Source organism: Pleurodeles waltl, chromosome 12, assembly GCF_031143425.1.
Source record: "Pleurodeles waltl isolate 20211129_DDA chromosome 12, aPleWal1.hap1.20221129, whole genome shotgun sequence".
NCBI classification, from domain to species: Eukaryota; Metazoa; Chordata; class Amphibia; order Caudata; family Salamandridae; genus Pleurodeles; species Pleurodeles waltl.
In genome coordinates this window covers 698,251,702-698,323,790 of record NC_090451.1, presented here as the reverse complement: position 1 = coordinate 698,323,790, position 72,089 = coordinate 698,251,702, and the positions used below count along the sequence as shown (strand labels likewise).

General features: G+C 46.7%; 1 protein-coding gene across 2 annotated transcripts; it reads left to right on the top strand.

The window, feature by feature from the left end:
* Window positions 1-15,795: 15,795 nt before the first annotated feature.
* On the top strand, window positions 15,796-48,912 carry TNK1 (tyrosine kinase non receptor 1). Of its 2 annotated transcripts, none has more exons than XM_069215619.1 (14): window positions 15,796-15,990; window positions 29,380-29,550; window positions 31,097-31,167; window positions 31,929-32,132; window positions 33,313-33,465; window positions 33,582-33,859; window positions 34,857-34,983; window positions 35,748-35,894; window positions 38,595-38,689; window positions 39,879-40,073; window positions 40,983-41,050; window positions 41,310-41,845; window positions 43,485-43,580; window positions 47,096-48,912. In XM_069215619.1, exons 2-14 carry the CDS (start codon window positions 29,388-29,390, stop codon window positions 47,216-47,218), a joined length of 2,256 nt encoding a protein of 751 aa, XP_069071720.1. In that variant the 5' UTR covers window positions 15,796-15,990; window positions 29,380-29,387; the 3' UTR covers window positions 47,219-48,912. The 2 variants fall into 2 exon arrangements, with proteins under 2 accessions (XP_069071720.1, XP_069071718.1); XM_069215617.1 differs by lacking the exon at window positions 15,796-15,990 and adding an exon at window positions 27,930-27,962.
* The last annotated feature ends 23,177 nt before the right edge of the window (window positions 48,913-72,089 follow it).

The following is a 72,089-nucleotide window of genomic DNA, read 5'->3' as shown; positions in this document are numbered from 1 at the left end:
TTGCTGGCTCCCTCTCCCCTGAAGTGGAGCTGCTTGTTAACACACCTCTTTTAGAGATATAATTATGAAACAATCCTCATTTTATAAAGTCCTCCTGCTGAAATAGAGGCAGGATATCCCACTGATTGTTTCTGACAGATAGTGAAACCCCAGGATATTTATGTATTGTTAGTTGTATGGCTTTGAGGATGATCCTGGGATTTTTCCCTCATGCTCTTCCTCTTTTTACAGTATATAATGCTTATTTCTTCACCCTGTATACATTTTATTAATTTGTTGTTGCCAATATATTCATGATTTCCTAACCATTTTGCTTTATGTGTATTGTATTAGCTTGGAGTATAACAGAACCTGTTAATATACCAATCCAAATGCAACTTTCTGTATGCTTAATTTAGGGGTAGCCCCAGTGGAACTCACCAACTACCCGACCTGTCTCTGGCAGGACTGTATGTGTTTCACAAAATGGCTGCTTCGGGGGTAATATATAAGGGAGTCGTATTGGGACAACTTCCCATATTCTCTGCTCTGCACTCTGGTAGGTTTCTTCACTACTCTGGGTTCAAGAGACATCTACCAGCTTTAAAATCTTCCCAAACTTACTATTGTGTGTTTTTACCTCTATCGACCCATGTAAATGTAATCATGCTCTGACTATCCCCACCTCTCTGGGATCGACAATCATTGCACCTCCCAGCTCAGCTCTTGAGTGACTGGGTCTATCTGGTGATGTTCCTTTTGTGTCCATCGCATACCTTCAGGTCCTCATCTGGTCCTCCACCCTGGCCTTACCCATCTAATCTCATCTAAGTTTTGCCATGGCTCCTTGATGACCAAACTCTATGGCTTCTACCCGCCAATAGGTGCCTAGCTAAGTGTTTGTGTGAACCTTGGGTGCTTGTTGAAGAGGCAAATTCCCCTTCCCTCACACTCTTCTAGATAGTATGGCCACACCTTTGTTATCCCACAATTTCGCCTTCCGCATGCATATGTGCCACAGGTGTGCCAGAGCTCGGCCTCCCAACGCTGTGCACTGCATTATAATTCCCAACATAAACCCATAAGCATCCAGCCATAAACCAGTTTTTCTTCCTCCTGAACCTGTCCTATAATATATTTTCATTGCATAATAAATCACACCCTGAAGGCCTTCATGTACTTACTGCACGCTGTGCATATATTATGATGACTAAACTGTGACCGTGCACATCACCTGCACACAGCATGCCCAATCTTGAGGGACCTGTGGTTTAGTGAGACCCCAGCAGACCACAGACATCTACCAAACTCAAGTGCAAATTAAGCACACTAATGAGATGCCTACAAGTGCCCGCCATCCCCACCAGATTTGTCCACATCTGCAAAATAGTGAACCACGAACCCCAACACAAGATGTTTCAACATGACCGAAGGACAATTCCCTTGACTGTGTCATGAGATACAGTATTGCCCCCTCCAATGCCTTCACAGTGTAGTGCCCCTATCCGGTTACATTACTCATTCATTAGCACCCCCTAACCTGCTCAGAAAGTGTGTGTCAATGCCTGACAGGCAGTGTGGTCATCAGTCACACCTCTTGACACAAACACTACCTAATTTGAGATGATGGTTGAAGTTGGGGGCCCAAGATACTCGTTTTTGAGGACCTGCAATACAATTTCTCATCAGACCTTGCCCCAGAACAAGCAAGAGAAAAACAGGCACAAATGGGGGAAAGAAGGACTAAAAAGATGAAAAAACAGTGACAATGAATGTGGGATGAAAAAGAACCTGCATGAGTGAGTTGACGAGGCAGGGAGAGTCAGGTCATGGATGAAAGAGGCATGAGGTGGAATCAAGACAACGCAGCCTCGGTATTCATGAGATAAAAAGACAGAAGTGTAGGATGGTGGATGAAAGAGGCACGAGGTGGAATCAAGACAACGCAGCCTTGGTATTCATGCGATAAAGAGACAGGAAGTGTAGGATGGTAGATGAAAGAGGCATGAGGTGGACTCAAGACTAGGCAGCCTCAGTATTTATGAGATAAAGAGACAGGAAGTGTAGGATAGTGGCCTGAAAGAGGCATGAGGTGGAATCAAGACTAGGCAGGACTAGGCAGCCTTGGTATTTATGAGATAAAGAGACAGGGGGTGTAGGATGGTGGATGAAAGGGGCATGAGGTGGAATCAAGACTAGGCAGCCTTGGTATCCATGAGATAAAGAGACAGAAGTGTAGGATAGTGGATGAAAGAGGCATGAGGTGGAATCAAGACTAGGTAGCCTTTGTATTCATGAGATAAAGAGACAGAAGAGTAGGACGGTGGATGAAAGAGGTATGAGGTGGAATCAAGACAACAAAACCTTGGTATTCATGAGATAAAGAGACAGGAAGTGTAGGGTGGTGGATGAAAGGGGCATGAGGTGGAATCGCGACTCTGCAGCCTTGGTATTCATGAGATAAAGAGACAGGAAGTGTAGGATGGTGGATGAAAGAGGCATGAGGTGAAATCAAGACTAGGCAACCTTGGTATTCATGAGATAAAGAGACAGGAAGTGTAGGATGGTGGATGAAAGAGGCATGTGGTGAAATCAAGACTAGGCAGCCTTGGTATTCATGAGATACAGAGACAGGAAGTGTAGGACAGTGGATGAAAGAGGCATGAGGTGGAATCATGACTCTGCAGCGTTGGTATTCATGAGATACAGAGACAGGAAGTGTAGGACAGTGGATGAAAGAGGCATGAGGTGGAATCAAGACCAGGTAGCCTTGGTATTCATGAGATAAAGAGACAGAAGTGTAGGATGGTGGATGAAAGAGGCATGAGGTGGATTCAAGACAACGCAGCCTTGGTATTCATGACATAAAGAGATAGGTAGCGTAGGATGGTGGATGAAAGGGGCATGAGGTGGAATCACGACTCTGCAGCCTTGGTATTCATGAGATATAGATACAAGAAGTGTAGGATGGTGGATGAAAGAGGCATGAGGTGAAATCAAGACTAGGCAGCCTTGGTATTCATGAGATAAAGAGACAGGAAGTGTAGGATGGTGGATGAAAGGGGCATGAGGTGGAATCAAGACAATGCTGCCTTGGTGTTTGGTGCTCTGACAGTTGATATTGCCAACTGAGGACTTCTGGGCCCTGGCGCTTGTAAAGAGCCAGAGGTGAGAACTATGCTGTACAGTACGGACCTACACTGTTTTTGTAACATGAGCTACTTATGTTCAATGCAAATCATTATGAGTTACTTATTAGTTAATTAGTGTTGTAATAATGACCGCAACATACAAGATTACATCAGTGGCCACCAAATGCAAGATTACCAGCAGTGATCACCTCTGTGCATCAGGCAAGAATGCCAGCAGTAATGGAGAAAATGCTTCATCAATTTTGAATGTGTCACATGGGTATTTAATAGATGCACTGCCACTGGGACAAAGGTTATGTTATTGGTAATAAATCTGCCAAGCGACTCCTGATTTATCACTCAAATATTAGCTTTAGAGATTTTTCTCGAAACAGCTAATGAGTTCTCAAAATACACAGGTTTTCATCTCAGATAAACACCTTTGATTTTGGTATAAATGTATTGAGTTAATCAAATAAAAACATCTAATTTAGTAGGCTGGGCTGCACACAGGAGAGCTAATCGCTGGTGGGTGGAGAGCTACCAGTAACTCACGAGATACTCGTTGGAGAAGTCTGCTCTACAGGAACTTATTGGCTCCCGAGACTCCAATGAAGCTACTTGTGGGAGTCAATTCAGGCCTGGGGAAGCGGAAGTGACATCACATGCCATTTGACATTCACTTTGACTCACACACACACAAGCTTATGCATACCACACATTCACACAACCTCTCACATAAACACACTCTCACCTACAAGCACACAGACAACATACAATTAAAAGCATTTTTACTTGCACTAGCTGCCAGATAGTATCATATTCCAGCCAACTGTACTCCATTTTTATTACACTAATAGTGAATAATAGTATTCACTATTTATGTAATAAAAAAATTGTTAGAAAACCAGGAAAGTGGAGCCTCAACCGACCTCTTGGACGAGCAGTCACTGTGTTCCAGGTACAATTGCGACCTTTAAATGTCATCCATGAAGCTACCTCCTCTCCATGGAGGTGGCCACCTACCTCTGAGCAAAAGCATAGATTAATCCCCTTTGCTACTGGTCCTGCTGGCCGGCCTCAAAGGAAGGGAAAGCTCTTTGCCTGAAGTGGGCATTCTTTGCTAGAGATGACATTTGGTAGATGTGTTTTTCAAGCGTTTCAGCAGCATTTCCTGCATTTACTGGTTTCTATCTTCATTTCTTCGCATCTTCTTTTTCTAATCTCTAAAATCTCTGTGTGCCACCTTCCACCCTCAGCAGGCCAATTATTCCAGAACACTAGTGCCACAACTGGGGCAAACACTTTTTGAACCAACTCTGTCTATTGCATCTATTAGGTGATGGAGGTAGCAGGGCCCACCCTTTTGTGCTCACTGACAGTGGCACTCGCCACGAGTTCTGCCCTGTTCATTACTGCTCATGTCAGTTAGAGAGCTCGGGGTAATAATGCCCACCCAACAAGGCACAAATGTTGTTTGCCCTCATCGGCCATTCATTTGTGCACAGGTATTCATTTATTGTGAAAATATAATGGACTCCCAGTGTCTGCTTCATAAGAATTCACAGTTTAAATTATCCCATGTGAGTGCACCTGTAGCGCTGCAACCATTTTCACCTGGGGAGGTGTTGCTGAAACCATCATTTTATACTGTTAAGTGTAATCCAGGAACAGCAGTGCTCAGGAAATCGGAGGAACCCAGGGTGAGCCCCTATTACATCTCTATCCAACTGGAATGGCATGAGCTCTTGGCGGTGCTATTCTGTGATGGAGTGAAGCTTGCTGTGCCAGTCTTGTGCTATAGCTACCTTGCGTGTGAGGGAAGCTTTTATCACTGCTGTTGTGCTCTATTCTGTGTGAGAGTGAAGCTTGCACAGCTTGTGTCTGTTTTTTCGTTTATGTGTACCTGTACTGTGAACAGGGTAAGCTTGTGCTGCTGCTGGCTGTGTTGAACCTGCGTTGTGTGCGAGGCAAGCTTTCTCTGCTGCTGTCTAACTGTACCTATTCCCTGTGTGAGTGAAGCTTGTCTTGCTTGTGTCAGTTGCTGTCACACTGTACCTATTCTGGGTGTGAGTGAAGCTTGCATCGCCAGTCCCAGGTTATATCTGCATTGTGTGCGAGGGAAGCTTTCACAGCAGCTGTCACACTGTACCTATTCTGGGTGTGAGTGAAGCTTGCATCACCAGTCACAGGTTATATCTGCTTTGTGTGCGAGGGAAGCTTTCACAGCTGCTGTCACACTGTACCTATTCTGCATGTGAGTGAAGCTTGCATCACCAGTCACAGGCTATATCTGCTTTGTGTGCGAGGGAAGCTTTCACAGCTGCTGTCACACTGTACCTATTCTGCATGTGAGTGAAGCTTGCAGTGCTTGTCCCAGGCTGTACCTGCGTTGTGTGTGAGGCAAGCTTTTTCTGCCGCTGTCACGCTGTACCTATTCTCTGTGCAAGTGAATCACTGCTTGTGTCTGTGCTGTATCTGCGATGAGTGTGATGGGAGCTTCACTGTTGCTGTCACACTGTACCTCTTCTATGTGTGAGTGAAGCTTGCACTGCTGGTGTCTGTCTTGTACTTGTGTTGATGTGAGGGGAGCTTCCGCTGCTGCACTGCTATACCTGTATTGTGTACAGGGGAAGCTTGCCCTGCCGCCGGTTGTGTTGCGCCCGCGCTGTGTCTGAAGGAAGCTTGCACTGCTGCTGTATGTGGTGTGCCTGCCCTGTGTGTGAGCGAAGCTTGCTCTGCTGCAGCTTGCGCTGTGCCTGTTCTGTGTGGATCAGTCAGGGCCACTGAAATCACATGATTCTGCAGCTAAAACGTTTTCTGCATCAATCAGGATTTGCTGCATTTGCCACATATTCTTCTGCATAACTTGCATATTTTACTCAGAAAAAATGTTTCGAACTCAAACGTTACGTGTTGCTCTGGAACAGCGTTTCCTTTACTGCGCAGTGACCGGCATCTTTCTTTTTTCTGTCTGGTTAGCACGTTTAGGTGTTAAACTGATACTAATGAGGTGAAACTTCAGCCCAGACAGCGCTAATATTGTTAAAATGCAAAGCAGTGAGTTAAAACTGCCACAGAATGTGCTACGTGACGCTGCATTATCTCAACATCATGTACTGAACACGGATGGATAGTTTGTTCCTCCCCTCACGTGTAAGTCAACTGGCCCTTGTGTCGGCGAAACTTGAGAAACTGTTTTTCCAAAACAAATTACAAAATGTGTAATTTGTTTTTGTGATTTCCAATGATGCGAAGAACCTGGCCAATTCTTCCAATAAAAATTTCCAAAATGCTACCCACGCCCACCCCTCGGCCTGAAATCTCGCGCGATTGCAAAGTTCTGGGACTACTTTCCCCGTGAAAACAGCTCGGCGGAGGTGGCAGGTGCCTATGACGTAATGGAAATATGTCACACACAGGTTGAGACATGTCCTAGCGCCTTGGAGGACACACAACCTGTTATTTGGTAATACAATGACCTCTCTGGCCTCCGGGCTTACGCTGAACTTTTGTTTTTTCTTTGCAAGGCGGAAAAATTTGGAGCAGGTGCTTCAGCTGATGACGTAACTCACAGGCCCCACAACAATCATCGTTTCACTTCCGGGTTCTTCTCTGCCACTGTAAACAGGGTCCGGCTCGGTTCCTGGACGGCCTGTGGCTCTCCCCGAGGTGACTCTGCTACCTTCTGGGAAGGGGTAGATAGAGACGGGAACCCAAGTGTGCCTGGCTGGTGACGTCATCGGTGAGAGACGAGGGTCATAGGGTGCACACGAGTTCTATGACTGATGTAGCATATTTCTACCATTTGAGGTTCTGTAGAATACAATATTATATAATACAAGTTTGCCATAAATTGTCCAAGTGTTTGAACAATTTACTGATACTGGGGATACCACAGGTGATGAGCTGCGCTCTACATATCCATATAATATGACATTGGCCTCTCTGGTGGGAAAAATGCAGAATTAAGAGATGATCACTGAAGGTCACTGAGGGAATCGGGGCATCTACACCCGGCTTCCATGGTTATGCCCAATTCATCCTACAGTCTTACATAGACCTTTTGGCTGGTTTCAGTAGCCAAACTATCCTGCTTAAAAAAAAACACCACCTGCGGGATAAATATTCTCAGTGGGTGGCTAAGTCAATTTCTCAGTCCATTGTGATTACCAGAGCTCTCGTAGGTGAGATGTCGCGCTACGTACACAGGACAGGCCAATGCAGTTTTTTAGGTGGCTCAGTGCCTGCCAGATTGGAGCACTCGCAAAACAAAAAAACACACTAATTGTTGAGAAGGCCCTCTCTCATGGCCTCCCACGAAAAAAAAAAAAATACCTCCGATTTAAAAAAAAACAAAAAACTAAGTGACAGGCTTGGAAGCAGGGCACGCTAATTTTTAACATTCTGGCTAGTGAGGCCACCCCCGGCTGCTTGTGGGCTTCTTCACTGTGGGGCTTCACATTCTCTCATGTTAGCACCAGTAAAGAAGAAAACATGTTTCAAAAGGATGAAGAAGACTGGAAAGAGGAGGACCATAAGGGAGAAGAGCACCAGATGACCAGGAAGAGGACACGGGTGACCAGAAACACCAGAACCACCTGGAGGACTAAAGTCGTAAGACCAGATTAATCTAGAGGATCTGGAGAAAGGGGCCAAGTGGGAGAAAGTCCAGGATTCGGACAACCAGGCCATCCAGGAGCTCCAATAAGAAGATGACCAACCCCACCAGGAGGACTAGGACTATGTGAAGAATCAGTAACAGGATGACAGGGAAGGCCAGAGAGGGTAGGGTAAAAAGATGGTAAGAGACCAAGAGAATGACCTAGAGGCATAAGGGCGAACCAATCACAGGAGGAAGGGGACCAGGGCTAGGATGATGAAGAGGTAAAGAAGGATGTTCAAAAAGACCAGGAGGAGGATCTGGATAAGAAGACCAGAAGCAGCAGGAAGACTAGAGCCAGAAGACCATCTAGAGTACCAAGACCACCAAAAGGGCCCAAGCAGAAGAACCAAGATCAGAAGAATCAATAACAGGACGACCACGACCAGGAAGATCAAGACAAGGAGGAGGAGGAGGAAAACAAGGTAGACTAGGAGCGACTGGAGGAAGACAAAGTGAAGGAGGAGAAGAAAAACCAGAAGAAGGACCAAGCCCACATAAGGATGAGGACCAACATTATAAGAAAGAACAAGAACAGGAGGACCAGGACCCAGATGACCAAAATCAGGACCACCAGAAGAACCAGTGGAGGAAGACAGTGAGCTTCATGAGGCCCACAATAAGTGGGACCAGAAGGACCAGGACCCAGAGAACCAACAGCACTAGTGGGGGAGGGTAACTAGGTGGAGGACCAAGAAGGCTTGGAGGAGGTGAATCACAACAACTAGGGCATAAGCAACCAGGATGACAAGGAAAGGAAGAGTATGTGGAAAATGAGGATCAGAGGGACATGTCCAGGGTGTGGCGAGCATAGAGGCAATGGAAATAGAGAACTTGGAGGAGGAGGGTCTCCAGGAGGAGTATAATCACCACGATCACCATGGGGAAATTGACCTGGAGTACCAGGATCGGATACAATAGGAGGAGCCAGAAGAGGATGACAAGGAGCAAGAGAAGGAGAAGAACGAGGTGGGCTAGAAATAGGAGGAGAGCCACTATGGGACGAGTCACCTGAACACAGCCACCAGAAGGACCAGGAGAAACAGGACCCAGATCACCACAATAGCAGGATGTCCATGAAAGACCAGAAAGTGATTCCAGGCCACATGCATTAGAACACACCCTTGGATACAGACACTGCTGGAGCTCCCCAGTAACCTGTTTCAGTCCTCGGCCAACCTCTTTTAGAAGGGTCATGCATCGGAAGAAATTGAAGAAACATGCATCTGTAATACGAGCCATGGTGCTGCAAGACAAATAAAATCATTGGTTGCAAAACTGTAGTCTCCCACAACATTCTGCACAGATTCCCTGCGACAACCTTTTTGCCCCACTGGGTACAGGAAACATCTATGGTTGCTGTTTAGGACACTGGACATCATAGAACAACCTGAGATGAGGCTTTTTTCCAACCCATCAGGGTTACCATCAATCGGCTATGTAACTTGAGGACTGGAAGCTGCATCTATGCCAGGTTCCTGGTTGTGTCCATGGGTCACACTGACATAACAAATGAAAAATGGCAAATGGCACCAGGCTCTTTCACCCTCCCAGCCGCACATCTTGTGGTGACAAGTGCTTTCAAGAGGAAGCTGTGGATGACCCACCCCAACAGTTTCACAAATGTGCATTAATTGAAATATGATGCCCCAGAGGTCCATGTAGTTCCACTAATTGTTTTCCTTACACTACTAAATCAAAGGAACGTATGATGATTTTGTAATGGTGGTAATCGTGCGCAACATACTTTTCAATCCCACAAATACCATGGACCAGAAAGGACTTGATCTTACGACGGTCATGGAAGGAGGGGTATGAGAAAAAAATGGGTCTGCCTATTGTATTTTTGGCACAGCAAATTTTGCGGATGATGGAACTTTGTCAGAGACCATACATGTTACTGCTGCAACAGGTCAGACAAGAGGTAGGCACGGGCATCAATGCATTTCATGTGCGCAAAATATCGGGCCGCTCGTAATGAGGTGCCAGGTGCAGCTGTGGAAGGGGCCACTAATCTCTAATAGCGGATGGTATTTCTGCACTAAATATTGGGCATTACAAGTTATTGACTCTGGAATAAAGGATACTATGAAGACCCTGGAATACCAGATCCTTCCGGCAAGTGATTCCCTAGCCCAGGACCAATGTAGAGCCCAATGCCGCAACCATTTACCACCTGCCTTTGATACATGGCCAAATGGGAATGTTGTGGGTCAAGCTCCAAGGGGCCGTGGTCAGGGCAAAGTTGGGTACAGAAATGCTGGCGAGAGAGCTATCAGACAGACCAACAAAGGCAGCCCAATCCAATAAGAACCAGGGCTATATCAATATTGTCACTGACTTGATTACCTCAACACAGCTCTTTACTTGATGGCCACGCCCCCTCCAGGCTACCGTACACTGGAGTCATGCGTTTCTAGCCTCGCTTTCACTCTCCATCCCTGTCTGTAGCCGGGAGATGCTGCACACCTCGAGGCTGTGCCCACAGCATTGTGGCGAGGTGAGGTATTGCAACCCCACTGTTCTTACTCTGCCCACCAGGCCAAATCGCAGATATACTGCGGACTGTTTTTAGGGTCGAGTCTGTGTTGCATGCGCTCGCGCATGCGTATCGCAGCGAGGTGCTTTAGGTACTAGAAAAGGGCTCGGAGCCCTGTCGACGTCACTTCAGTGTTTTTCATTGGTTCGTGGGCTTGCCTATTAAAATCTGCTTGCTTTCATTAGAGGAAGGCATGCATACGTCATGCCTTTTCCGGTGGCTAGCCCTCCTCGAGCGCATCGACCAAGTACAGAAAACATGTGAGGCTCGCTGTTTTCTGTCCGGCTCGTGGACTACTTTTTCTCTATTTTCCTAGCGCGATTTTGCTTGGCAGAAGTCGAGCGCTTTACACAGTTAATTGCACTTTTTCGGGTTACGTACATAAATGCACTTTTGCCGGTAGGTGAAAAGTCAGGTTAGGAGTTTACAACGCTATCAGCTCTAACATGAGCAAACGCGAGACCTGTTGCATTGCAAATGCTTGTTTTTTACGCGGCTGCAGACACAGAGGCTTTCCCTGTTTATTGAGCTCCTGTGTACCGTTACTTTGGAGTGTTCTTGCTCAGGGGGTAAGTTGCTTCCTTCATGCGGCACAGCTTGAAGCCTGCAGGACTTTTCATATTAAGACTAATTTTAGCTTTTCTTCCCTTCTCTACAAACAGTGGAAGGTCCCCCTTGTAAATAATTTGCATATCTCGCACTTGTGGTGAGGAGCACTTATTGCTTGGTCTCATTATATATTGTTTGGAGTCTTCTTTGCTTGAGGGTAAGTTCCTTCCTTCAAGCAGCATATTTTTATTGATACTACTGTACACATGATGTTTTATTGATAATTCTCTTTTGTATGGACAGTGTAACAGGTCACCCCCTTTTAAGTAGGTTTAATATTCTGCACTTGAGGTGAAAAGCACTTCCTCTCCTTGGTTTCTACCATTTCTTTTCTTATTCTAGTTGGGCCTATTATTACAAAGTCCATTTGGCTACATTGTCTCCTTAATTATTGATGACCCTTGTTTTTGATTTGATGTATGCCTTTCATTTATTGGTCCTGATGAGACCCCCATACCTGCCAGAGGGTCGAAAAGCCGTCGACTGAGCCAAAACGAACCTAGTAGTGTGACCCTTCGAATTTATATGGGGTCTTGTGTACAACTGTACAATTGACTTAGGTTGTTTGCGGGACGTAGGTTGTTTGCGGAATTTTTGAATCCTTTTTGATTTTAAATTTCTCACCATCATTTTTGGTTATTGTTTCCGCCAATTGAAGGTTCTGTTTCACCTGGGACACTGTTAAACCTCTGTTTCTGATGCTTCTTGTGACAATATATTGACAGAGATATTAGCTACTGTGTTTGGCCTTATTCTGTGTATTATATTTTGGGGTGGGCTCCTTTTGATGGCACCCTACTATTGTGTTATTAGCGTGATTGTGCTTCTATTTCATTGAATATACATGTGTCACTAATAACAACTGCTGTTCTTTGAGAATATGGGGAGAGAGCCATCTGCAGTTGCCCGGAGTGCCATCATCCCCAGCCTCCCTCTGCCCCCTCCCTCCCCCTAGACCACCATAAGACAAGACTCCTGGCAACTCTGATTAGACCCTTCTGCGTACTGAGAACCATACCCAGGCGAAATTACATTACACCTGAATAATTCAAGTAATTTTGTGAATTTCACATCTCGCTTGTTATTTAAGCAAGATCCCTAAAAGTACAACATTGCCCAATTACGCCTCAGTTCGCAGAAAATGTTTACTGTGCAAGTGCTGGACCAATGCAAACAACCAGAAAAAGAGTGGCTGTCCACAGCAATTGCGTTTCTTGTGCAATTTTTTAGCAAGAAATGCATCCTCAAATCAAAGATTGGCACGAGGAAGCACTTTAAGCTAACATATAACAATAAATGAAAGATTTGTATTTTGCGTAATTGTGCATAATTTTTCTTAATATTTGCTGCCCATTTTAACTAATTATGTCCAGGCAAATTAAGTGAATTTCACACACCTCAACTGAGAATCCACTGAACTGTGGCTCACATCAGTTGCAGCTCGCAACAAAGAGGAGGGGCAGGCCGGCGCGCACTTGGGGGGGGGGGGTTGTAATTAAAAATTAAATAAAAACAAATACACTTACCTCCGCTGCCGCTCCTCTGTCCCTTGTTGCTCTAAGCTGCAGGCTCCCAGCCTGCCCTGCGGCCAATCCTGATGCTACTCAAAGCAGCATCAGGATTGGCTGGGAGCACCCAGACACGGCGCTCCCAGGCAGACTGAGAGCCTGTGCAGGCTCTCTCCAGCCGGCACCTGTGTTGCTGGACTGGAGAGAGCCCTGTGCGCATGTGTGTTGGGCTGGCCCGAGACGACCGGCCAAACATACATGCGCAGTGAGGGGGAGTGCGCTGCTTGTCATCCCCGTGGGCCCGTCCCTTTAAAAGAAGAGGATAATAAACAAAGTTTATTATCCTTTTAAAGGTTTTGCAGATGCCGCTGCTGACGAGGGGAGGGGAGGGGGGGGGGGCAAGACTCCTCCGCCCTAATGGAGGAGCCGCCCCTGCTACACATAGCTCTGTGTGGCAGGTGAATTCTCTCCTCAACCACCTGTTTAGGATGTGAGCTTGTGCCCTGTATACCTTCTGCATTTACCGCCAAAAGTATCTTACTGGCACTCAAACAGGCCTGCAGCATGCAGCTGCCTTGGCCAAGTGCACTGACCTCCTCAGCTATCTTACTGGGATTGGAACACGTGCCCTGCATGTTGTCCAAAGACCTCTGTGACAGGTGCACTAACTTTCAGAGCTATCTTTCTGCGCCTGAAGCCTGGGCCCTGCAGATCTCTTACAGCTGTGTGCAGTAAGTGCACTAGCCCCCTGGGCTATCTCAATGCGATTGATCCTACTGACCTGCAGGCTGCACACAGGGCTCTTTGGCAAGTGCCTAGAAGTTGGAAGTTACCCGAGGCTCCCTGGGACTCTGAATGGGCCTGTCCTGCCCTTTAGGCAGACAGGGCGCCGTCTCTCCTGGCCCCTGGGTTGTTGATTAATCTGGTATTGATTTCACTGAGAGCCTTTCGACCCCTCTCCCTCCAGTGGGAGGGAAGGGCTGGCTGTTCAAGCACTTCTATCTGCGGCCTGTCTGGCTCCTGATTCTTCTTCTCATTTTTTGGGGGTGGGGGCGGGGGTTAGACTCGACTTCTGGTTCTGCAGACCAGACTCTTGATCCCATTTTGTGTCGGTGCTGGTAATGCGTGGTCTCCAGCTTTTCCCTCGTTGTCTCGCCCTTAGCCGCGTGGCAGGCTCCTGGGGTGGGTCCAAGCCCCACTGTGTGACAGGCTGGTGGGGCTGGGGTGGGGTGAGCAGGGTGGACAGGCTGAGGCACCTCCCTGCACGGGGGCGCCAGGTGACTCCACGTCACCAGGATCCCCCACCTTTCCAATGGGGTCTCTCCCATTACAAGCCTCTTCTACGGTGGTTGAACTGTTAACCCACTAGGTCCATTGGAAGTAAATCGGGACTTCAGCTCCTAAAATGATCGGATTTGGCTAATGAAAGTTCAAGAATGAAATAAAGTAAATTGGAAATTTGGTGGATTTGGGTGCCAGGCCGCACTGTGCCTTCAGAGCCCCCGCTGCTACTAACCACCGACTTCCTGGGCACACCGCACCCTACAACGGTGACACTACCTAGCATAAAAACAACACTTTTTTATATATAGCGCTTCATACCACACTTCTCCTACTTCTAAGCACTGTAAATAACAAGTGTAATTATTGCTCAATCAGTCAGGTGCAGAGGTTTACTCGACCCCTTCCAAAAATGAACTGGTCATCTCTCAGCCGTTGATTGTTGACATTCTCTGTTCTCTGGGCTGCCCTCGTTTCTAGACGACACTCAGGTTTTAGGAGATTGATTTGCTGAATGCTAAAACGCCTTCTAGAGAGACACGTGCAAAATGGTTATGAAGGCGCTATTCTGGCGCCATTCGTGGATAGTGTTCCAGGCGCGTGCGTGCCTCGCTGCTCCATTCTGGGTTTTCTTTGCTTTCTCCGGCTTGTGGCGCTGGTTATATAATGAGAATAAGCAAGACTACAAGTCCCAGAATGCAACGTCGCGCAGCTAGTTACTCGCAGACGTGCGGACGTGTGATGCGTGACGGGACTGTGCGTGGCTGTTTGTTACTGGAAAGTAATGTGTTCAGAGAAAGTATAGCATGCACACAACACAAACCAGAAACTGGAGACCGGCTTTCGAGCATAACTTGATATTTAAACCTGCCCCAAGGAGTTGCTGATGTGAAATGCCAGGTTTTGGTGCTCTTTTCTACTTTCCCCCCTGACCAAAATTCTCAGGAGGGCAACACCAGCTCCTCCCCCATGGCATAGCTATTAGTGGTGCAAACCTGTGCAGTGGCACCGAAGCCCAAAGGCCCGAGGAAGGGACCCACGAATCTCCGATTTTTCAATATGGTGCTACTCAACAGGTACTGTGAGCAGGGGCACTAATGGTTTTGGGGGCCAGGGGCCAAACATATTTTGGGGGTCCTTTTTCGGAACAGCTTTAAATTTATGTTCTAATTTCAGCTCTTTCATTCCCTCTTTGTCCAGCCACACTGGTCCAAATTATAAATAAATGTGTTCAGATTTAATATTCAGGGACAGTGTTGTGTGTTTTCAATACTGTAACAGAGCAGCTCACTAATATTACTGCAAATAATCTCTGGCACCCTTCCCTTTCTCGTATGTCAGGGCCTGTTTTGATCTAAAAGAAGCTTTTTATGGATGGTGCATGAAAAACATTTCTCTTCAAAATGTCCGTAATAGACTCTCACACATCACCCATATTAGAAATAAATTAAAGGAAACAGTATTTCAAGGAATCTGTTTAAGAAATATTCAAAGTCATCAGGGCAAGAGTCTCTGCAGAACAGACCTGGCTCTATCAGGGGCCCCTAAAAGGCTGGCGCCCTGGGCCAGAGCCCACTTTGTCCGTGCCTTAAAACCTCTCTGACGCTGGAGGGGGTGGGGGCACATTTCTTAGCTGCTCAGAGCATCCTTGCTAGGTCACTGCTTTTCCCATTCCAGTTGCAGCTGTACAACGAACGCAGGACGACTGAGTGGTGGCGGCTGGAACTCTACACTGGACATTCAATGCTGTGAATGTGTCGTGCGGGCACTGAAATAAATAGAGTAAAAGACAAAAAAAAAAAAGTAGAAAACAGGGTCTATGGAACACGAAGATGCACGACTACGAGTCCCACAATCCAACTGGGCTGATGGAGCCACTCTGCCATGGCGTGGTACAATTTGGTGACCTACTACTGGGCACACAACCCAGGGATCCGCTTCCTCTGTCCTGGGAAGAGACCTTGTTACAGCAGAGGCCAGGCGCACACAAGACCTCCCCAGGTGTGCCAGCGCACGGGGCGGGGCCTGCGCCTCAACCACGCCCACCTCCTCACCTCTAGGCCCCGCCCTGTTGACTCACAGGGAGGTGTCCACACATACACAGCAACGGCAGAGCTCCCAGGAAGTGCCCGCATAGGCTCCGGCCTCCCAGGGCAGGAGGGTATAAAGGGGACCCCCCTGAAGCTGGGGACACATCACCCTCTGTGGATCTGTACCCTCGACGTTCCTGGACTGACAGCGCACACTCCTGCACCCTGGCTCCGTGGTGGCCCTTTCCAGGTGAGTGGGGTTTGGGTTACCCTTTCGGGTTCTTTATCCCTTGGCTGGCAGCGGGCACTGCGGGGTACGCAAACACCTCTACAGCAGGCGCGTTAACCTGCCGGGAAGCTTTCTTTTGGAGTCAACTGGACATTTAGAGAGGAAAGACCTCCTGCCAGGCGCCTTCTTCTGGTGCCAGGAGTGTGATCTGAGTCAGGGCCTGGTGCCCCCAGTGGGGCCAGGGAAGGGGCGTTCAGTGGGAGATAAACCCTGTGAGATGTGCCGTGGGTCCCGCTCCCCGGGGAGAAGATGGCGGAGGCTTATGGTAAGTGCTTTTGGACACAGTGAATAAATAGTAAACGCTCTTAAAGCGCCTTGGAGCGCAGTGTGTCGCCGAGAGCTCTTTGAAGCGCTATAGGTGACGTGAAGTATTGAGTGTGTTTTCTTGAGTATAGTTAAAACATTTGAGTGCTTTGGGACACTGTATATGTGAGACACATGTAGTGCGTTCCGTGGTACGGTGTATTTAAGGTGCAAGTGAAATGACCTGGGCTGAAATGTGTGGGGGAGGGGCTTGTGAAGTCTACTGTGGTGTTCATAAGAGTATGGTAAAGCGCTCTGGGGTGCGGTGGATGCCAGGGGCTTGGACCGTCAACTGGCGTACGACGTATACAACAGTATTGTAAAGCGCTATGGGGTTCGAAATATATATGTAAAAATAGGCGCTCCGACAGCACTATACGTGAGAGGCTTGTAAGGTCATGTAGGATGCGGTGTATTAGGGGGGACTTGTAAAGTGCCCTAGGTGCAGTATGTGTGAGTAACTTATAAAGTACTGTGGGGTGCAGTGTGTGAGTGGCTTGTACAGTGCTCTGGGGTGCAGTGTGAGTGGCTTGTGCAGTGCTCTGGGGTGCAGTGTGAGTGGCTTGTGCAGTGCTCTGGGGTGCAGTGTGAGTGGCTTGTGCAGTGCTCTGGGGTGCAGTGTGAGTGGCTTGTGCAGTGCTCTGGGGTACAGTGTGAGTGGCTTGTGCAGTGCTCTGGGGTACAGTGTGAGTGGCTTGTGTAGTGCTCTGGGGTGCAGTGTGCGTGGCTTGTGTAGTGCTCTGGGGTGCAGTGTGCGTGGCTTGTGCAGTGCTCTGGGGTGCAGTGTGAGTGGCTTGTGCAGTGCTCTGGGGTGCAGTGTGAGTGGCTTGTGCAGTGTGCGTGTGAGTGGCTTGTGTGGTGCTCTGGGGTGCAGTGTGAGTGGCTTGTGTAGTGCTCTGGGGTGCAGTGTGAGTGGCTTGTGCAGTGCTCTGGGGTGCAGTGTGTGTCTGTGAGTGGCTGGTGCAGTTCTCTGGGGTGCTGTGTGTGAGTGGCTGGTGCAGTGCTCTGGGGTGCTGTGTGTGTCTGAGAGTGGCTGGTGCAGTGCTCTGGGGTGCTGTGTGTGAGTGGCTTGTGCAGTGCTCTGGGGTGCTGTGTAGTGCTCTGGGGTGTAGTGTGTGTGCGTGGCTTGTGCAGTGCTCTGGGGTGTTGTGTGAGTGGCTTTTAAAGTGTTATGGGCTACGGCGTTGCTCTGCGGTGCAGCGTGTGAGTGGCTTGTAAAGTGCTCTGGTGTGCAGTGTGTGTGAGTGGCTTGTGCAGTGTGTGTGAATGGCTTGTAAGATGCTCCATGATGCAGAGTCCACGAGAGGGTAGTAATTTGTTCTGCTTTACAGTGTAGGGGGGAATCGTGTAAAGTGCTCAGGGGTGTATTTAAAGTGTATGTAAAGTTCTCTGGTATATAGTGTCTCTATGAGTTTTGTAAAGTGTTCTGGGGTATACGGTATTTAAGATGTATGTAAAGTGCTTCCGGGTACAGTGTACAGGAGGCTTGTATGTGATGAGTAGTACATTGTATATGGCAGACTTCTAACGTGCTCTGGGGTGCAGGTTATATAGCAGTCATAAAGTGCTGTAGGTGCACTGTATGTGAGAGGCTGTTAAAGTGTTCTTTTGCACAGGGGTTGCACACAGCTGGGTGTATATGACAGGGTTATGCAGTGATATAAATTGCTCTGTGGTAAGCTGTATGGGGGCTTGTAATGTGCTCTGGGTGCAGTTAATCAGAAGGGTGCATCTAAAGTGCTCCTGGGAAGAACATGCAGAGGGGGCATGGAAAGTGCTCTGTTGCATTGAATATGGGAGGCTTGTAAAGTGCTTGGCGGTACTTTATAGGGGGGCTTGTAAAGTGCTTATGAAAACACTATTTAGGAGAGTCTTGTAACGTGCTCTGTGGTATCTCTATATGGAGGGCGTTTTAAAGTGCTGTATGGGGGCTTGTGAAGTGCTTGGTGCCCTGTATGGGGGCTTGTAAAGTGTTTGGTGGTGCCCTGTATGGGGGCTTGTAAAGTGTTTGGTGGTGCCCTGTATGGGAGCTTGTGAAGTGCTTGGTGGTGCACTGTATTGGGGGGGAGGGGGGGGTTGTTTTTTAAGTGCTCTGGGATACATGATACATAAAGAGCATTGGATGTGGGTGCAGTGTCTGTGAGGCTTTGTCAAGTGTTGCTTTGTGGAGTGTATACGGGGGTCTCTAATGTGCTTCATGAATTAGTGCTTACGAGGAGTTTGTAAAGTGCTCAGGTGTATGTGAGTCTTTTGTTTAAGTGCTCAGGGGTACAGGGCATAGTATGGGCCTTGTATGTGGGAGGCTTTGTCAAGTGATGTTTGGTGCTGTGTGTACGGGGGGTCTATAGTGTGCTTCATGGTGCAGGGCTTGCGAAGAGCTGTAAAGTGCTCATGTCTTGTAGTGCCTGGGGCTTGTAATGTACACTTTCCCGTGTGGCTGTCCCAATCTGAGCTGCAGTGTGCAGGGGGCGGTGGTGGTTGGGGGAGGGAGTTTCTTTGATACACGGGGTACTAGCGTATTTTCTGCTAGAAATCCTCGCCGGTGTGTTGCCCCCAAGAGTAGAGGCCCCTTGTGTTTTGGGGCCGTCTCTTGGGTCAGGAGTGGGGTTCCCCGGATGGGGGGGGGGGGGGGGAGGGCACTCAGGGGTTCGGGACCCTCTGTTGTGCTGGCACCGCCTCCTCCACAGGGCAGTTTGTGGAGTGGGAGGGGTACATTACAGGGCAGAGGATGGGGGTGCGTGTGGGCCGGGGGGCGGAGCGCCCCTTCTTGTCTGCGGCCGGGTGATGGCTTTTCACACTCGCTCACAATGTCATTTATTGGCCTCGGCTCCTGTTCACGCGTCGCCCGCGGGTTAATTATCACCCTGGGGTACCGCACCGCAGGGGGTGGTCAGCCAAGCCCTGGGGGCAAGAGGCAGTCTGCACCTGCCGAAAGCGACCCTCCCAACCTGCCCCCAACCCACCAGGCGTCTTCCTAAAGCTGCTGCTATCTGCGCGCGAAGCGACCAATACTCGGTCCACGGTGTATACGACGCGCCAAAAATGGGTAATTCTGTGACCCCCCCCCCCCCCCCCCCCCCAAAGGAAAACCTCACGCACCATTGGTGATGCACGGTTGAAGTAGCATTTTCACCCCCTTCTCCTGTGTCTTCCTGGCACAGGAAGTGGCGGTGCCCCCCCGGCCGCACCCCCCCCATTTTTATATTTTTATTACTACTACCGTCTCTGCCCTGGCACATAGGGTGACCAGACGTCCCGGATTTCTCCAGACAGTTCCGGTTTTTAGAGGGCTGTCGCGGTGTCCAGACGCTTCTTCTAATTTTAAATAAATGTCCCGGTTTTTGGGACAAAAATCAGATCACCTAGGGAAGCACAAGTTAAAGAGGCCTACAGTGTATAAAATAAAGTATTTTATCTGTTGCTATCAGGCGACAGTACCCTGTCTGTTCTGAGCAGATAGACGGAGTAGGGAGCAGAGAGAGGTGGATGGGTGGGGGTGAGTTGGGGGTGCAGGGTTGGAGGTCAAGCCAATGCTAATTTTATATTTGCAGTCTTGTACGTGTCTGTGTATATATGTGTGTGTATAATTATACACGTAAAGGGACACATTCACAAAGCTACGTAAAAAAAACGTGACAGGTCAGATATAAAAGTGAGTAATGTCTTTAGTCCTTCTTTTATGTTTGACCTGTCCCGGTTTTTGCTCCTCAGAATCTGGTCACCATACGTGGCACAGGGTGGCACAAAGCTTTCGCAGACCTGTACTTATTTCTGCTTTTTTAACCGTAGCACAGTGTGGCACAGGAAAGGGTTGGTAGGTCCTGGCACGAGCTGCGACAGGATACGTTGGTACAACCCCCCCCCTCCCCCCCTCTCCCCCTCTGCTTTCTTACCCCTGGCACAGGGTGGTACCTCTCCCTCGGGCCCTGGGAAGCCGGTGACGGATGTGAGTCATGGGCGCGACGGGAGCCGAGTGTGGCACTCTTCCCTGTGTCAGCTGGCACTTGGGGTACAGCAGGTAGCGCATAGACATGATTAGTTATGATTTAAGGTTTTCTGAAGCGCACAAATGCCCTTGGGCGTCTTGGCGCTAACATTCCCCGAGTCCTAAAAAGACGAAATTATAGTGAATGACAAAACAGCCAGGATTGTATCTTTTCTTCGAAAGCTGTATAGATTAGAGGACTTTTAAGGTGTGAAGACAGTCTGTTCCAAAGACTTGCAATACTACGAGCCACTGGAATCAGTTAATTTTGTTGCCATGGTGTTTTCTGCATGACTATGAATTTGATAAATTATGCATTTTCTGTTGCGTAAACTGCTGATTTTAACTAACTAAAATGTTCTAACTCAAATGTGCTAGAAGTTTCCAAAAGGTAGCGGCGCGTGTTGCTGTGCAGTGCAGGCTCTCTGCGGGGGTTGCTGGCCGCTTTCTGTTAATGCTATATTTGGGCGATAAACTGGTAGTAATGAGGTGACACTTAGGCCCAGACTGTTATAGGAAGTGTGAAAATAACAATATAATGCAATAATACTATCGGAAATGTGGCACATTATACCGCATAATTTAGACAGCCGTATCGTATATTTTGGTCCTCCCCTGCTGCATAATTCCAGAAGCCCGGCTGTGCTAGATGCAGCAAACTTCTGTCACCGCAGGTATGTGGTAAACCAGAGGCATCAGAGCCTGCCACTTTGGACACAGGGTATAACTGATACCGCAGAGTCTGTGTGTGTGTGTAAAGCGCACTGTCACCCACGCGGGTGCCCTGGTGCTGGCTGCAGACACACTGCACGGTCTGTCAGTGCAGACACACTGCACGGTCTGTCAGTGCAGACACACTGCACGGTCTGTCAGTGCAGACACACTGCACGGTCTGTCAGTGCAGACACACTGCACGGTCTGTCAGTGCAGACACACTGCACGGTCTGTCAGTGCAGACACACTGCACGGTCTGTCAGTGCAGACACACTGCATGGTCTGTCACTGCAAACACACAGCACGGTCTGTCACTGCAAACACACTGCACGGTCTGTCACTGCAAACACACTGCACGGTCTGTCACTGCAAACACACTGCACGGTCTGTCACTGCAAACACACTGCACGGTCTGTCACTGCAAACACACAGCACGGTCTGTCACTGCAGACACACGGTGCACCAGGCACAGTACAGACTGTCACTGGAGATGCCCAGCACGGTCTGTCACTGCAGACACACTGTGCACCAGGCCCAGCACGGTCTGTCACTGCAAACACACAGCACTGTCTGTCACTGCAGACACACAGTGCACCAGGCACAGTACAGACTGTCACTGGAGACGCACAGCACGGTCTGTCACTGCAGACACACTGTGCACCGGGCCCAGCACGGTCTGTCACTGCAAACACACAGCACTGTCTGTCTCTGCAGACATACGGTGCACCAGGCACAATCAGACTGTCACTGGAGACGCACAGCACGGTCTGTCACTGCAGACACACTGTGCACCAGCCCCAGCACAGTCTGTCACTGCAGACACACGGTGCACCAGGCACAGTACAGACTGTCACTGCAGACGCACTGCACGGTCTGTCACTGCAGATGCACTGCACGGTCTGTCACTGCAGACACACTGTGCACCAGCCCCAGCACAGTCTGTCACTGCAGACACACGGTGCACCAGGCACAGTACAGACTGTCACTGCAGACGCACAGCAAGGTCTGTCACTGCAGGCACACTGTGCACCAGGCCCAGCACGGTCTGTCACTGCAGACACGCGGTGCACCAGGCCCAGCACGGTCTGTCACTGCAGACACGCGGTGCACCAGGCCCAGCACGGTCTGTCACTGCAGACACGCGGTGCACCAGGCCCAGCACGGTCTGTCACTGCAGACACGCGGTGCACCAGGCCCAGCACGGTCTGTCACTGCAGACACGCGGTGCACCAGCCACAGCACGGTCTGTCACTGCAGACACGCGGTGCACCAGCCACAGCACGGTCTGTCACTGCAGACACGCGGTGCACCAGCCACAGCACGGTGTGTCACTGCAGACACGCGGTGCACCAGCCACAGCACGGTGTGTCACTGCAGACACGCGGTGCACCAGCCATAGCAAGGTGTGTCACTGCAGACACGCGGTGCACCAGCCATAGCATGGTGTGTCACTGCAGACACGCGGTGCACCAGCCACAGCACGGTCTGTCACTGCAGACACGCGGTGCACCAGCCACAGCATGGTCTGTCACTGGAGACACGTGTTGCACCAGCCACAGCATGGTCTGTCACTGCAGACACACTGTGCACCAGTCCCAGCACGGTCTGTCACTGCAGACACACTGTGCACCAGTCCCAGCACGGTCTGTCACTGCAGACACACTGTGCACCAGGCACAGCACAGACTGTCACTGTACATGGTGTGAGGAGTCTTTTCCGCTTTGAAAACACCGAGACGGCCTCAGAGAGAGTTTTAAGACTTACACAGTGTATCAACCAACCCTGTAAAATCCTTTCAGGTACAGTTCCAGGGAGATGGGTAAGTGCCTTCGGTTGAAGTGTGTGTGACACTCTTTTTAAGGTGTGTTAGAGTCCTGTAAAGTCGTGTGAGGGACAGTTTCTCAGAAAGGCCAGAAAAGTGAAAGCATCTTCTCATCGTGAGCCGCCAGCAGCCCCAGCTTACCTGTAAAAGCATGGTGACAGGTATGTTTTCATGTTTCTGCCTCGGTGTGACTAAAAGCAGACTTCAATGGTTGTTTAGTTTATTTCCTGTACTCCACATGTTGTCTAAATGCACATCCTGTGGCATACAAAGGCTTTTGTGGTGCTGGGGGAGGTGCCGACTGTGACACACAGTCAATCGGATGGGGCTTGAGGCAGAAGGTGTACTTAGCATGACTGGAAAAAAAAATTGCTTTCCATTAGAGGCTCAAAAATCTGCTCCCTTGGCTACAACAGATAATAAACAACTAAGCATTTATTTCAGTTTTGAGTCCCGTTAAAACTAAATTAGGCCTTGTGAAAAGATTTATTTGAAACTTCATAATTATTTTTTAAATTGTGTTAACTGTTTTCAGAATTAAAACAATTTGAAAAATAAACTGTGCCATTTATAAAGCCTCAAAATATTGAATTAGGTTTTCATGGCAGAAGGTGTGCGTTTCCCCTGGACAGAAGACAAATAGGGCTGGAACTAGTCTGGAGGTGACCACGGCCCCCCAGCAATTACCCCCCACCCCGTTTAAAAAAAAAAAAAAAAGCTCATCCTCTAATTGCTTGCGTGAGGGCGGCCACACCTCCAAGCCAAACACCTGTGGAAAGGGCCCGGTGTGTCCCTTTGAACCTCATTCTCTTCTTCAGTTCACTCACTTTTCTTCACCTTAAATCTCCCACTTCCTTTCCCATTCTTTTCCCATCCCACTGTCTCACTTTCATATCTTGTCTCACTTTCATATCTTGTATTTAACCCACTACCCCTCTCCACCCCCCTCTTATCCAGTGCTTAACTTGAGCAGGTGGTATCTGTTGCTGAGCACCGGCACTTAACTGTCAAGACCGGCGCTTGCGACAGTCTGCCACAAGGTGGTGCTGTCTAGCTAATTTGGAGATGACGGCAAAAATAGTTAGTTATTAGTTCAATATGGATTGAAAATAACTATTACCTGCTGCCCAAGCCATTCTTATAGCTTTGGAGGGTGGGCTGGAATAATCCAAACTGTCACTCTTGTAGGATGTGATGGTTAGTAATTGTGTTGTTACTATCAATTGCAGTGTTGCAGAAGCAGAGGGGGGTGCAAGCTTCAGCGGCTGCCTCACGATAGCCCTGGCACTTGTGTATCACAAATTAAGCACTGCCCTTATACACCGCCCCACCTCACTCCTCTGCCCTCACCACGCTTTTCTTTACTCCGGATGTTACACCCTGATTCCTCATCATTTTCTCTTCCCCTTCCTCATAACTCTTTATCACTTTGTTTCTCTTTAACCTGGCACCTTTCTCCATCACCTCATCCCCTCGCTTTTTTCACTCCCCCTGCCCAGGTCACTCCCCCCCTGAGTTCTCATTCGTCCCACCTCAATTCTTGGGGCTCAATCCACCTACTCCTCGCCTTTCACGCTCTTGCTTCCTCTCAACCTGGGCCACCGGAATTATACGCAAGAGAGGGACACATTATGCGGCAAGGTTTAGTAAATTATGCGGCAAGAAAAGTCAAATTATACTGCATTATGCTGCACATTTTGTGATAGTACTACTAAGTTATTTTGTCATTTAGAAACTTGTTAACATTGTCGTGCCTCATTAGTGTTCGTTTAACACATAAATATAGCAATAAACAGCAGAAAGGTGACCAGTCAGCCTTTGTAAAGGGACTTCCACTGTGTGGTAACGTGTAGCTGCCATTTTAATAACTTTTGAACAGTTTGAGCTAGAAACTTTTTTTTTCGTAAAAAATCTGCAAATTATGCGGCATGTGGTGGATTAGGGGGCAGATGCGAAAAATGTACAATTATGTGAAATATCCGCAGCCACATAATTCCAGTGTCCCTTCTCTCAACTAAGTCTTTACTCTCTTTAATCATCCTTTCTCTCTCCATTCTCTACATAAACCTTCTTCCCCTGCTCTCCATCTTCCCGCAGTCACCGCCTCACTATGGGCTTCCTTTATCTGACGTTTTTACTCCTTTCTCGCACGTTTTTTTCCTCATTCCTCGCACCCTGTTTTTTTTTTTTTTTTTTTTGTTTACTCTATTCTCTTACTGTTTTTTTTTTTTTTTTAATCCATTTCTTTGAACTTTTATCATTTTTACTCCCCCCCCCCCCCCTTTTTTTTTTGCACTTATCACTATACTCTCTCTCTTCACCTGTTTTTTTCTCAGCAGGTTTCTTCGCCCCCAGCCCCCCCCCCCCCCCCACCCCTGCTTCCCCACCGTCCCTGACCTTTACTTGCATTCTTGAAGTGTCTCTGAACAGGTGCCTTTTGTTAGCCTCTTTCTTTCCGTTTGAGCGCCCTCCTCTATCGACGGCTCTATTCCCCCCCCGCCCCGCCCCCCCTTCCCTTTCTTGTCTTACACGCTGCCCAGGGTCTGTCAAAACCGGTTCCCCCAGCTTAGAACATCTTTACTCCAACGCTTCTCTCATCTTCTTGCTGGGGGTGTCTGGGGATGGCGAGTGGAGGGCGGGGGCTAGGCTGGGGGAGGAGAGGTCTGTTTATGCCACCGCTATAGATAGCTATCTAGTAATGCCAAGCAACAAAACACGGCCCTCCCCCTCCCCATGTCGCGTGACACTTTAAAAAACAAAAAAAAACGTTACATATCTTAAAAAACACTTTGAAACCAGGTGGAACAAGGGTGCCCCCTTCCCTGGGGGCTGGTTTTGTGAAGTTAAGACGTGCCCCCCCAGTTTATGTGGTGATGAACCTATGTCAGTAAACTGCAAACCACAGTCAGGCCCGGCTCAGATCAAATGAGTACCCCAGAGAGCTGCATTGCAGAGTTTTAATATTTTATGATGGCTAATGACGTTTACAATCATTATTCTAGGTCATGGGTACTCACAAACATTTTCCCAGAGGGCAAAATATTTCGTCTGTGGGCCACCCATGTGCTGCATTATTGCCAGCGGGGTGGCAGTCGGGCGAGGGGAGTTGGGGGGCATTAGCGGTAATGCGGGTGTAGGGGAAGCTAAGCTTAACTATCCAGTGGCTGAACTGTACAATGTGAAACCAGAAATAATGGTATGAATCCCAGCTGCCCCTCTTTACCAAACCGTGTGATCCTAAGCAATTTATTTATGCCACGTTCCCTCCTCTTTCTTCATTATCACATATAAGAGCACCTGGAAATACATGAAATCATGGTCTGCGCTGCACAAACACTGCCCGTGTGTCTGATTTATTAAACTGTAATGTTGTTTATGTATAATAGGAACCCAGGAAGTCCATAACAACTGAGTTGCCTCTTTAATTTACTATTGTTGTTGTCGTCCGGGTAGGGGGAAGAAATACTGTTTCTAAATTCATGTCTGGAAACTATCCCTTTTGAACTAATCCTTCTCAGTGCACTAGTGTAATTAGTTGTACTACGGGAAAAGGTTCTGCATAGCAATTACACACATTTAATTTTGAAGAGACTCACATTTTTACACTTTTTCTGCCGGTGCTTAAAAATCAAGGTGATTCACACTCAAGTGGTGGCGGACTCCCTTGTTACATACACTCTCTAACACCAATTAACCATTAGATAAATGCTTGCCCGTTTATTTCACATCTTACAATTGTTAGTGGTGGAGTTAATAGCAGGCGCGAACTCCTGCTGACCGGTGGCCACATGTAGCTGTCAGGAGGGCCGCATGCGGCCCGCGGGTCGCACTTTGAGTATCACTGTATTAATTTGTAAGTGGCTGTAGGGCCGAGGGCGAGTTCTGCGCATGCCCCTGTACACCTCCAGCGCTCAGCAGTGGAATGTTTTGTGTCTTACCACACAGCACTATCCATTTTAGAATTAGGGCATCATGCTTGCCCTCAGATGGCACTGTAAGCTCCCTGGCATGTGCAGGGACCGGCTCCGGGACTTTCCCCGTGCCACCCTGCCAAGGCGACTCATTGGGGCCTTCGCTGCCAAGTGTAGGGCAGGTTGGGGCATGGCACCGGGCGGAGGTGTCTGGGGACTTGGAAGCAGAATAGTGCTCGTCGCTTCACTGAGGACATATACTGAGCCGGGGCGCCCTGGTGCCAGCGCCTCGTACCCGACATGCGAGCTCTTGGCTCTGTATCAGTACTGGCGACGCCGGTCTGCAGCTCCCCGGGGCCGCAGGCGGGCCTGGAAAACTCAGAAGGTGGCCCTGGTTCCGAGCATAGGAGGGTGGGCACAGGTAGGAGGCTGGCAGCCACAGGCCGGGCGGCTTTAGGGCAGTGCGACCTGTGCAGCCGCACAGGGCGCTGACCTGGGGAGGGGCGCACTGACCGCAGGAGGGGGCGCTGTGTTCAGCGCTAACTTACGATTTGGAAACACTTGCTGTAGACTTCCTTTTCAGGCAGCAATAAAAATGTCAAGATAACTCTGGAGATTATTGTCCCTATTGGAGAGAGGGTTGGAGTTGTCTAGTGACAGTTTTGACTCGCCATAAAGTAGCGCAGAGGGTTGGTATTCCTGCTGCACAGAACCCAACGGCAGATCACAAATCTGTATTTTATGCGAACATCTCAGTGGGTTATTGCTTTTGTCACATATATTCTTTTATTATCAGAGTTTGTACGATAGAGCCCTAATATAAAACAGTGACTGTTACGAACTGTCATCAAAGAGCTGCATGTAAACTGCAAAAATTAGGTTAGGATGTTATTTTTTCCCCCCAGACTTTCATAGTCTATTGCCAGTGTTGGTTTTGTTTGGGTACATATGCCTTGTGATCCTTAGTAAAGCCGCCTTTACCAGCGCTTTCAAACAAATGAAATGTACGTCGAGGGAGGCTATGGAGAGATGGGGCACTTATGCCGGAAGATAGTGAGCTCATCCGAGGAGGAGCTCGTGGGGGTGGAGGTGTGTGTCGGGGGGGGGCAAGAATGGTTGTCGCATTGGGCAGTGCCAAAGCCAGCCCTGGGTACCGTGAGCTGCGAGATCGGATGTACAACGTGATACCTTTGAAACGGTGAGGTGCAGTTAGTTATAGCACACTTTGCTGCATAGGGTACAGTGGGGTGCAGGGGTGCATAGGGTACAGTGGGGTACAGGACACAGGGGTGCATAGGGTACAGTGGGGTACAGGACACAGGGGTGCATAGGGTACAGTGGGGTACAGGACACAGGGGTGCATAGGGTACAGTGGGGTACAGGACACGTTGCGGCATAGGGTACAGTGAGTCATAGGGCACTTTGCTGCATAGGGTACAGTGGGGTACAGGACAGAGGGGTGCATAGGGTACAGGGGGTACAGGACACGTTGCTGCATAGGGTACAGTGGGGTACAGGACACAGGGGGTACAGGACACGTTGCGGCATAGGGTACAGTGAGTCATAGGACACTTTGCTGCGTAGGGTACAGTGGGGTACTGAACACTTTGCTGCATAGGGTACAGTGGGGTACAGGACACGTTGCGGCATAGGGTACAGTGAGTCATAGGACACTTTGCTGCATAGGGTACAGTGGGGTACAGGACACATTGCTGCGTAGGGTACAGTGGGGTACAGGACACAAGGCTGCATCATTTGATACGGCTTGAAAGTATGTGTGAGGTTTGTGACACAGGTAAAGCTGCAGTGCTCTGTCCACGAGGGCTGGGGGGCTTGGGCGGTGGGGGGGGGGGGGGGGTTAAAATGTTCTTGCAGAAGTGAACAGAACTTGAGTGTTTAACAGCTCACACGCCCTTGACCCGATGGTAGAGAGGGTCTAGCCCACCACCCCAACCCCCCACATTCTCCAGATTGATGTGTGCAGTACTGTCTATTCCAAGTGAGCGCTGTGGTTCAATGTGTAGGTGATGGGCAGACGCCAGGTCTGCAGTTCCCAGAGCCTCTAGACCGTTAACACCCATGAAGCCGTCATCAGAACTATATTTGCTTACAGGGACCATCTGGTGAATAGTGTTTTCTTCATTGAAGTCTCCATGCTCTAGATGGTCCATCTGAACAAATATTGTCCTGAAGATGGCCTTATGGCTGTTTACTGAGAGACCGAAACGTCGACAATTTACCCATACCAGCCCATATAAAGTATACCTGCTTGCAATACAGTCCTTGTATGTTTGCTCTTAAGATTTGGGTGGAGTTTGAGATTAGGCTGAGTTGTATTATCTGCCACTTAGGTCTTTTGGGAAGTGAAATACAGAAGTCACTCTTAAGCCTTATGTGGTGGATTTTTGTATATCTGCGACCTTCCATTTATTTGTATGTGCTTCCTTGTCTAGTGTAGAAAGTGTATGTACACGTTTTCCTGTTGTAAGATACTCACAGCATTGACTGTAACTTCCCCATGGGTCTGGGTTCAGTAGTTGGGGGCGTGGACACCCTCCCTCCATGGGCTGCTCTCAGTATCTCATCGCCTTTTCTCCCTCTCTTGGTCTGCGCAGGCACCGGAATGATGCCCGAGGACAGCACCGAGTGGCTGCACCAGCTCCTGCGGGAGCTACAGCTCGACCAGTTCTACGCCAAGATCCGCGACGACCTTAACGTCACACGCCTGTCTCACTTCGACTTCGTGCGGCCCCTGGACCTGGACCATATTGGCATGGGCAAGCCAGGTAAGGCAGTTGCCTGCTGGACCGGCGGGGGCTTGGGTTTCTCTCAGTTTCTTACTTGCCAAACTTCTGGTCCACTGGGCTGCTGTGGTTGGGCCTGGCCCTGGGGTATCTCACTCTAGTCTTGGTTCTCCGGTTAGTAACCGGGCTTACTTCCTTCAGACCCTGGTTATTACTAGTATATATGCATTTTATCGTTTAGTGCAGTGTAGCCAACAGATGTTTCTACAAGGTTGTTTTGCACGGCACTCCAATGCCCTTGGGTCAAGCTCATGCTATAGAGAACTACTCAAATAAATAGTCAACAGGAAAAAACTAGTAGCAGAACAAGGGAGTTGCCCCTGGTCCAGTGCTTAATTTGTGCCAGGGATTGCTGATGCTCAGCATAGGCACTTATTTCTGACAGTGCACCACAAGGTGGCGCTGTCTGTCAATGTTTAAGCAAATTCCATTAGTAGAGTAGTTATAATTTAATTAAAATATTACCTGGCCCATGCTATTCTTACTGCTTTGGGTGAGATGGAATAGTCCTGTTTGTCACCTGTGGTGGTTTAGCGTGTAACGGCGGGGACTGGCATTATGCTGCGCCATCAGGTCATGCAAGCTGCAGGAGGCTCCTGTGAATTAGTGTGTGGTCCCTGGCATTTACAGGTGTTGTTTTTAAATTTTTTGCTAATACAGCACTGTTGGTGGTCCGCTTCCTCATCTACCTTTTTGCTCCGCTCTCTACCGCTTGCCACAAACCTTGCGGTCACTTGCTCCTGGGCACTGGGTCACCCTTTCCCCCCCACGCAGGTCACTCGAGTGGCACATTCCACTCGCCCTCACCTGGGCTCGTCCCCTCTCCAGAGCCATAATTCGGTCGTCACTTCCTCATAGGTAGGTAAACATGTATTAACCTCCACCTTCCAAACTACCAATTAAATGTATTGTTGCTCTCAATGCCCCCTTCCGCCTTCCCAGCTCCCCATCCATGCGGTCGTCCAGAATAGCCAGGCGTCTCCCTGCCTCTTTTTAGCTGTGACCCAAAAGGACAGGAGGTGTCCCTCTAACACGCAGGATCCTCTGTACTCTACATTTAGTAACCCCTGCCCCCCAGTAGCACCCCTGGTTCTAGCGCATGGCGCCTCGCTCCACCCGGGTGAGTGGCCCGGAGGACGCCGATACTGGCCCCGCGTCACCGGCCTATAATGTGGTATGTGAAGCGAGGGCAGATGATGGGATTTACTCCAAGGTGGCACCGTGCCAGAGCGGAGCATGGCAGGCTCCCAGCGCAGGTGTGCAGCTCCACCGTCGTGCCTCAGTGCACAGCTGCCACACTGCACGCTCCTCCAGCACTGGGCCCAACTGGCAGCTCCACCAGTGCCCCCCAGTACTGCCCTACAAGATGCACCCCTGTTACACACGCCTCTGCTAGTGCGCGCCATCTGCACTCACTCTAGTTGCTGACCCGGGGAATGAGGCTCCTGCGCAAATGTTTGATCCTGCGCACCTTCTGCATAAAAGAAACAAAAAACCGACTCGTGATTGTCTGCATTTTTCTCCACAGCCCAAAGAAGATTGTTTGAAGCTATAAAACGCAGAAGACCACCAGTCAAACCCAAGTCATGGATGTACAAGGTGAGTGTCATCTCTAAGGCCACGAATACATTTATGTAACGCGAGAGAGAGGCAGGACTGCAACTCCCAGAATTCACATATGGATCCGATCCATTCTGGCGTCTCATGGGTTCTGGGTTCGCTATGCACCTACATGGTCTCCTATTTGACACATGACATGTGAAATAACAATACGACACAAAAGTCATGGCAACTGGATTGGGCATTCATTGGCAAAGCTGAGGGTCTTGGTGTTTGCACAAATCCCGTTACCCGCCTGCCCATCCAAATAGCCCTTCTGTTTCCCAGGCCCATGCGTAAGTAGCTTATCCATTTCAAGTCTGGCGTTGCATTCTGGGATTTATGGTTCTAATTTTTTAGTAGGCTAATTTTATAGTAGTGACTTCGAGTAAGAGAAAACCTGGCTGGGAGACCTTTTGACGCTTGGGCACCTGAAACTTAAAATGCATTAATATATAAAGGACCTCGTCATAGAGTCCACTCCGTGCAAAATCAAGTCTGGGTGTTTTCATGGGAGGTGCTAGGACATTGCGTGTCACATACTAGTTCAGCAAGTCTTTGTGGCACGTCGACTTCTGGAATCAAGTCCACAGTTCTCCCTGTGTGACCCTGTGCCTTAACATTTCCTGTCCATGGTGAAAGTTGTAATATAAATTTTAGACACTAAAATGCACGGTGACGCCTGGACACAAGGAGAGAGTAGGGGGAGGTCATAAATCTGTTTAAACTTATTTTTGTATGTAACTTTTTTTGTTAACCAGATGTTTGTGGGGCGTGGCCCTGAGCAGACCGACTGCACCCTGTACCCTGATGAACCCCTGTCGACGTCGGTCGCGCGGACCGAAACGGAGTACCCCCTCAAGTGCCTGATCAACGAGCGGGACCTGGTGCTGAACGAGAAGCTGGGGGACGGCTGCTTTGGGGTTGTGCGACGCGGAGACTGGCGGGTGCCCAGCGGAAAAGTGGTGAGTGGCCAGAAACTGTTTGTTTCACAATGCATCAACTTCGCTTCTAATCATTGTGCAAAGCTGCTCTCCTGCCATAGAACAATACCAACCATCTGCTACTCACCCACCCATCCAACCCTGCTCATGCCAGCTTCGGGCACCCACTGTCCTTAGAGAAAAACGCCAGCTATTTGATAATATTTTGTGATTCAATAAGAGCCAGAAGCTGCTAGGTAAACAAAAATGTGTGTGAAAACCTCAGTATTATTTTCTAGGTCTCGTCTTCTGTTGTCGAAAGAACTATTGTGTACAAAACCAATGCTCGAATCTGTTTATTTTTTTCGCCCACTATGACCCCTCCCACATACCCAACCACCCGCTCCTATCCTTCATCTAAGTTTTTTTTCTTCTTTTCGATGAGGTCCTGGCAGCTTCAGTTTGCAGTCCGCCACTTTTTATTTTTTAATTCACTGTTCCAAGATGAGCCTACGCCATGTTGTAGAGGTAAATGGTCAAAAAGGAGTCTGCCAGAGGACCATGAGGCATATGTGCACATGCGCAGTGATGCATGCATTTGCTTATGTCATTAAACTGCGGAAGTGTCATAGCACATGGGGCTCTGGCTCTGTCAATATATATATTTTTTTTTTTTGTGTTTGCGAAATAGTTTGCGCAACTAGCAGCAGCAAAGCTTATATGTTAGGCAATCCCTTTCAAAGGCGAGGATTTTTGGCAAAAGATGTGGGTGTACTTAGACATTTCAGTAATACTTTTTTTTTAACCTTATCTCATGTTTTAGATTTATATTTGTTTATTTGAGGAACAAGCTATTACTGACCTCTAGTGGCCTGCTTTCAAAATAGCAGCCTCAATGTTCATTTTAAAATTAGAGAATTGAAACCCTTCCTTGCCGATGTTTTTGGCATTTCAAATTATTTAAGGAATTTTGCCTTTATTTCTTTTATTTTCCTCTCGTTCCCATTCCAAAGTACATGTTATTTTACAATGTAAAGTTTAGTAACTTTAGAAAATATTCAATGTTTACATGTTTTAAGCTGGTTTCTCGATAGATAAACCCCTAGGATATCAACTTGGTGTGCATAATCTTGACACTCAGAGATTCACAAATGGTTGAAAGGCTTGTGTTTCCCCCTCTCACGTTTGTCTCTTCTGACGCAACCTCTCCTCTCCCCTCCAGATCAGTGTGGCTGTAAAGACTCTTCGCACGGACATGACGTCAGACACAGAAGCCCTCAATGACTTCCTGCAGGAGGTGAACTCCATGTATGCCCTGGACCATCCGAACCTCATCCGGCTGTACGGGGTGGTGTTGACTCAGCCTCTTAAAATGGTGAGTATCTTTCTGGGACCAGCTGGCGGGACTCGATGTGCTACAGGGCTGTTGGTGCTTTAAAAGTTAGTCAATTGATCACTGTTCACCCTAAATTTCCATCTTTTGGTTTGTAGGTGACTGATCTGGCCCCAATGGGGGCTCTGCATGACTGCCTGCGTGCACGCTATGGTGCCTTCCCGCTGCACCTCCTCTGGCACTATGCCACACAGGTGGCAGCTGGCATGGCCTACCTGGAGTCCAAGAATTTCATCCACCGGGACCTTGCCACCCGCAACATCCTGCTGGCCTCTGAGGAGCACGTGAAAATTGGTGACTTCGGCCTCATGAGGGCGCTTTCCAGCAACACCGACCACTACATCATGTCAGCACATCGCAAGATGCCATACGCGTGGTGAGCAGGTGGAGGCCTGGGGGCGGGGGGCAAACACCATGATGTCTCCCCAGTGAGAGGTGTATCGAGAACCTTGAGAACTACAGGCCTGATTTAGAGTTTGGTGGATGGGTTACTCCATCACAACGTGACAGATATCCATCCGCCGTACTACAATTACCACAGGATATAATGGGACCATAATACTGCGGACGGGATAACCGTCCCATTTGTGACTGAGTAACCCCATCTGACAGACTCTAAATCGAGCCCGAAGTCCCCTCCGTAAACTGCTTGTGTGTTGGCCTGCATAGGGTAAAGGCTCGGGAAAAAGGATGAGCCTATTTTGCGGAGATATAGGCAGTGGCCCCGGGACTACGTGATTTTTGTGACTGGTGTATTCTGCATAATCATGTGTTTGCAGTATTTCCAATATAACCCATAATCTGCCACATAATCGGCAGGTTTGAGCAAAAAAAAAATTGGGGGTTAAAAACGGATCAAAAGTTATTAAAAACACAGCCACACTTATTGCTGCACAGTGGAAGGCCCTTCACAAATATTGACTGCTTTATATCGCTTATTGCTGTAGTTAGGTGTGAGGCTCGTACTAATGAGGCCAAACGTTAGCCAGAAAGTGCTAACATCTGTGATAATTACAAAATAATGGTCCTACCGTCCCAAAATATGCTGCATAATTTGTCTTTACTTTTAGCTTAATTTAGTAGACCCTGTCTCTCAATTTCCTCCTGCCTCCCCCCCCCCAACATAATTCCAGTGACCCTCGTTATAGACTGCTGCAGGCAAGGTGGGAGCACCTGTGGATAAAATTGTCTGTGGGTGGAACTGACAAGGAGAAATGAATTTTCTAATCGCATCCCTGTACCAAGCATGCAGGAGGATACCTTGAACTGGTGGTGGGGTTTCAAGTGCGGGGTGAAGTAGGGTCTGAGCTGACAGAGTGACACCATGGTGATGTTTGGTGGTTTAGTAACAGGTGTGACACTATCCTTCACAGGTGTGCTCCGGAGAGCTTGAAAATTGGAACCTTCTCGCACTCCTCGGACGTCTGGATGTTTGGGGTGACGCTCTGGGAGATGTTTTCCTATGGCCAGGAACCATGGCTCGGCCTGAGCGGGAGGCAGGTAAGAACTGGGACGTACCGACTCCTGCTTCAGAGGTGAAAGTCTGCAGTGGCCTAACAAGGGTGCAGAGGTCTCCGGTGCTAGCTAGGGAAATAAACCCCCATCCCCTCCCAGGAGTGGGGAGTAAAGACTGTCATAATTGGGGTTCAGTGGGCCCCTAAGTGCCCCAGGCACCATAATGCCATAATGCGCTACCCCTCTAAATGTCGGATGGAACCTGCTTGATATTTCATGGCTAGAGATGGAAGAGGGGCAGAGACACAGGAGAACTGCCTCACCATCTTTTGTCTACTTAGACTATTTAATTGTTAAGACTATTAAATGGTTTAAGACCTGGAATAACTAGAAAACTGAAGTTTTGGTGTCCCCCTAGTGGCCAGTCAGAATGGTACGAATATGTGGCTGGACTGCAGTGTATAGTAGCAGACAAAACAATCTAAGGTAGTGAAGCAATCAGACATTGGTGAAACAGTGCCACCTAGTGGCCATCCATAAAATGCACTGGCTGAGTGCTTGGAAGGTGAAAGACTGTGGTTTCACAATCTTCATCTGGTGGACTATCAGGGTAGGGCACTGGCTGAGACTGTCGGTTCCACTGTGAAGGATTTCTGAGTGTTATATTTATTTATTGGTCTTACAGAGCGCTGCTAGTCTCCAATAGGTCTCATCAGAGTGCTAGCACCTGGGCCTGTAGCTGTTCTGTGGCAGAGTGTCACGTGACATCTGATACTTCCCTTACTAATGGCGCTTGTGTTTATCTTCAGATACTGATGAAGACAGACCGCGAAGGAGATCGGTTGGAGCGCACGGAGGACTGCCCCAGGGCTATGTACAATGTCATGCTCAAGTGCTGGGCCCACCGACCTGAAAACCGACCGTGCTTTGGGACCCTCATATCACTGCTCTCGGAGGTGAGGCTTACTGCAAGGCAAGATTCTATTCTGCCTGTGCTCTTATACAGTCCCCAATGGAAACTTCACATCCTGTGCTCCTGCATATTCACTTCTGCCCCTCTTAGAGCCAGCGCTTGCGCATTTCACTACTGGCCCTTCTAGAGCCAACTCCTGCACATTTCACTTCTGACCCTTCTAGAGCCAGCGCTTGCGCACTTCACTACTGACCCTCCTAGAGCCAGCGTTTGCGTAGTTCACTACCGATCCTCCTAGAGCCAGCGCTTGCGCATTTCACTTCTGAGCCTCCTAGAGCCAGCACATGCGCATTTCACCTCTGACCATCCTAGAGCCAGCACATGCGCATTTCAATGACTGACCCTCCAGAGCCAGTGCTTGCGCATTTCAATGACTGACCCTCCTAGAGCCAGTGCATGCGCATTTCACTACTGACCCTCCTTGAGCCAGCGCTTGCGCACTGACCCTCCTTGAGCCAGCGCTTGCGCACTTCACTACTGACCCTCCTAGAGCCAGCGCTTGCACATTTCACTTCTGACCCTCCTAGAGCCAGCGCTTGCACATTTCACTTCTGACCCTCCTAGAGAAAGGGCTTGCGCATTTCACTACTGACCCTCCTTGAGCCAGCGCTTGCGCATTTCACTACTGACCCTCCAGAGCCAGCGCTTGCGCATTTCACTACTGACCCTCCTAGAGCCAGCGCATGCGCACTGACCCTCCTAGAGCCAGCGCTTGCACATTTCACTTCTGACCCTTCTAGAGCCAGCGCTTGGTGAATTGACCCTCCTAGAGCCAGTGCATGCGCATTTCTCTACTGACCCTCCTTGAGCCAGCGCTTGCGCACTAACCTTCCTTGAGCCAGCGCTTGCGCACTGACCTTCCTTGAGCCAGCGCTTGCGCACTGACCTTCCTTGAGCCAGCGCTTGCTCACTGACCCTCCTTGAGCCAGCGCTTGCGCACTGACCCTCCTTGAGCCAGCGCTTGCGCACTGACCCTCCTAGAGCCAGCGCTTGCGCATTTCACTACTGACCCTCCAGAGCCAGCGCTTGCGCATTTCACTACTGACCCTCCTAGAGAAAGGGCTTGCGCATTTCACTACTGACCCTCCTTGAGCCAGCGCTTGCGCACTGACCCTCCTTGAGCCAGCGCTTGCGCACTGACCCTCCTTGAGCCAGCGCTTGCGCACTGACCCTCCTTGAGCCAGCGCTTGCGCACTGACCCTCCTTGAGCCAGCGCTTGCGCACTGACCCTCCTTGAGCCAGCGCTTGCACATTTCACTTCTGACCCTCCTAGAGCCAGCGCTTGGTGAATTGACCCTCCTAGAGCCAGTGCATGCGCATTTCACTACTGACCCTCCTTGAGCCAGCGCTTGCGCACTGACCCTCCTTGAGCCAGCGCTTGCGCACTGACCCTCCTTGAGCCAGCGCTTGCGCACTGACCCTCCTTGAGCCAGCGCTTGCGCACTGACCCTCCTTGAGCCAGCGCTTGCGCACTGACCCTCCTTGAGCCAGCGCTTGCGCACTGACCCTCCTTGAGCCAGCGCTTGCGCACTGACCCTCCTAGAGCCAGCGCTTGCGCACTGACCCTCCTAGAGCCAGCGCTTGCGCACTGACCCTCCTTGAGCCAGCGCTTGCGCATTTCACTACTGACCCTCCAGAGCCAGCGCTTGCGCATTTCACTACTGACCCTCCTAGAGAAAGGGCTTGCGCATTTCACTACTGACCCTCCTTGAGCCAGCGCATTTCACTACTGACCCTCCTAGAGCCAGCGCATGTGCACTGACCCTCCTAGAGCCAGCGCTTGCGCATTTCACTACTGACCCTCCTAGAGCCAGCGCTTGGTGAACTGACCCTCCTAGAGCCAGCGCTTGGTGAACTGACCCTCCTAGAGCCAGCGCTTGGTGAACTGACCCTCCTAGAGCCAGCGCTTGGTGAATGACCCTCCTAGAGCCAGCGCTTGCGCATTTCACTACTGACCTTCCTAGAGCCAACACTTGCTCACTATTCACTTCTCACCCTTCCTGCGACATTGCTTCTGCACAATTCACTTCTGATTTTCTCAGAGCCAGCGTTTTAAGCACTGCTCAGTACTGACCTGCCAAGCACTATTCACTACTGTCCCTCCCAGAGAAAGATCTTCCACGCTATTTGCTACTGACTCTCCCTGCAACAGTGATTCCGCAGACATTCTCAGAGCCAGTGCTTCTGCATTATTCACAAATGACTCGTCTCAGGGCCTTGTAGTCCTATGTCACTCTTCAGGGTTGTCACAGCCAGTGTTTCTGCACTATTCACCACTGAGCCTCCCAGCATCAGAACTTCTGCACTATTCACTATTGACCCTCCCAGTGCCTGCGCTTCTGCACTATTCATTACTGACTCTCCCAGCATTGGTGCTTCTGTATAATTCACTTCCGGTTCTCCCAGAGCCAATAATCAGCAGCCCCTGCACATACACTAGTCACGAGCAATTCTCGCACAGCCAGCATTTCTGCACCACAGCAATGCCACATCCAGTGCACCAGTCGCTCTTCACCGAGGTGCCACAGCCAGTCTGCGTACTCGACTCAGTACAGAGGCTCAAGTCAGCTCTCCCACACTCTTCGCTACTGTCATTGCTCCCGCTCCACCCACTATAGGCTGTCCCTATTCTCTTCAGTCTGGTACACCTTTAATAACCGTTTCTGTTCTTCTTTACCCGCAGGCCCGGCCGCAGGAGGTGAGAGCAACTCAGGAGCTGAATGCACTAGGCTGGTTGCAACTGGACGTGGGCGACCCCATCACGGTTATTGAAAGCAGGTGAGTGAGAGACCGCTGTGTGTCATTGTCATGGGTTCCACCTAGGGAATAGTGCGAGAAAGAGAGAGTCCTCATTGCACCCTGATGTCGCGTGTCATGCCGCTGAATGGACAATTAAATTAAAATAGGTCTCAGAGCCACAGCAGCTGCAGGTGAGACTCCTGGCCACAGAGAGCACCTTTCAAAAATCCCTGATAAATGCTTTACATTTGTACCTCCTTGAGGCAGGTTTGTTACCACCTTAGCCATCGACCCTGTTACATGGATAATTGCAGGTTTGCTGATACGTTTAACTGCGAGCAAACTTCTTTTTCCTTTTTGATCTTTCCTTCACGCTCATGGCGGCCGTGTCACTTTGAAATGGCTTGCTTATGTAAACTGCTTTACTTTTCAATTTATGTGGCAAATAAAGTCCAGTTAGGAATTTACAATGCCAATAACTCTAACTCGAGCTCACATGAGACCCATTGCATTGCAAATGCTTGTTTGACTTGCAGTTGTGGCCTTCAACCATCCGAAGGAGCAGTGTCCAGTTAACTGTGCTTTTGTAGCAAGGGCAGGTGTCCAAAGAATCACTCTATCCCCTTAAAGTGACAATGCTGTGCCCACCCACCTTTTAAAATCTCTAAGATGGGAAGTATGGAGATGCGCGTAGGGAGATATCTTACTTCCCTCTAACATGGGGTGAAGTCTGGGACACGGAGTGGACTCAGAGGAATAGCCTCGAGCAAAACATATAAGCATTTGTCCATCTCGCCACAAATTTGGGGGATGTGACAACTGTACTCCTCCAATAGCACCCTAGGAAACTCTTTAAAAAAATCCAAGCTTTCCTTGCCTCCTAAAGTGTGGGGCATAGATCTAATGGGTGGCAGTTGGGCAAGCACACACAGTGGGGTTGAATATGACCAAACGTGGGCAGAATTATGGAATGAGATCCTAATTTATGGGCACATTGAGAATCGAGGTGTGCTAGCTTAAAGGGAAACTGTTAATGAGGTTGGTGCCTCTGAAAGCGGCTGGGGCGAGGAAGTCATTCTCTTGGACAAATCTTAAATTTTTCTGCTGTGCCTTTTCACACAGTTTGAGGGGGCTTCCCAGAGAGCGTGTTCGGTCAGGCACCGAACCTTTTGACAATGTGGGTGACTGTCAGATTAATCTCATTTGTTGCTTCTCCTGGATTATTCAGCCTGGAGTCTCAGACCTGGCGGGGGCAGAACAAGAAGACGCTGAAGGTGGGGCCTTTTCCTACGTCCCTGTTGAGCGCCGAAGATGTCCCACTGGGCGCCAGGATCAGCTCACCTGTCCGCAGCACTCTGATGCACTTGAGCCATGGGGACTCGGACCCGGACCGCAGCTGGGGCACCCCAGACGTCAGAAATGAGTAAGTCACACCGGCTGCCGGCCTCGCTTGTGTAGCTGTGAGTGAAGACTGCCTGAGGTGTTGGACCATTAGGGTACTCAAACAGGGGAACCCTACAGACAGCCTAGAGTACTTGGCCATCTTGCAGACGGCGAAGAAGCTCCTTTAAAGACTGGCTCAACTGGTCAGGTGTCTTCTGTTGGTGTCCAAAGGTTCAATATGTGATTCTCCACAGTGGTTTAACATTGGCCCCCAAAGTGCATGGTACCCCGGAGCTTCAGGGGCCTCCCTCAGCACAGTACACTGAGCAAAGTGGTAGGTTGTGGCCTGGGTGGGGTCCACCTTGTACTTTGTAGGGAGGCCCCCTCAAGATTCGTTTTGCCACTGATTCTCTATTCCCAAATCTGACCAGATTAATTATCCAGTGGGTTGTTGGCATCTCAGGAGCAAGTTTGGGGGTTGATGGGTAGGTGAGTAGTGGCAGAAAGGGGCCGAAAACCTAACCTGGGAGGGGCCACTAAGGTTGTGTTTGAGGTAACCATGCACATCCTAATTGCTGAGAAGAATCGGATATTGGAAACGGCAGGAACGTGGTGACCTAGGGAGCAGACCCAAAAGGTGGTAGTCTGAGGGTCTCTGAGGTTTGAGATTAAGAGGGTAAGGGCTCCAGGTACGACAGGGTGGGCTGAGGGTCAGGAGACTATTCTCTGGGAGTAGCATCCCTGAGACATGATATGTGGAAGGTTGAAAGAATGCGCTAATCGTGCTTTGCAATAATCAATTTTTTAAATAGTTTTGATCTTATTGCAGTTTGTTGAGTGCATTAATTTTTTGACAGTCTGCTAATTCACACTTTCTCTTTCCATCTCCTCGCCCTCATTTTCCGTCTCTCCTTGATGCCCTTGTTCACCTTTTATGGACATGTTATAGAAGGAAAGCGCGTGGTCGTGAAGCAAATCGCAACCGAGCTGCAGGAAACCAGCTGCTGCGTATGGAAAGTGAGTAGCTGATTCTGGGGTGAGGGGGTGTCTGGAGGAAGTTGCATGAGTTGAGTTGGGGTAAAATCTAAGGTGACTTTCTGCATTTATCACCATTACCCCAAAGGTGCAGTTACAGGGGTTCATACACACTTCGTAGGTATTAGTGCACCAGGCTGATGCACAAAAATCAGTTGCTCCAAGTGTAATATTACATCTCTTTTAGCTGCTTCCCTGTGTGTGACTTTGTTTCTGATTCTTCCATTTTATGCCACTTTAGGACTTTCTAAGAGCTTGGAGTCTATTTCTGAACTGAGTGTCATGGAGTCATCCCACCACCTGCAGGCGCGTGTCCGGGATCTAGAGAGCGCTGGCAGTCCTTCCTCCCGTCGAATGAGTGACTTGCCTTCAAGGAACGCCCTGGACAACCTGAGGGAACGGGCACAGATACATGTGACCAAATCCTTTGACGTGCCCCCCTTCGTGAAGCCAAAGCCGAGCCCGGGCGCCAGGGATCGCAATTCTGTTCCAAGCACCACTCCGGGTCCTTGGCTGATCCCTCAGCAGCTGCCGAAGGTGGACTATCCTCCGATCCATCGGCTGAACCCAGAGGACCGAGGACAGGCCGGCGACGCGGGGCGGGTTAAGCGGATATCTGCCTCCACTCCCCAACTGGGGCCTCCGGATGGTAGGAAGGAGCCAGGCCAGCTCAGGCCTTTCCCAGGATTTATGGGCTCCTCCACAGACTTAATAAAGCCAACATCCGGTGGAGCACCGAGGATCGATGCAGCAATGATGCAGAGGAAGGTGAAGGAGGTAGGGCCGCCATTTTTTTTTTATTTTTTATTGGGCTGTCTATTTTCTCTTCCTTTGCTTTTCTATGTTTAAAGCAGCACTTAATTTGAGCCTGGTGGTTGCCGATGGGCACCACCAGCAAGTGCTTGATTTGTAAAAGAGGGAGTTCCGGTGTCTGAAGCTGTCCTGAGGAGTCTGGCACCAGTGCACCAGATACCAAGGCTGCGTAGTATTAAATCCATCCTGGGCCTCTTTAATCCACTACCAGACACTCCCTGCCCCATCTCTCGCTCCTTTTTCCCTCTGTTACAGTTTTCCTGTTTTTCCCTTTCTTTGTCTTTGCAATTTGTGTGTGTGTGTTTTTTGTTGTTGTTTTTTTTTGTTTTCTTTAAACCTCCTTTGCTCTTGGTGTGGAAAAATAGGTGCTGGTGGTCCCCACTGGCAACCACTGCTCAAATTAAGCACTGCTACCAGCCCTCACTTTAGAGGGGAAGATACTTTATATTTGGCCAGCATACAGGAGTCCAAATTATGAAAAAAAAATGGAAAGGGGGAGAAAAAAAACTTTTGAATCTGGGTCTCGTATAAAAGCCTTTCACCTCCTGGTGGCAGATATAAGCATTGCAATTTGGTATGTAAAAGATGTAGCGCCAGAGACCAAGCATTAACAAGTAGGCTTTCAGGAACCTCAATATAATGTAACAGAAATTGTCAGCCACAACTAAAGTACCGCTTCAGTCAAAATATTTGTAGGGTCCTATGAATTAATGGCCAACACCAGTGGTGGAAGTGGGCGGTGGCTCCCCCTAAGGAAAAGTATGAATCAATCAAGGATTTATAAAGTGTGGCAGTTCACCTGTGAGGGTCTCAAAGCACTGGCACACACAAAATGGGGGAAAAAGCAAGAAGAAAGCAGAGAAAATGAGGGAAAAGCAAGGAGAAGACACCAAAAAAAACAGGGGAAAAAGAGGAGAAAGCAGTGAAAACAAAGGAAAAAGCAAGAAAGCACACAAAAAAAACAGGAAAGGCAAGGAGAAAGCAGTTAGAATGCAAGAAAAGCAAGGGGAAGGCACTTAAAAAATTGGGGGAATCAAGGAGAAGACTGGAGCAAGAGCAATACAGCAGCACAGAGAGCTGGGCCTGGAGCTTCTTGTGTTTTTTTTTTTTTTTTTTCTTTTTTTTCTGCAAACGAAGCACAGGTTTAAAGATTGTCTGAAACGGCGTGTCCAACATGCCCCTACATTCCGATCGCACCCTCTAAAGAGAAATAAATCCTTTCTTAGTAGGCTGGCAGATTTTATCAGTTTGTTTATTTTTTAGTATATTGTTTCGGTTTCACAAACATTAACATCCTGTATGCAGTCAGTTGCTGGTTATGCTAGGGTACAATTAGGAGAGTTTGACTGATTCTACCCCCAGCCTATAAGCTGGTCTAAGAGCTGTCCAAATATTGAGACAGTCCAGTTCATTCTTGTGTATGATTTTGCATGCGTGGAGGCCTCACCTTTCCTTCTTCGAACCTTCATTATTTATATGTGTGTGTGTGTATGTATATATATATGTGGTGATTGGGATTCATCAAGTGGGCAGTGGTGAACCATGTTGCTAATGCAGTCCTACATGCACTAACCTCTCACTTTATTTTCTGGTCTGGTTTTAGGTGGAAGAGCGGGTGCACGGAGTCACCACTGAGGAGTGCCGGGAAGCACTGCGCATGCACGGCTGGGACCTGATGAAATCTATCCACTACCTGAAGGTAAGGCCCCGTGCTTCCCGGCGGTCTGTGAACTGGACAGACAAGTTACTGAACCTCACCCGTGTCCGAGGGCAGACCTCACGAAGCAGAGACTGAAAGAGAGGCAGGATGCTGGGGGGATGGGCCACCTTGAGTTGCAGAAGGGACCTCCTGATCTTCTGAACATCTTCAAGAGATGTTAGTTCTGTGTTTTCTGCACGCACACCCTTCACAGCCACCCAGACTTGGCTTGGATATTGATGGTTGCTAGCATCAGCAAGAATTCTTCTTGTTCCCTCATTGTGGACACCACGAATTTTCCTTAGGGTAATCAATCCATGGTGGTCAATGAAAGTGTTTGCCACACATAAGAGGTCTGACAGTGCTGGGTGGTGGAACAGATTTTCCAGAGTTTTTTTTAGTGGCAGGGATCTGAGTCTGCACAGCGGTCTACCACTGAAGGGTGAGGCTGTATCTTGTACATGTACATCCACTCGGTGTTGTCTCTTGGCATGATCCATCACTTCACAGGTCTGGTTGCCCTGGAGTTTGAGATTATAGAAGAAGCTGAATATGGAACGAGTCGTAAATTGAGGTCAGATTCCTTGGACCTTAGATCAGTCTAGAATTTTATCACAATAAGTTCTTGAGTGCCAACTCTAGAAAGATTGTGGCAGATGGCTGAAGAGAATTGGTGAGAAGAGCATAGGGAATTTGCGGATCCCATCTAGGAGACTTTGCAGACTGGTTAAGAGAAACTTAATGCCGCTCTCCAGGTCGACTTTGTGGAGAGAACCTCAGAATATTTGTTACAGCCACCAGACGTTCTGCAGACACCGGCACACTCCGGACCTTCCACGGAAGTCTACTTTGAGTTCGCAGAGTGACAATGATAGTGAAGAAAGTGACTATGTTGCTGTAACAGGGCCTTTCGGAGCCACTTTAATGAATGAAAGACAGCACGAGTCCTAGGACATCAAGCCTTGGAACAGAAGGGTGTGGAACTGAGGGAGTGTCTTGAACATTTCTGGAAAAGCGAGGGCATTCAGTCCCTCCTGGACTAGTTTTGACATCCTCTTTAAGTTCTGTCCATGTTATGTCTCAGGTTGAGCCTGGTTCATCGTTACTTGCACGCAAATTATATTTATTGTCCATGTATTTATTGTGTATTTATTAATCTGCATTCATAATAAAAGATGCTGTGAAAATAGACATATGTCATTGGTCCGATAAGGTGTGACTTCTTGATGGGCAAAGAGATGCGTAGCCACTTAATTAAATGTTGCAAGTTAAAATTGACACAGCGAGCAACCAATGACAGCACTGCTTTGACGCCACCTGATTTACACTGTGGGTGGAGCATTGCTGCTATCGGTACAAATGCAAGTAAGGCATAAATTGGAACTATTTATAAAATGTTTCCTGGAAGAAAAAAAATAGGTATATTTCATTTTTGTGTTTTCAGGTAATACTATACCGGAAGATGTGGAGTGATGCCTTAGAATGTTCTATTAGTGTTATGGTGGTGAAGTAACATTTTGTTAAATGACCATGTCCAAAAAGTAAAATGTCCTGAGAAGTTGGTATTTCACTCACAGTGTAGGGTTCACATTTTAATGTAGGCTATTTATGTGCTTTTTAAAAAAAATAAAAATCCTTTTTAATATTAGTAACCATTTTGAAAACTAGCGAGAGTTAATGCTGTTGCCATCTTGAAGTTGTCCCAGGTATAAACTGTGTAATTTGTTATGATTTTTACAATGGAGATCTTCAACAAGTGCTTCTGGTGTGAATGGTTCACCTTATAAACAAAAATCTTTTACGTGATATTCTGGCCCACTGGAATTATGCAACCAACGAAGACAAAGTGATGTGGCAGGGTTGAGTAAATTATGTGGCACGTAACAACAAATCATACACTGGACGTGCATGTTTTGTGATAGTATTGGTTAATAATTCTGTCATTTCTACCAATATTAATATTCCCTGGGCACAGGTTTTAATTAGCTAGTGCAGGTTTAACACCCAAATTAAGCAATAAGCAACTGAAAGGTGACCAGTCAACCTTTGTAAAGGGCCCGAAACTGCACCGCAACAATTTTTGTGCCACAGCAGCGCCAGAAGACGGCAGGAAGAGAAATTAACCTTAACACTGGATATGTCGTTCATCTTATGCATTTGAGCCAGAAACATGATTTTTTATTTTTTATTTAAACTTGAAAATTAGCAGAAGATGATGGATTATCTGCCATAATTATGTGCAAAACAATGTGGCTGCTGAATCACATAGTTCCAGTGGGCCTGATTATGTGATACAGTAACGAACTCCAAGAATTGAGAAGTGATTGTGCCCCACATTCTCAGTCTTTATGCATCAAACTAAATCTTAATCCAAGAATGTTCGGAGAACATCTGTAATTTCCCCTCTTCCAAGTGACAAAGATGCAGGAAAACTTTTCTGGCACTGGGTAGCGCAGTTTACAAGCACAGATGAAACAGAAAATACCAAGCAGCAACATTCCTGAATGAGGGCCTGGTTTAGAGTTTAGTGGATGGGGTTACTCCTTCACAAACGTGATGGATATCCTGTCCTCCGTTTACGATCCCATTATATCATATGTGACTGAGTAACCCGTCCGCCAAATTCTAAATCGGGCCCTAATTTTGAGCTGTGTGCATTTCATTTCAAGATTTTCAATACTTTTGTAAACTTTGAAAATTAAATACTTATCTTTGATTTCCAAGTATATTAGAATCATTTCAAGTTCTGAAATTGCATTCAGTTTGTTTGACGAGACAGTACAGAAAGACCACCAAAATATCAGCTGTCCGAAGCTGCGCTAATTTAAAATTACACACACACTGTCTGTCCTTCGGTGCATGTATTGTGGTTTCCTGTGATTCCTTAAATAAAATGAAATACATTAAATCAGCCAATATTTGTGTGTCTTTTTGGAGGGTTTGCTTTGCGATTTCTGGCCTTCCCATACTCGCTGTACGGCTATTTCCAGGCAGGGCATATTTAAAGTGATTGGACTGACATCAAGACATATCAGGGTCCATCTAACAGTGTTCTCTGGTTGCTGGGTGAGATGTGAGCATTTTAGGGAGAATATTCTGTTGTTCGGTTGATTTAGGGTCAGTTATGTCAAATTTTTAAAATAGTGATTTGGTGAACAGATGCAACAACCTGATCCTACGGAATTGCCACGGTGATCTGTGCCTGTTGAGGCCGCGGGTGGGATTGAATGTTAGGTGTGATGGCTGTGGAGTCAGTTCTTTCTCACTTGACTGAATGTTCAGACTCCTGGAAATGTGTCATCCATTTGTACTTCAAATTCCTTGGCTGCCTAAAATTGGCAATGCTTTCAAACCAGATAAAATCAGTCTTAAATGCAAAAATACTTTTGCATTCAACCAGTCATTACTTAAAACATGTCAGTCTAAAAGATTGTCTTTCTTTTGGAGGCCAGGGGGGATCTCCTGGTTTTCAGTTCCAGAATGTCTCTAAATCCCTCTTTGTTTTCCCCTGGCAGGTGGAGCAGCTCTACAACCTCAGCCGTCACTCGCGGGATGAGTGCCGACGCATCCTGGAAAAGTGCCAATGGAAGTTGGAAATGGCGTGCCGCTACGTCCTCCAGCGGCAGTTTCCCCTGTGAGCGAAGCTTTGGTGGCCAGTAGGCCAGCATTCCTAACAGTGGTATAATGTGGTTCCCACAAAATGCTTAAAGGTTTAAGGACTGACTCGTCAGCCACTAAGGAGGTGCACTTCAGAACAAGTCTTGGAGTGAAAAGGGGGAGGAGTTGATTCAATTTGCAAGAGCCAAGAGCAAGAAGCAGAGTTTCTTGGTGGCAGGGAAGGGGACTGGACACTTCGAGTGCCGTGAGTTCGCAGAGTCGGCGTGGAATAGTAGAATTGTGATGCCTGCAGCCTTTCCAGTCTGCACTCGCCAACGGGTTTTGGAGTTTTGCGCCAGCCAAGAGGTCTTGACAGATGTTATTGATGGGACTCCACCAAGATGGTACATTTTAGTGCAGATCTATGGTTTTCCTGCACCATCCTTCTGGTTTGGGGAAAGAGCTGGTGCAGCACAGAAGAAGGCAGTGTTATGACACAATTGTTATTCCAGAGCTCGGTGCATAATCTGCAACTTTCTCAACAAAATACTCTCCTAGGCTCCTAGCTCATAGACCTACCTGGAGAAAATGGAGTGCAATGAAGGTGTAACGTAGTGTGTTAACTTTTACTTGGCAGAGATTGGAGCCCAGTTCCAGTCTTGTCGTAAGAGACAAAATACCATAAAGAGTGTTCTTAGGGGAAGGTAGCTGCTGATAGACAAAAGAGTCTCTTTAAAACAGATTGTAGGAGATGTTTGAGCAGGGCCAAAATCGTGAGAAGAACAAGACCATGACCAAGGTGCTTGGGAACAAGTTTGAGCACCCAGGAATACTATCAGCCGTTGAATGTGCCTACTCGTACTAGGGTTTTTGTGAAGAGCTAACGGGAACACAAGATTGATACGCAGCTAATGGAGACCTTTGGACAAGCACCAGAAGCCTGGAGTCACCAAACAACAACATTGATCTGGGTTATAGTAGATAGTCCAGGGAACAGCCGTCTGGTTTGAACTGCTGACGCTCTACACTTGAGGTGCCTAGATTTGTAGGTGGACGGGTTGTAGACCCGGCGCAATGGGTGAAGGATTTATCTCCAGTTAGTGGAGACCTGCGGATGGTCCCCATAAGACTGGGATTGGCTCACACACATATTGGGGTCATAGCAGGTGTGCTGTAGGAACAATCAGGAGCTGATGGATCCATACCGATACATAGTTTGTTGGATCTTGTAGAATTGGTGGATGGGCCAAGGGTTCTTCTCTAGTCGGTGGAGATCCTCCGGCCAGGTAACCGGGAATATTTACCAATCTTTTAAGTTGGGGCCCTGGAAACGAATCCCGATGGTCAGAGCCCTGCAGAAGTCCTAGGAATCCGCAACTCAAGGCTGCAAGACCACTGCAAAGAACTGGGCCAAAGAGATTGCTGTACAGGATATAAAAGTATTTCATGTATCTCAAGGGTCTTAGCATCAAAGGTGTACTTACAAAACTATTGTTTTTTGTGTTGCATTAAACCTGCTTCGGATTTGTTTAACTGGAGCAGGGCCAGGGACACTCGTGCCCCCCTGGACAGCTTCCTCAATTTTATTTTTTTAGCAAATGTGTACAGGTATTTTTGTTTTTATGTATGAGGATAAGGAATCCTGGATCAGGGTAAAGTTGCGGATGAATTAGTGACTTTGTGTGCACCTGTATCCTGTGCTAAGAAATAATGTATATAAAGAACTAAAAATGGTCTGATTGGCTGGTTTCTTTCTGCTTCTGTGTCTCCGGCTAAGGCTTGTTGTGTACGCTGTGGTGAAGTGGGCAGATCACACAGAGTTTACTATACAAGAACCACTGCAAGAACAAGCAAGAAGAACAAACACCCCTTGTTAAAGCCAGCAGGTCTGACCTTTGCAAGCCTGCATTAATTCAACATATTGCTAAAAAGTAAAATCGCCAATGTAATAAGGACAAAGTGACCCATTGCAAGAATAAATGAATTGAAAAACATGAAAGAAAAGCAGAGCTTGGCCTGCCAACTTTGGCACTGAGGTGGATTACTTATTAGGGAGATGTACGCATTCAAAATCTTGTCCCTCATAGGGGAAGAAGCCAATGGCTTTAGTGGGCTGAACCATTGCCTCATGCTGTGCTCTCTGGTGGGCAGAAGCAAAATTTGAATGATATCGAATAGACCAATCAGTGAAGAGGGATGGTAAAAAGTCCACGTATGTATAGAAATGTAAACGTTATATTATGGTTTCATTAGAAAACATTAGACGGTCTGAGCTGTGTCTAGCCAAGACCTAAAAAGTGCCCGGGTGGTGTCCATTTCCCCCTGAAGCTCCACATAGGAAAGGCGACTTGACGATCAGCCCAACCCTTCGCTGTCTGCTCACATTCTATATTTGTTCCTCACTTGTTTCGGTCACTGTAGTGTGTACCCTGAGAAAGTTTAGCTTGTTCGAGAGGAGAGTAAAACCTGGGGCTTTACGCCCACCCTTGCTAGTGTGCCACCCACCCATGAATTTCCTGCATCACGGGTGGGGCACCCTGACGATGTACTCATACAGACTTAAGACGTCTCAAATCACCTGCATCCAGACAATCCTGAAATCCAAGCTGTAATTAACGCACGTTCAGGCATGTAATTATTACTAGCGTTTTTCACTAGTATATCAAATTTGAAAGCATTTTCTAGGAGGCCTATTAATCATAGTATTCCTGTTCTCTGTAATAGGAAAAATAAACCGAGCTGCACCCAAGCCATGTGACAGTCGTTGACTCAACATCCTGCCTTCGTGGTGACTTGAAACTCCTACGTTAGCTCAGTGAACTAATGGACTTGCTGCAGAGATCCATTTACAGCGGATCGGTCACAATTTCAACAGGTTCCCACTCTGGTGATGCAGACTCGGAAGCTCATCCTTCTGAGATCGATTGCTCCAGATCCATTGAATCAGAGATCTTGGATCCCTTATCTCTGAGCAATGATTGTTTTAGAGGTTCCAAGGTTCTGGTCCAAAGTCAAGGTTCTAGCGTCCAGTTAGGAGAGCTGCCAGGACTAGGCGATCGGTGACAATAGGGCAGGAGACACATTTCTACAAGAGGACGTTCACTCTCCTAAGTGAATGTTTAAGCAAAGAAACCACTGTGCTGAACATTGGCTACATCCCCACTGGTGGTCACCAAGGGGGCTCGAATTATGTGGCTCCCATTGTGTGAGACACAGCTCTTGCTGGACATTTGAGGTGGCAGTGACACCCAATCTGTCCAGCACCGTAAGACCCAGTGGCAAACTAGAAGTTGGGCCCCTGGTGCCCTTGGATTTGATATCTGTGAAACAGGATGGGGCGGTGTTTGTGGCTCAAAGGCTCAGAAGCTTCAGGCTTCAGACAACACAGCAGGATGTTTGGGCCTTGGGTAAAAGCACCCCAACCCCTCTTTCAGTCTTGGGCAGAAGAAAGGATCATAAAAACTCCCTCAAAATCAAGGTTGGTATCAGGTTGGTCATGGAGGCCCACCTTGTCACACTCGTAGAATTTTTTTCTACTCCTACGGCAGGTGGATCGCCATTCCTGATATTAAAATTTTGTGCCACTGACCACTTATGTGGAAAGTAAAACCAATGCCCCCTTTGTTTATTTTATCCCCAGGCCCCCCTCTGACTTTTTTCAGGATGATCTTTAAATTTATTTAAAATCAATTTAGCACTAAGGGAAGCTACGCTTCACTACAAAATTGTTTGATTACAGCCTCTCGCTCCACTGCAGTAATACTTAACTGCACGAATGCACTAATGCCTCTCTGAGTCATACTCGAGTAAAAACTACTCGTGATATGTTTTTACTCCGTGTCCAGTTATTCCCCATCGTCTCAATGAGGTCAGTCTTGGTTAGCACGCTATGAGAAAGTAAATGCCTTTACGCACAAGGTTTCAGTGTTGTTTAAGGGTGGGTAACCCTGACTGCTTGCATTCCAGAGGCTTTACAACACCTTTCTATTGTTAGATGTAGAGGGAAAGAGTAATACTTCATTGCACAATGTATTCTTTAAATTAAGTTGGCTGTTGGCCTAGTGTGCAGAGGCCTTTTGCTGCAAGGAGTCTGAGAACCAAATGGCACTTAGTCATTCCACCCTGACTTATCATGTATCTCTGCACAGATGCATCACAAACTTTCATAATAATATTCTCACACTGCGAGTAAAACCTCCAAACTTTCAAATTTAGACATCTTTTATTTTTAAAGGATAACTGTTCTGCAGCTGCTTTCTCGAGCTTTTTCAAGTCACTCTTAAATAGAAAGTCAAGAAAATGTTTTTGGGGAAATTTGGGGCTCATGCTTCAGATTTCACATCAAAGAAGTCCAAAGAAGTGTTTTAAGTTTGTGAGCTACATAACCCTGGGATGTATAATCTGTAAACAGCATCATCCCCCAAAATTATGCACAATCCCACACCATAGGTTTGAGATTACCAATAACAGTTCCTACATCCCTAATGCCCTGTACATCGCACAACCAATGACACTTCTGACGGAAGATATGGCAGCACTTTTTTGCAGCAAAAGGGTCGATTGATGGACCAGAACTATGTGAGAGTCTTTACAGACATGAGCCCTGGACACAAATTCCAGTAAACACCAGAGAAACCACCATTGGAAAATCCACACAAGAAAATCCACACAAGACAATGTTTAAAGAACAAACAGTGATTTATTTAAAATTAAGGAATTGTTACAGAAGGCAAAAGCATAATGGTTAGTCAATCAATTCAAGATACTCAAAATGCAAATAAATGCAGATCGGCATAGGCAGTGGAAGCTGGTCCCTAATCTAGCAAATTGCCAGGGCAGAATAACGGCTAGCAGGCAGAAAAGATTGAGTTAATGAGCATTTTGTCTTAGGGGCTGCTCAGTTCAACAGGACAGAATAAACATGAAAAATATTCTTAAATAGAGATTAGTTAACAAACTAACATGGAATCTGCCCTCTGAGGAGACCAGGACAGAACCTGCCTTGTAACCCAAATAGAGTGGTTTTTATTCACTTTTATACAGAAATTTTACAGTCACTGTAATGTGACAAGAGATGCATTGAGCCATCTAATAAAACAGAAAACACATCACATGGTATAATGACTTTTGCTATACATCTATTGAACAGTGCTATTATGGCTTACAGTACAAAACAAATGAACATAAAAAAATACAAACATCTCCTTTCGGGCCAAGGAATTGTTCTTCAATTGCAAACGTGTGTTTAGAATGTTACTGAAGGAAGCAAAATACAACTGAGAACAAGCATTTGCAATGTAATAGGGTCTCGCATTTCTTGGAGTTACAGCTATTAGCAGTTGTAAAACTCCCAACCGGACTTTTCTTGCTACATTAAATGGAAAAAAACTGCGTGATCGCGCTGCTACAGTTCACTCGTAAACACACCGGCAAAAGTGAAATTAACTATGTAACAGGGTCGATGTCATGCAAAGCGCTGGACTTCTGGCAAGCGAGATCGCACTGTGGAAAAAAAGATAAAAAGTAGTCCACAAACCTGACGGGAAACAGCGAGCCTCGCATGTTTTCCGTACTTGGTCGCTGCCCACGAGGAGGGCTAACCACCGGAAAAAAGGTATGCGTGACTTCCACTAATGAAAGCAAGCAGATTTTGAAAGGCAAGCACACGAACCAATGAAAGACACTGACGTGACATGGAAGGGGCTCCGAGCCCTTTTCTATCTACTAATGCATCTCGCAAGTGAAACGCATGCGCAAGCGACTCAGGCGCGGCCCTAAAAATGGTATGGTGCAAGCAGGACCATAAAATTAAATTAACTTTGTATGTTTTAATATAATGTTGAAGGTCCCAGTTGAGGCTCTGTGTGCACAGGCAGGGAACGAGAAAGCATTTCGTTGGTGAACACTTTAAAAGTACAATTGACAACACTAGACCCATGCGTCAACTTTAAAACTTCATCATTAGACAGAATACAAAAATTACATTTGTGGCTCGTGAGATAATTGAAACCGATTTTTTCACAATGAAAACTGCTTCTTCGCACACATCTGCGTCAGATGTGGTTGGATTCACAAACTTGAGCCGATTCTGCCCTACGTATTATGATGTCTGTACGTGAACAAGATGATGTTTGGGTTAAACATTAGACTGACAGACAGAGAACAGGTGGTAGCTACGGAAGCAAAGTTGCCTATTTCACTGATTTTTAACTAGTTCACATGCGTTCAACCTGCAACATCTTAGACCCAGAAATAACGTTTTTTTGTTTGTTTTTTGTGTGAAAAATCTACTGTTCCTTCAATAAACTTCTACTGGCTTCTCACAGCCATGCTTTGTTGACTTACTGCAGTGTGCAATTTAATGTATTTATTTACCGGTTTATTAGTGTTTGATAAGTGCAGATCTAAACATGTGGCAGTCAGGATTTCAACAAACAACAAGTGGAAAGGTTTAGGAAGCAATGATAGGAAAGATCATGAACAGACAGCACCATCCAAGAGGGTACCAGAAGGCTAGAAGGAGTTCCTGACTTAGTTCACCTTGTCCTGAGAGGGGCATCTTTTCAGTATCTGGTGACAGAAAGCGCTACCGCAAGGGACATCGGTGCAATATGAGGGATGTGCCATATTGTGGATTGTTACGTTATGTTTTTGGTGGTGTCAAATGCCAAAAATAATGGGAGCGCCCTGTGCCTACAAAGTGTAACACAATGCAAACTTTTGTCAAGCCATCGCACCTCTGATGCATGGCCAGATCTGCATTGAAGACATGCAATCCTCAGAGACAGTCAGCTAAATAAACTTCTGAAGCACCTTCTATCAAAATGCAACCAGTGCCAAAGGGTTTTTATTTGTTCCAACCTACTAGACCACCCCTGTGCTGTGAGGCGCATTGAGTCTTACCAATGACAGAGAGGGGCTTTGAGCCCTCCCATAGTTTGTCAACCGTTGATTTTCCTCGTCATTCTCGTTTGCCTACTTTTCATTCATGCCCCAGCTTGTGACTCTTGCGTTTGTCCCTCCCCCGGAGCATTTACTCTTTACAAACTCTTTGAATCTGTGGCATCGCTGCTTTTTAAGCGCTACCTTTTTCTTTTGTGTGAAGCGCTCCTTTAGAGTACGTGTGTTTTCAAGCTGTATCTCTTATTTATTTATTTTCCCCTTCCATCCATGATGCTCCCGCATAGCCGATAGCTTCTCCCTGACCACTTCCTCATGGGCTCGACTGTGTGCTTCTCCCCATTGCCTCCCCTACCTGTGCTTTGTGTTGCTTTCCCCACGCCCACCCTTCCCTTGATGCTTTCACATCACCACGATTCTACGATCTGTTGATTTTTTTTTTTCGTCATCTTTCGGTGATCGCACCCCACACTGTCCCCTGTGTTGCTTCGCTATTCAACCCCATCATTTCATGGTTTGCTTTGCCATTCTCCCATCTTCTAATATGTGGTTTCTGCTCGTCAACTGACCCACTTGTTCTTAATATGTGCAAAGCGTTCTTGAATTTTTATTTTTTATTTTCTTTTTAATTATCGATCCAACTCGCGCCATTTCGTAGATGTGTGCATGCACCTAAAAAAATAAAAAAAAGAATGAAGGCATGAGTGGCTGCCTTTTTCTGACCTTAGGTATGACGGACAGCAGTGTGGATAAAATCAGATGGCAAATCCAATAGGTCACAAAGATCAGACATATTGGATTTGCTAATGTTTGTTTTTCAGAAAGCAACTTCTTATGGATATCTTTGATCCAGTGATCCTGTGCAGCCGTAATTTAAAATCAAATATTGCAGAGAATGTGCTCTCTGCAGAGCTCATTCAAAAAGTGTTTTATATGCACCTTTGTTGCTGTTGTTTCTGCTGAGAATCGATTTACAGTTTGGGGTATTCTATTGCTGTTTGTTGAACATGCCAACAAGATAAACAGAGGAAATCTGAAATATATTTACATTACATGCATCTCACTATAGAACAATGAAAGAACCTCTCTAATGTATCATGAATACCAATCTATTATATATAATGTTCATCCCCTATGTGTGACTTTGAGTGTGCCAGGCAAAGACTGGAACAGGAAGTCAGATTACAGTCAATGCACTGGTCATAATTCAGGCACAAACTCACTCCTGTTCCATCAAAGGCACATGGGTGAAAGGTAGGCCAATGTCTGAAGTGGCGAGCCCCCCTTTCACTGCAGGCAGGGTCGCAGTCTGCGAACCTCTTGCGGGCGCGCGCAGTTACTGCCTGCCCCTGCCTGCCGGAGGATGCCTCTCCAAGCGTCCCAGGGATCTCTGGTCCCCACTCCCAAGGGCCACCCCCTGGGGTACACGGTGTGCTCTTTCTATGTGGCTTGAGTAAGTGGCCCTACTGATGCCTTTGCTTCTGTTATATGGCAAGGTCACAAAGACTTTCCTTCTCTTCAATGGGCTGGGCACTCATGCAAATCAGGGTATGCCCGTTGGCATCACACCGGGGCATATTTAGTGCTGGTGTCATCCATTTTGAGTAGAGCCTACTTCAGCATCTGCAACCCATTCTGTAATACCACAGTGCTCCGTGGTGCACATATAAAGGGGGGCCATGTATAATATGTTTCCAGGGGCGTTATTATAAAACAACCCTGTGCTGCCTGCTTTTTGTGCCCCGAGGGCACTTTGATATTAACAGGGGGGCACAGACGCTGGTGCGGCCCCTCGAGTCACATGGATGGCACTGGCCCACATCCAGCACCAGCGTGGTCCCACCGTGATACCTGCACTTTACTGCCGGGCCCATGGTTACTATGTTAACAGCACATTTTCAAGTTCCAGATTAAAATCCAGTGTTTGTTAGAAGGTCATGACTGACTAAAAGTGAGACATTTCTCATGGGGACACTTGGTATCTATAAATGTCAGCTTAACAAGAGCACCACCTTCATGCAATCCGACAAATACCTCAGAAGAGCAGTGGTGAGCATGCTTAAAGTATGACAGTTTGGAAAGCAGGGTTACAAATCAACCAGTGGTGTAATTAAACATTTGAAAGATTTTTCAGCGGACTATACTGTTTGTATGAATGACCACCCTGTAAAAAGTCCTAATAATCAGTAGAAAGTTGGACTTCATCCAGAAATTGTTAGTTAGAGCCCTTTGGATACAACACTCTTACTTTTTAGTCCATTGTTAGTCCTGTAAACCAGACAGAGTCCGACAGAGTGTGAAAGCTAATGAGATGTGAGATATGTTAATGAGGTGTGAGTGAGCCTGCAATACACAGACTTTGTATGCTTCGCACAATCTAACTTGAGTCCATGGGTCACACTGCCAATGGGAAGACATTACATTGAACCGCCTTACTTATCATTTACATTAATTATGTGATTTATAAAAAATGGCTGCAAAAAAACATTGTGTTTTGTAAGCAATGGGAGAACACAGTTTTGGTCTATTTGGGGGTTTAGGTAGCTGAATACATAGTAATAAGCGCAGATTTTAAAAGTGTGGAAAACACTGAGAAAACTCCACTAAAATCCACAAAAAATAAACACTGAAAACAGAACAGCCTAAGTTCAGCTGATATTATAACAGGGGGTGCATGGGCACCAAGGCCTGCGGGTTGAGGGCCATTGTCCTTCTTTGCATTAGGCACACACCATCCTTGCTGCATCACTGGCAGTCACTGATGAGTACTCGTGCTCGCACATTTGGAAATGTTACACATGTGAGTTTCCCTATAAGTAAACTTTTAGCACAAGGTCATGTGCTCTTTCTTAATTTTTTTTTGTTCATGGGAGAAACCTTTTACTTGATGGATAACTTCCTCCTCACCAATTATTGTCTCTATTGCCATGCAAGGGAACTCTCCCAGCACACAATCTCATGCTCAGACAATCTTTAAAACATCACACTGTGGATGCGCGCCACGCAATGTGTGAAACGCAAGGAGGAATATAACATTCCCCCTACTCACCGCCTGTCACAAGGAGGCAACCATTTTAGACACAAAGCCAGATCCCGTCCACCCCATTGCATGTTGCCCCATCCCTCCCGCCCCATTGCTTGTTGCCCAATCCCTCCCGCCCCATTGCTTGTTGCCCCATCCCTCCCGCCCCATTGCTTGTTGCCCAATCCCTCCCGCCCCATTGCTTGTTGCCCCATCCCTCCCGCCCCATTGCTTGTTGCCCAATCCCTCCCGCCCCATTGCTTGTTGCCCCATCCCTCCCGCCCCATTGCTTGTTGCCCCATCCCTCCTGCCCCATTGCTTGTTGCCCCATCCCTCCCGCCCCATTGCTTGTTGCCCCATCCCTCCCGCCCCATTGCTTGTTGCCCCATCCCTCCCGCCCCATTGCTTGTTGCCCCATCCCTCCCGCCCCATTGCTTGTGGCCCCATCCCTCCCGCCCCATTGCTTGTTGCCCCATCCCTCCCGCCCCATTGCTTGTGGCCCCATCCCTCCCGCCCCATTGCTTGTGGCCCCATCCCTCCCGCCCCATTGCTTGTTGCCCCATCCCTCCCGCCCCATTGCTTGTTGCCCCATCCCTCCTGCCCCATTGCTTGTTGCCCCATCCCTCCTGCCCCATTGCTTGTTGCCCCATCCCTCCCGCCCCATTGCTTGTTGCCCCATCCCTCCCGCCCCATTGCTTGTGGCCCCATCCCTCCTGCCCCATTGCTTGTTGCCCCATCCCTCCTGCCCCATTGCTTGTTGCCCCATCCCTCCCGCCCCATTGCTTGTTGCCCCATCCCTCCTGCCCTATTGCTTGTTGCCCCATCCCTCCTGCCCCATTGCTTGTTGCCCCATCCCTCCCGCCCCATTGCAAGCGGACCCCGCACGAGACAACAGATGCGCCTTTCACTCTGTGTAACTCTGGGTAACAGAGGCCGCGGCGTAGCTTGGTCAGTGAGATACGGGGGTGTGAGCTGCAGGTTTCCCAACATCCATGCTGGCATGTCCTGTTAAAATGCAGTATTAGAGAAGCAGTGCCGAAGGGGCGTGTAGGGGGCGAAGCAAAAGGAGAGGGGTGCAGATTGTAAGAAGTATTTAAAAAACAATACTTTGCAAAATTACCAACATTTTTTAGACCTTTAAAACATTGATGAGAGAGAGTGTATGTGTGTGCGTGCGTGTATATATATGTGTATATATATATCTATCTATCATAGGTGAAATCCGACAGGCTCCTTACCATACTTGACTGAAACCACCTGTACCTAACTATTTAGTAAAGAATAGATTTATGGGAGGGGAGGTGTAACTCCCCTCCTCCCCCTTGACAGAAGTTTGCATTGCTGGGACAACATGAGACATGCTACGAACACGCTCTGGGATCTGGCACTAGCAAATGTTCTGGGTTTTGCTTTATAACCTTACACAGAGCACAACCCCACGCTGGAGGAGACGTGCTGCATTCATTCACCGTGCACTGCCGACACCAGGCGCTGCTTGCACCGTGATTGTGGTAGCCACCAGTCAATGTGTAATAGTCAAACAAAATCTGTGCAGGTCCTATGCTTTTTAAAAGCCGGCAGAGCCATGCACAGCCACTGATACAAACTCGTCTCCTAAATGGTAACTGCTTTCCAGGGTCTCGATCTGCAATCCGTCTTGCCCCATTGCTTGTTGCCCCATCCCTCCCGCCCCATTGCTTGTTGCCCCATCCCTCCCGCCCCATTGCATGTTGCCCCATCCCTCCCGCCCCATTGCTTGTTGCCCCATCCCTCCCGCCCCATTGCTTGTTGCCCCATCCCTCCCGCCCCATTGCTTGTTGCCCCATCCCTCCCGCCCCATTGCTTGTTGCCCAATCCCTCCCGCCCCATTGATTGTTGCCCCATCCCTCCCGCCCCATTGCTTGTAGCCCCATCCCTCCCGCCCATTGATTGCTTCCCCCATCACTCCCACCCCATTGATTGTTGCCCCATCCCTCCCGCCCCATTGCTTGTTGCCCCATCCCTCCCGCCCCATTGATTGTTGCCCCATCCCTCCCGACCCATTGCTTGTTGCCCCATCCCTCCCGCCCCATTGCTTGTTGCCCAATCCCTCCCGCCCCATTGCATGTTGCCCCATCCCTCCCGCCCCATTGCTTGTTGCCCCCATCCCTCCCAGCAACAACGGGTCAGGGCGCTATAGTTAAAAAAAACGTAAAAAACAAAACTATAAACTTAGAAAAAGCACACTATGATGGTAACAGCCCTAGCCATTTCATACTACTGTCCCGCATTTTTCCTGCCCCTCCTCCCTTCGCCTGCACTGCTTACCCCTTCTGTTCATCACAAAAAAAAAATTACAAAGTAAAATAACTCTCACTTAAGTGCTGCACTACATGGCTAAAAAACGACAAAGCCAATAGGCGAGATCTATTGGCTTTACCAATGCTTGTTAATTCCGTTTCGACATACGTTTGTGTGTGTGTGCCATTCATTCATATATACCTAGTTTTATGCCTTGAGCCGCACCCAGCAAAGCAGCACTTCATACAATCCATAATTACTACTTTTAAACTCTTTTGTAAAATAATTATACTTAAAAATAAATATTCCACTACACATTTCGGGACTGGATTGAGAATTGTAAATAAAATTCCTATATCCTTTTGAGATTGCACTTTCTGAAGAATTAAAATAGAAGAGCAACCGCCAGTCTCTATCGCCATCTGCTGGACATTTTGCTACACTATTCTTGGTGATTCCACAGATGATCTAATTTGGCCTATAAATAAAAATAATTTCTTCAAAGTGTTGTTACCTAGTGTAACAATGCAGAATATATGGTTCTATAACGCCCAGTCCATGAGAGTTGAATACTATAAATAACTTGATGCATATCTCCAAGGATATCAGTTATTTAAGAGAAGTGAGACATGGTCTGGGGTGGCTCTCTTAAGAGCTGTGACCTAATAAGTAGAACCCTTATCAATGGAAGGTCTGACACTGTGGACGCCCCACCCAGCAGACGCCCCTCCCCCCAGCAATGTAAACGAATGATCTATAATGTACACCAGTGGTTCCCAACCTGTGATCAGGGGACCCCTGGGGGACCACAAATCCTCCTCAGGGGGTCCGTGACTACTTAGAAAATGCACCATTAACAAGTTGATAAAGTGTATGTAAAAAAGTGGCTAAATGTACAGTCGGAAATTTTAAAGTGTACTGTAAATGTCAGGGAATTTGAAATTGGAGACTAAAAATACATTTGTATCCTCAGATTGATTCGTGGGAGCAGGGCAGGTGCATCTAACAGAATATAGTATGGACGATGTGTGGCTCCAATTGAATTTAGGAAATATCCAACCTTCTTATTAAAATTATTTTTTTATTTTGTTTGTTTGTAAATTAAGTAAAGTGTGTTATCATTTGTGTACTTGCTTGATGCATGCTTATTTCCTTATTTTTTGTGTATTGTTTTGTGTTTCAAATCTTCAACAATGCTTAGGCCGGGGTCCCCGGTTTCCATCCTGGACTCAGTGAGGGCTCTCCAGAGTCCAATAATGATTCAGTGGGGTCCCTGGGTTCCAGGAATGATAAAATGGGGGTCCACAGAAGTTAAAAGGTTGGTAACCACTGATGTACACTAACAACCAAAAGCTACTCTTCAGCCTCACAGAGGGTGAGCTGGGGCCCTTCACCGCATAGAAGTAGTTACCTGGATCTTCAGCGCTATGTGTGGCTAATCTTTGTCAAGCGATTTCAGAAGTAGTTGCAGGTCCAGGGAAGCAAATTCACAGCGTCTGTCGCCATCTACTGGCACTGGCCCTGTTAGAAGGCTCGCCATTAATAAAAGTAACAGGCTGTCATGTTTTTAGAATCTAAAAGTTGTACCCTTTTTGTTTGTCACTGAGCCTCAAAAGTAGTAAATATCTTGTTCTGCTTTGATTTTCTTGATGCTGAAATCCTGACAATCTAACCTAACGCGTGCTTGTATAGCATAGTTATCCCGTCGGGACACGTCGGTGCTGAACAACATGTTTATTGTTCCCCAACTCAATGGTACTCATTTTATCGACTTTGTGAGGATGACTGGTTGAGTGGGACTTACCAGGATCCGAGACAGTCACAATTAGGTCAGACACAGACAGGTTCCTGTGGTCCATGCATAGGTCCAACGAGCCACCAGAACCAGCTTGTGATATATGAAGTATGTAACATACGTAATTGAATGGCTGATCTAAGGCAATTTGTCCCAGGACAATGTTTCATCAGCATTAAATAGAGCCAAGTAAGTGTTCGTGAGGGGACTTCATTTACGAAGCATCCAGGGAGACATTAAACGGGCTCTTCTTGTGAAGTGTTGTTTCACTAGAGAAAGACTTAGGCCCTGATTTAAATTTTGGCGGACAGGTTATTCCGTCACAATCCTATGGGATTTATATTTAGGCGGACGAATGGGATTTATATTTCGGCGGATGGACTGACCGTCACCGTTGTGACGGAGTACCGCTCCGCCAAAATGTGAATCATGCCCTAAGTATTCCAAGTTGTCATATCAGTGTGTCATACATGGTCCTTGTCATACTCCTTTTGTTGGTCACTTGCATTTTTCATGACTTGATGTTCTGGGAGCTGATGTCTTGTCCAAATGGACCATAGATGCTTAACTAGGCCGCCATTTTGACGTTGTGTTCATTGGTGTTGTTTATACAGGAACTAACGCGCTGTAGTGAGCTCATGTCAGATTAATTGGAAATGTGGGTTGTCGCAGTAGGCATGTCTAATAGTTTCTGGGACTTGTGTGACACAAAGAAAAACTTGCAGGTTCTTGGTCCTACACCTTATAGTATTAATCTATTGAATATGATATTTATTGTGTTCTGCAAGCTTCCATGAATGTGGTTGGTGTGTCCTGAGAATAGAGCATTTGACACACAATATTTATATAAGATTCTTTGTTTTATGAGCATTGTACCACCCAAGATCACTTATCTGAAGTATGATTTGTGATGGAGGAGAATGAGTGCAGTCGACCGCTCTTTTATTCAGTTTAATCTGTTGCAATCGATCCACTTGATGTCAAGTTCAGAGTGATTGTGCGTGGTAAAGCGGTCCACTGTCTTAAATCTGATTCTGGGTTTATATTGTTTTGAGTAATCTGGTGTTAAATGTTTTGTTTGGTAGAGTACACAGCATGCTTTCATTTACAGTTTGTGAATTTGCCTATACATAGTTCCATTCCTCATTGTTCACATACATTTCATGTGGGTATCTGGAGACACTGTTAGAACTTACTTGAGAGAGGGGTGTGGCTTGGATGCCTAACAGGATGGCCGTATAGGTGTGGAGCTCCTCGTCGATTGTCCTAGAGAACTTTTGTTTCGAATGGAGAGTGCCTTATTTCAATCTAACGCAGCAGGAACTTACTTCTACATGGAAATGGTAAACGTATGAACTCTTTACTGGCTCAATTCCTCTCATGCTTGGCAATTTCAGAGGAATGCATTGTTTCACCACATAACGGCTGCCATTTTGACTCACTTTCATTGTGCTACATGATCTTTCCAAAACACGCTGTTCCGCCCTCAAGATACACCTGGTTAGCACCATGAGAGGGACAAGTAGATATCTTAATTTACTGAAAACCTTATTGGGTTCTTATTTTTGCACTCCTAGAGATATAGGGGGTCATTCTGACCCTGGCGGCCGGTGGCCGCCAGGGCCACCGACCACGGGAGCACCGCCAACAGGCTGGCGGTGCTCCCACGAGCATTCTGACCGCGGCGGTTCAGCCGCAGTCAGAAGCGGCAAGTCGCCGGGCTCCCGCCGACTTACCGCTGCTCGGGGGAATCCTTCATGGCGGCGGAGCGCGCTCCGCCGCCATGAGGATTCTGACAGCCCCTACCGCCATGCTGTTCATGGCGGGAAACCCGCCATGAACAGGATGGCGGTAGGAGGTGCCGCGGGGCCCCTGGGGGCCCCTGCCGTGCCCATGCCAATGGCATGGGCACGGCAGGAGCCCCCGTAAGAGGGCCCCTACAAGTATTTCACTGTCTGCTTGGCAGACAGTGAAATACGCGACGGGTGCAAATGCACCCGTCGCACCTTCCCACTCCGCCGGCTCGATTACGAGCCGGCATCCTCGTGGGAAGGTCGTTTTCCCCCTGGGCTGGCGGGCGGCCTTTTGGCGGCCGCCCGCCAGCCCAGGGGAAAACTTGAAATACCCGACGCGGTCTTTTGACCGCGGCGCGGTATTTTTGAGGGCGGAATTCTGGCGGGCGGCCTCCGCCGCCCGCCAGAATCAGAATCAGGCCCATAATCTGTGGATCCAGCAAATGGCCGCCATTTTGTGTTTCTCCTGCCTTGTCATGCATTATTTGACTCTTGCATCAGAAGGCACCTAGATTTTGGTTCCTTGGAACGTCAAAATATTCTAGCCCTTGGTTAACTTCAACATCCTTCAATTTCACATCACGTCGCCCATTTGCTGATTTCTTATTATTTCCATATGCCTTTTTGGTGACTTTATGTGAGAAACTAGTCTTTTGCAAGTTAGTTTTGTATGCTAATGCTTTGTCTTTAACATGCATTAACTTTCTTAAGACATAATACATTTGTTTGATGCAGCTCATGCTAGAAAATCTGCCTTGTGGATCTTTCATTTTGCAATATATAATTTTGTTTCAAACATATTGTTACAGGTGATGTAATATTTTATTCTGTTTGGGCAGTGTGCACTTTGATCTACTTTTTCAATCGGCAACATAACACTTTCAGTGGAACATTTGTACCAAAGTGTTCAATTGGCCGCCCATTTTATGGGGAGAATACATCACTGGAAACCTCTGCATACATCCTCTTCAGCCTTCTCGCGAGATCACACCTACTTTTTATCTCTAAGAAATAACTCTACAGTGTCCATGATGGATGCACAAGTTAGCCTGCGGAACCAACACCTTTGGTGATTCCACAATCTCAAATATCTGTCAAATCATTGCCTTCTTCTTCCAACAAACATCCAAAGAAAGATCTTGCTTCTCCAGAAAAACCATCCACCATAACAATAGAACTAATACTAGAAGAAATGCGAGTATTAAAACCATTCATGGAGGATACTAATAAGATACTTCACAACCTTGAGGATAAATCGTCACCTATGGACAAACGTGTCTCTGATTTATAACGACGGGTCAGTGATAATCTCCAAATTTATGGTTTAATGGAAAATGTGTAGGGCAACGCCCTCCTTCAATTCTTTAAGCTAAAGTATTCATTCCAAAAGTTCTGGCTCTTCCTTTGTCTACTTCTCTCAATATCCAACATGCTCATAGATTGGGTCTCAGATCTACTTCTAAACCGAGTAGTCTCATCATTCTGTTTTGGGAACACACTGGCCTCATAAAGGTTTTCAATGTGGCAAAAATGAAGAAGCAATTACCATGGTCCACACACACTTTATTTCTTTCAAGATGTTGCAAAGATTACAGCAGACAGGCGCAAACAATTTCCTAGATCTTTGCCCACAAATATGAGCTATCATTCCTAGATATGGCATCATTCACTCTTTCTGTTTTAAAGTAACCTATAACGTTAACACTATGACGTACGATAAGCCTGCAAAATTAAAATATTTTCTCCATCAATGTAGAGAAGATTCCATGGAATAGCTAAATAGCTGATTATTAGTCTCTACCTTTATTGAATATTTGCTTATAAGTTGTCCTGTATATCTGCTTCCTCTGATTACCATTATCTTTCCTTTACAGCATCTCTTCATACCATGATGTATTGTTCTAATTTTCTGACCGTCTGGAGTTTCGCCGTGTTCATCTTGTCTTTCATGGTTTCCCCTGCACCCTGTGCTCACATGGATTTTCTTGTCCTAGGTATGTCTCACAGTGTTATGATCTGTACTGTTTTTCTTCTTGTTTATCTGTTTAGTCTAGCCTTCTAATTTTTCTTATCTTCTACTTCTTTCTGCACTATTTCTCCCTTCTCTTCTTGCACTTTGTATTTTAAAGAATTCTCCTTTCTTTTCAAGTTGCACATTTCATTTACCAATTTATTGTATATCAATTGTAAGCCCAGTTTTATTCTACCACTCCCTTACTGTCATCGTTCAGAGTAACCTCTTGGAATGTTAAGGGTTTATATAACCCAATTAAAAGGCAGAGAGTTCTGTCACACTTATCCAAATTACATACGGACATTGCACTTCTTCAGGAAACACGTTTTACAGATACAGAAGCTTTAAAATAAAAGACAAGTTGGGTTGGACACGCATTTTTCTCCCGTTATACATAAGAAAAATGGTACTGCAATTCTCATTCACAAGAAATTGAATGTTACCACCATTTCCCATTCCACAGACACAGAGAGTAGATGGAATAGAGTTGATCTATTGATTACCACAATTCTTCTCTTAATCCTTAATGTGTATGGTCTCCTGGTAGTAAAATTCTTTTTGGTCTGATCTCACTAAGCAAATCTTGAATATCACTGCTGATTATTTTATATTGGGAGGTGACTGTAATCAAATTGCTGTCCAATTTTAGGTAGACTTTCCAAAGTCAAATTTATTTCCTCAAAAATGCTTAAAGCCTATTGTTCAACAATATTGCAAAAATCATTGATTGTTTCAGGGAGAATCACCAACCCCACTACTAGCTATTATAACTTATTTTCCACAGTGCACAACACTCAATCTAGAATTGACTAAGGGGGTCATTACAACCCTGGCGGTCCAAGACCGTCAGGGCTGTTGTGACGGAAGCACCGCCAACAGGCTGGCGGTGCATTCCAGCTCATTACCGCGGTCGCACCACCGGGGCCGGCGGTTTTCTGCCACAATGGCCCCGGCGGTTCTAATCCACCAGGGCAGCGCTGCCTTGGGGATTACGAATTCCCCTACCGCCAGCCTTTTCCTGGCGGTTTAAACCGCCAGGAAAAGGCTGGCGGTACGGGGAGTCGCGGGGCCCCTGGCATGGGCCCTGCACCTGGGCCCCTGGCAAGGGCAGTGCAGGGGCCGCGTGACAGGGCCCCGTGCAGCTGAACTTGTCGCACGGCCGCAACACCGCCGGCTCCATTTGGAGCCGGCTCCTGTGTTGCGGCCGAGATCCCCACTGGGCCGGTGGGCGGAAACCAGGTTTCCGCCCGCCAGCCCAGCGGGGATCTCAAAATGACTGCGGCGGGAGTGCGGCTGCATTGGCGGCCGCCCGGCGAGAAGCCACCCTCCAATGTCATAATGAGGGCCTATACCTTTACCTCCTAATCATTAGCTCAAAATCTTATAAATGCTGAAATTGGTTCTATTTTGATTTCTGATCATGCTCCCACTATTACTGATTTTTAAATATTACCAATTCAACACCATCCAAACAGATGGAGATTCAACAACTCTCTCCTTTTAGCTCTCATATTTAACACACAATTCCCAAAGTTCATAAATTAATTCTTTACACTTAATTTCTCCCAAGATTCTCCAATGCGTTTATTATAGGACTCTTATCAAGCCTCGGCAAGAGGTTTTATCATTTGCTATGTGCACAGGAAGAAACAAAACTGAAAACGCCTCCAAATCATTACTGATGCAAATCAAGAAGGTAAAACATGTATTCTACCATTTAAATCCCCTGACACTCTTCAAGATCTAATACAAGCAAAATTTCAGTTAAATCAATGGCCTACCGTACAGGCTTCTTCAATGATACTCAGACAAAATCCTACATATTATTAGGGTCAGAATAAAACAGGTAACCTCTTAGCCAATTATTTAAATTTAAAGGCCAAACAGGAACGTGAAAAGATTGACTAAATTAAAACTTTAATAATCAAATACTTATTAAAGATGAAGATATCCTGAAATAATTTTCTACCTTCTATGAATCTTTATATACTACGCAAACTATCCGTCCATTTCACAGATCTCTATCTACTTAAACTCCATTCCTAACCCTACTTTTAATTATGTAGATTTTTCCTGTTTAGACTCTGATATTACCCTTAAAGACATTATGGCAACAGCCAAAACATCAAAACCCAGTAATTCTCCAGGTGGATTCACTTCTGAATTTTATTCTCACTTTTCAACACTTATATTTCTATGGTTTCTCAAACTCTAACATTTTTTTGCATTCCCATTTGCTTCTGGTATATTTCAAGAATCTCTTATTTGTTCAATTCCAAAAGAAAATAGGGATTCACAAAATTATAAAAATGATCACCCCAATTCCCTAGTTAATGTTGATTATAATATCTTCGCCAAGATTCTAGAACATAGACTGGATCCCTTTACTCCAGCATAACACTAGCCCAGAACAAGTTGGATTTATAAAAGGTAATTTCTCCTTTGATAACGTGAGATATCTTTTTAACATCCACAGTAGAGCTTCTAATGTTTCTCATGAACTAGCTGTCACTGTTTTAGATGCTGAAAAATCTTTTGACTAAGGGAGAGTGGAACTTGCGGAGTTCAACTCCACAAAATTCCGCTGAGTCATGTCAGATCTCCGGGCTTTTGCGTGGAGTTCTGCACACCACTTAGATGACTGGCATTTCTCATTTACTTTGTTCTGTGAAAGCTCAGTGTTTTACTGCACAGCCCTTCACTGTTGGAACAACACACCAGCCTCATGCACTACAAATAAAGAGCGTGAAAACAGACAAATTTATTTCCAAAAGCAGTAAAAATATTGAAATGAGTGAGGACATTAAATTGAATTCCCCTGCCCCGTTCCTCCCCTTAAGGCGTTAGAGCGGGCCAAGTCTGCACCGATTCTTCGCAGCCCAGCTATGAGCAGCTGTTTCCCAAGAAGAGTTAAAGCCCTTGCATATGAAGGGAAAACAAACTAACTCAGGCTAATCATATATTCCCATTGCCAGTAGGCATTGCTTGAAAAGTAAGTATACTGGGAGATTTAACTGATATGGTTGAGAGGATATAAATGTTTGTACCCTGCTAAAGAAGGAACCTGCATTCCTGTTCTTGAGGAGTAGATTAAAATAACACATAGAACACGACCAAATAAAGGACAGCTTATCTCATTAAACATTCCACAAAAGAATAATCGTCAGTTCAACATTGGAGCTGTTCATTTCCAAGGGCAAGGTCCTACAGAGATAAAACAAAGTAAACACAGTTAAACCGCAAACTAACCAGACACAGCATTATTAAACTAAGTAGTTTTGTAGTTTATGCAGTTCCAATCATTCACAGTCATTAAGCTAAGTGAAACAGTCATACACGCATCTGAGAAAACATGGCTGACCTGGCGCCAAAAGTCTGCTCTAAATTGCAGGTGCCTCTTAACAGTTTGTCACCTGGCATTGATGCAGCAGTTCTACAGGACATATGGCATCCTTTCAAATAGTAGATCTAGCTGTGGTATTTTCTTACCTGCACTCCCTGGGTCAGCCTTCACCATGTCCCGTCACCTGCCCGTGCCTGATCTGCGCAATGATGATGCTTGTGAGTGTGTCCCTGGAGGGCAGCGCATGATAAAGCACCCAGTGGCAGCCAAAAAGGGTAGGGACAAGAAGTCAGACTCCACTCAGCGATAAGTGAGTGGCAAAATGAGGTCGCACACAAACCGGAAACACGCAGCAGCAGCACGTAGTAACGTCAGAGGTTTGGACATGGCATTCTGGGAAATTTATGAAAGGAAGAGGACACAAACTCCATGCAAACAGTGATAATTAGTGATTCATTCATTTAATTCTGCAGCTGAGTGGAGCAGCAGCATTTATTATTAATTCCATGTTACAAGAGTAACACAGTATAACTAAATACCACCAATTCCGCCAGTGAAATAAAAAACTTTGCCCACCCTTACCTTTGGTCTAGTTAGTTGGGTGTTCATCTTTCAATTTATAATATGGTTTGTTTTTGGTCCAAAAATTCTAAACCTCATATTTTCACTATATTCCAAAGCAGCTATTTTTGCCAACGGTATGACCTCTGATTATTTTCCTTAGCATACAGGAATACGTTAAGGTTGTCCCTGTTACCTCTTTAATTTCAAATAGCATTGGAACCATTTTTAGTAAAAATCAAGAACAACAAACTGTGTTTTCATATAAAGATCCCCCCTACAGTTATCAGTATATGCGGATGATGTTCTTCTTTCTCTTCCTAAACCATCTAACTCTATTCCTGCCTTTCAGTCTGAGGTCCACCAATTTGCTACCACTTCAGGTTACAAAATGAAACTAGATAAACCTAAGATTTTACCTCTTCATACATTTTGCTTAAAAGATAATTTGAAAGATCCTGGGATTTATGTCATACAAAAATTAAATATTTAGGTCTGTGGATCACTAATTCTATTAAAACAACTCTTACCTTCAATTTTGAAGAAGTATTTAAAAAACTAGGAAGTTATTGTACTATTTGGAACCCTCTATTTTTGTTCTGGTGGGGTAGTTAGGTTCTATTAAAATGATGCTCTCACCCCGTGTGATATACCTTATTTTCATGATCCCTGTTTATTTTCTGTTACATTTCTGCAAAAAAAATAGATTTATTTATTTTGCATTTTTCAAGGAATAATAACATGCTTGCATGTCCCTTTCACAGTGGAAACTTCTAAAAAATCACGGTGGTGTACATTTTCCCAAATTTTCTAGATTTTATGAAGCTTTTTGTCTTAAACAATCCTCCCATTGACTCAAGACTAAAAATGAGTCACCTGAACCTTCATGGTTTTTTGTTGAGTCTTCAGTAATTTCCCCCTTTTCTTTTCATGAATTCTTATCCTTTTCATCCAAGACAATGTTATAAATTCCTCACTTCGGTATTATAAATATCTTAAAATAAATAATAGAATCTTGTTTTGGAAAACTTGGAAGGATAAAGTTATTAACCTTATTAACCAATTAACTCTTAATGACAATCCCCTTCCGTTTTCTACAGCACAGGCTCTTTTCAACTCCCTCATTCATTTTTTCTTAAATACACAAAATTAACCCACCACATTCAAGAATCCATATCTCTATTACAGGATGATAATATGTCATCTGAGTATCAACATATTTTACTTACTTTATTAACACATAATTCCATGCCCACTTTTATTTATAAACACCTTGCCTTTTTTCTACAACTAGAAACAAATCTAGTTTTGAATTGTAATGGGAGAATGACTTACAAGTGCAGTGGTCTGCTCAATGTTGGGATAAAATGTGATCTAAATTATAGACAATTTCCAGAGCAGCATATGTTACCCAAACAATGTTCTTTATAAACAACTGATTACTTGTTACTTCTGTCCTATTACACCGATTGAATAGAGCCTATGTACATCCAATTTCCTTAGCTCTGGAGAGAGAACAAATTTGGTCACTGTTAACATTGTTTCTAAATAATTCAAGTTAACTCAGTAAACCAGTTGATATTGTTGCTGAAGAGGTTTCCAAACTTCTTTGAAATGTTTTCTGTTTTTGCTTCTAAGTTTCTGCTGCCTTATTATTCATGTGTACAAACCTCTGTTTCACTCCTTTGACACTCACAGACCATTATTTTATTTTCTTCCTCTCCTTTCTCTCTGTTCGTCATTCACAAGGTTGTTTTGAAACTTTATCCCAATTATTGTACTTTCTACTTACTTCCTGATGTTAGTACAGATGTAACCTATGTCATCATTGTATTACCGTTCACATGTTCATCAGCATTCTGTTACTTTGTTATTACATACAACTATTATTGCAATACAACATGCTGAAACTTAAAAAAACTTACTTGAGAGCTGGTTACAGAGGGGTTCCAAATCCACAGTAGAGTCAAAAACCAAAAGGCGATGTGGCTCTTGTGGCTAACAGTGAAATGAAGGTTGTGGAGCAGTAAATTCAAGTACTGGTGATCTAACCATTCCAAGATGGAGGAGGTTGCCAGTGTGTAGGAAATATGGCTCAGACCAAAGCAAGATGGTAACCAAGTTTCCCTTCTGGGTCACAATAGGCAAAACAGAATCTAAGGGATGAATTCTCAATCAGCCTCCGCCTGGCAACTGTGTGTGCTGTTAGCCTTACTTGCTCTTTGTTGCTGTCTGCGCCGGCTCCCTTCCTTGTCATTTTCTTGCATTCTTTTGTGTAGCTTCACTGGGCAGAAATCATTCTGCTGATGCTATTTGCCTCTTCTTCCTCATTCAGCTCCCAAATTCCTGGAATCTCCAGATTCTGACTGTTGACAAAGCTGTCCCATGGCCTCCAATGGTGAGTGAAATACTAGTGCTTAATTTGAGCCGGTGGTTTCTGGTACCCAGCACCGGCACTTGATAGTCAACACTGGCACTTACGACATTCTGCCACATGGTGGCACTGTTTGTCTAAGTTAGAGATGAGCAGAAAAACAGTTGTTTATTAAAGCATTAGACATTGAAAAGTACAAATACCTGCTGCACAAGCCATTCTTATGGCTCTGGGGGAGTCGAATAGTCTGAATTGTCACACTTATAGGAGTGGTGGTTAGTATCAGGTGGTTCTGTCACTAGCAGTGCTGGAAGGGGCAGTGGTGCATGTGGCAGCGGGCACATGACGAAGGCACTGGCACTTACTTTTTTACAAAATTAATCACAGGAATAACCAATGACTTCATGTATTCGAAGTACTAATTATCCAGTTGTAAACTAAGTTGAACTTTGAACGTGTACGGCTTTTGTTTGCATCTGGTGAAAGGGCTCCGATGCAGGTGGTTCTCCAGTGTTTGTCCATTACCATTCCCCTCCCCTCTGTTTCCCCAGGGCCTGAGTCTAAATGTTCGTGGTTATTAGAGAAGTATGAAACATTCAGGAAGGCTTTGGCCTATTTGCATGGATTCCAATTCTAGCCAAACGTTGTGACACAAATAGAGCATCTCCCATATCTTTGATGGCGCTATGTAGGGGGGAGTCCCCATATTCTGGAGCGTTCCTGTTGGTCTGGTGCTGGAGCCACTAATGTATGTGCTAGAGAGCCTCTAAAGATTTCTTCCATTTCAATGCACACATGTTTGAAATTGGTACCTTTAGAGTATTAAGACT

Bases quoted from the DNA above. Each gene is read 5' to 3' on its own strand.
- TNK1 (XM_069215619.1), top strand. From the start codon at position 29,388: ATGATGCCCGAGGACAGCACCGAGTGGCTGCACCAGCTCCTGCGGGAG. The intron at 29,551-31,096 runs GTAAGGCAGTTG...TTTTCTCCACAG, and splicing joins TATTGGCATGGGCAAGCCAG to CCCAAAGAAGATTGTTTGAA. The intron at 41,846-43,484 runs GTAGGGCCGCCA...GTCTGGTTTTAG, and splicing joins TGCAGAGGAAGGTGAAGGAG to GTGGAAGAGCGGGTGCACGG.